Raw genomic sequence first — 72,089 nt, 5'->3', positions numbered from 1 at the left:
TTCATTTAAGGAGTCAGAATTAAATTCGATTCCCTCCTTTGCCTCTATTTCTTGCATCACATTAACATTTACAAAATTGTCATAAAATCAAAGGAAAATAAAACATCCCCTTCCCCCCCCAAAAAACAAAAACCCAACATATATCAGTTATTGCATTTCCAATATTCTTATTTCAATTGATGTACATAACGAAGGTGATATCACAAATGAGCTTCACACACACTTTAAAGAATTTCTTACCCTAACAAAATGGAGGAGTGTGAATTGATATTCATGATTGCCTCAAACTAGTGTGTGATTATTAATCTTTTGATCTAGATCACTAAGATGTAGATTACTTGTTTCGAGATGTGGATCTATCACTCCATCAAGATATTCTCCTTTGTAAGCTATCTGCTCAAAGTCATGCAAATCCCTGGAAGAAAATGCAATGATTTGCCTTAGGAATTGTTTGATTTTCATCCCATTTATTTTGATATTTTTTGCTTTTACATTTCTATAATTTATTTTTATTAATGGTGACAAGATACTGCATCTTAAATTTCCTTTAGAAATCTCAACACTCAAATATTCATTTCATGTCTGTTCTTCAGAATGTCCGTGTATCATAAAAACACATTACAATTCAATGTATAAATAAAACATCGAAGTTACAAAAAAGAAAAAGTATTCATTAAAGAACAAAAAACAAAAAACATTTAAAGGAACAAAAAAGTCTTATCGAATACACTTTAGTGTTATAATGGTCTTTTATTCTTCCCTCCCTCTTACACATTTTACTTTTTGTATGTGATGCAAAGTTTTGTTGCTCAAACAGTAAACCGCTTTGTTTGAGAGAAAAAAACAATGAATGTAGAAGCACATTGAGCACTCTACAGAGTGGACTTGGCGTGATATAAATCCATTATATTATTATAATTATTCAATTAGAATCATGTAAAATTGGAAAATAAGCTGACAAAAAATCACGATAAAAGGGAAGCAAGAGTGGCAGAAATGGGAAGCTAAGTAAATGTGAGTCTTGTAATGCAATATAAAATTTAAAAAATCTATTATGACATGATGGATTTATTTGATTTAATAATAGTATATAATATAGTATTCACAGTATAAAAAAGAAATGAAAAATATAGGCCTAATGATGGGAGCTCACTCTTGCTTCCTTTTTCATCGTGATTTCTTTTGTCAGCTTATTTTCAAATTTTTTATGATTCTTATTGTATAATTATAGTAATATATTGGATATCTCTGAAACAAATATCTAGGAGAACTGCCCCCCTTCAATTCACGGAGGAAAATCATTTCAATGGGTAAATATGCAAATAAGAAAGAAAGAAAAAAAGTGAAGAAAACATCACCCTCACTTTGAAAGATGTATAGAAGAGTACTGCTAGGAAGAAAATGGGAAAAAAGAAGACTTCCGGGTACTCCGAAGGGTTATATATGTTCTAGTTTTAAAATGAAGCAGGTATACATGTATTTATTGACTAAAGGGAGAACTTGAAATGCATTATAAAATGCTTTATAGTGCAACTCTTGAGTCTGAACATGACCCCAGAGTGCAGTGGGTCACAGGAAGACTATAAAGAGAAAAGCAAATAGAGATGGGGAGGGAGATGACGTCGCTGAGGGTCTGTTCACACAGCTAAAAAACATTCTGGTTCATCTTCAAAGGCTATTATTAATGTGAATGACCTCCAAGAGCTGTGTTTTTTAGAATGAAATGTGTGTGGGGTTGATTGGTACAGATCAGAATCATTTTGATTTTTTTTTTATCATGTTAAATCAATCCTAGTGCCATATGATCATGAACACGTGTTGGCTCAGTCGGTAAAACGTCTGCCTGTCGAACCAAAGGTCATGGGTTCGAGTTCGAGTAAACGTCTCTCCCCTGTTCCATAGATGCAGGCTATGTTACAGTGGAAAACATTTTGTCTCTTGGATAGGACGTTAAATGGAGGCCCCGTGTAGAGGAGAGTCACCACCTTTGCAAATTGATTACCAACTGCACTATCCGTATACGAAAAGAGGGAAACCTGTTGTAGTGGTCCACCTGCACTCCCACAATCAGTTATATCGGGAGGAGAGACCTGTGGGTCATAGTGATTCAGTCTGCTTTTCGCCTCCCAGGCACAAGTGATGCCAAACAAATAATAACATTAAAAGTGAGAAGCAACAAAATATGATATGGGGTTATAGCGTGGATAGCACGTGGACCTGCAAAAGTCTTTCACACACGTGTGGAACACGGGCTAAAAGTGTTAATCGAAATGCCTGTTGATAGATGGATTTTGATGTATTCATATTGTCGTGATCATTGTACATCTTTACGAGAATCTTTGGAGCTATGTACCATGTCAGTGACTTATTTCTTAGGTGTGAAATGCCTTCTTGTTATTCAAGCAACATGCTTGGAAAGGTTACCCTTTTTCCTTTGAGCGTTTTAATTGAAAGACTGTAGGTTTGCAGGGATACTCTTTAGGTGTCATTAACCTGTTTCATAGAATGCAAAAGAGAGATCCTATTTTTAACCTCACCCCCCCCCCCCCCCGCCCATCCGTTCAATATTCTTTCTTAAAGGTCAAGTCCACCCCAGAAAAATGATGATTTGAATAAATAGAGAAATATCCAACAAGCAAAACGCTAAAGATTTCATCAAAATCGGATGTAAAATAAGAAAGTTATGACATTTTAAAGTTTCGCTTATTTTTCACAAAACAGTTATATGCACATTTCAGTGACATGCAAATGAGACAGTCGATGATGTCCATCACTCACTATTTCTTTTGTTTTTTATTGTTTGAATTATACAATATTTCATTTTTTACAGATTTGACAATAGGGACCAACTTCACTGAACCATTTAGTATGAAAACAATGCTAATTCCACATGTTCAGGGAGGAATTAATCTTTGTTTCACTTGACAATGAGGAGAAAATTTGAATATTTCATATTTCATATAATGAAATACAAAAGAAATAGTGAGTGGATGACGTCATCAGTCTCCTCATTTGCATACCGACCAGGATGTACATATAACTGCTTTGTGAAATTAAGCAAAACTTTAAAATGTCATAACTTTCTTGTTTTACATCCGATTTTGATGAAATTTTCAGTGTTATGCTTGTTGGATTTTTCTCTATTTATTCAAATCAATTAATGGTTGGGGTGGACTTGTCCTTTAAGTAGTGTTCACCTGTTCAAATCATGGTTGCATTCCGAAGAATTTCCTTCTTTTATGAAACCGAACGTCCATCAACATGCAAATATGAAATGCTGAAAAAAAAGCACTTTAAAAGTGCACCTTATTCAGCATTTATAAAGTGGATCCTCCAGACGAACAGAACTTAAATCCCTTGAACTGGAAGCACGACTGCTGGGATCATCAGCACTCTTCCAGAATCTCAGGTAAAGGTACAGGCTAAAGTAAAGATAACTTCAGATCTCAACCAGGATGCAATGTCAGGCTGACCTCCCACAAGTTCATATATTCATTGTAGGCAGCTCAAAATTAGCTGCATTGACAATACTTGGTCTTGGTCTTGGTCTAAAAATTGAGATCAAAGGTCATTCTGTTATTATAAAATTAGATAAAACAGTGTATCTTTGAGAGTTTTTCATAAATCATAAAGTATAATGTTATATAAGATGGGTTGCATGAGAGAAGGTTTCTGATTGGTCAATTGCCCTCTTTTTGCAATTATGTAATCCGGTACGTATATGGCCACGATCGTGGCATATACCAGCAATTTCTGCACGGTAGCTTGAGTACAAAACCTCATAGGGTGATGGATCAATCGATGCCTTGAAGAAAACGATTCTGAGATAGTTTTTCATTGCAATAAATTTATATTTGGTATTTGTGTTGTACAACACCTCAGAATTTAGTGAAAATATGAAAAAATCAAGTTTTTCCCTGCATTAATTTATGAAAAAGTAGCAAAAATATTGAAAGCGAAAGCGAAAGCAAAATCTCACAAGCGCGCATGATATCTAGGGCAGCTGCAGTGCGCAGCTAGCCAGTAGGCCACGCGCGTATTACACCTTCCTTTTATTACTGAGCGCAACAAATTGAATCGTATTTTGACGTCACCTCCTAAAGCCGTACATTTTGTAGTTCAGGTAAGCTCAGATATATTTTGATACAATTTCAAGTCAGAAGTGTTGCCATCTTATATAACACATAGTACATACTAATTGTCGTTTATATTTCAATAAACGCACGTGAGAAATTTGAAATCTATGGACACTCATATTATGGTATATTGAACTCCTTAGCATGCACTATATGTATCATTTTACCTGATTCATATGAAATTTGATCACATGAGGGTTGCCAAAAACAAATTTGACATTTCATTGTCTGAAAATCAACTGCTGCTATGTAGGGAAAGGGTCTTTTTTGTGAAAAAGAAGACAATTCATCGGGTAAAAACCCTTATTGCCAATTTGTGTGCTATTGAACTTCTCCTTCGCTCCCAATACAGAGGCATTAAAAGTTGCCAATGGCACCAGCCGACTTGGCACATGTTCTTCAATCAAATACAAGTTCCAGATAGAGCTCAAGCTTGTCATTATGACGTTGCACCTTTTCAGAGGCACTTAGCAACCTTATCTGATAATCTGGACAACATTTTACACATATGTCATTCACAGCTAATGACCAAACCATGTTGAACTTTTACTTATGCTCACCCCCCCCCCCCCTCACACACACATGCTAACATAGTATCCATTCATTTTTTAATGAAAAATATTTTTCCTCATGTTCAGGGAAAGAAGACTAGGAAAAGAGAAATTATCTCTAATTTGCATGCGGCTAGGGTCCTTGAAACAAGAGCTCGGAATGGATTCATTTTATAGTTTCATATTGCTTCTGCCTAAGTGTGGAGTGGCTGCTGGGGGCTATAATATCGTTTCTAGATCAAATTTGGGGTGTGAGAGTTGTTCCCACGTCCTAATACTGGCTGCGTAGCTGGTTGCCTATGCATGGATTTGTGGTGTACAACCCCATTCTTAGTGCGCACTTTTCATGTTCGTATTCCCCAATTCATAATTCATACTTAAAATAAACAATCAGCCAACTTTGTTTGTACAAACCATTATGATTCATAATTCATACTTAGAATAAACAGTAAGCCAATTTTGTTGCGGTACCAGTTTACCAGGGCTTGTAGTAATAGGCAGTGTAAACTTACCATAATAATACAAATCGTGCCCTCGTTAGCGTGTGATATCTAATAGAGTATCTTTGCCCCAGACGATGCAAACTAACAAAACAGATTTTGTCATGATGTTGTCAAAATTTAATGAAAATATCACTCAAGTATATTCACTGCTAGCTCAGTATTGAACCCTTGTTTTTGCCATTGTAGGCTTTATTGAATCATTTTCATTCTGATGAGAAAAGAAATATAATTAACAATGATATTAATCAGCAACTATTCATGGAATATACCAAAACACTATCTTTGCCGCAGACAATAGAAAACAAAACAGACATTGTCATGATGTTGCCAATGATGAAAATGTCAGTGTTGGAACAGACCTTCATTGAATCCTTGTTTTTGCAGATGTAATTGAATTTTTTTTATTACAGATGAAAAAAATATATAACAATGATGCCAATCACTGACTATAACAATTGATAGTTCGTTATCACTGGAGATGAGAAAAAGAATAAAAAAAATACTTCTAATAAGCAACTATAACAATGGCTTTTTTTCACAAACGTCTTTTGTTCAAGAATCAAGTTTATATCCAATCTATGAATTTCCTTGCAACAGTGTCTTCTATTTGTATATGTTTCCACAATTATCATTATTAGTCTAGGCATTATTACGATTATGATGATCAATGTTGGTATAGGTGGGTTTATGGTTGGAAGAGTTTGCATGTGGTGAAAGAGTGCAGACATCTTTGAAAGAGATAACCTGAAGTTGAATAAGAATTCTCTCACCTGTGAAGTCTTATACCCCTTTCATAAACCTATCCTCCAATTAGCCGCCTAATAGTAATGCGGATAATTCAATAAAAATTGCGTTCACAAACTCCGAAAATTATCCGCATTATTTTTACGAGCGCCCGTGCTGAAAAAGGCGGATAATCGTCATGAAAACTGGACACGCCCCCTCCGATGCGGTTGTGTTGGAAAAGGGTGACCTTGTGACCGCACCACGGCAATTATCCGCATTATTTGGAAATACGTTCATAAACTCAAAATCTTGTCCCGATGCTGCTATTATGCGGATAATTGCAGCATCAAAATAATGCGGATAACTCTGGTCCTCGTCCAATTTTACGACCAAATTATGCTGCTATTAGCCGCATAATTGGGTTTATGAAAGGGGTATTATACCATTGCAAGAAGTAGAATAATAACATTTTGTATTGTTATACCGAGGTTGTTTTACCTGACTGCTAAGAAAACACGAATGCCTGTGAGCAAGCAACCAGGGGACCAACAGCTTAAGGTCCTCTCCGAGGGACCTGGTAATGAGGATAAATGCCTTACCAAAGGGCACTAGCGCACCACTCAGGAATCGAACCCGGGTCACTGGAATCCGAAACCCCCGCTCTACCGACTGAGCTATCGCGCTCTCCTAAATAATTTCAACAATCTGGAGAAATAAATTATTTTCCTTCTCCTTTAGAAATTAGAAATCATAAGTAGAAAGCGGTTTTCAATCTACGGTGCTAATAGACTAGTGCATAACTTGTTTACATGTAGTACATATTCCATGCTCCTCGCACATACATTTTCATGATTATACGCAGGGCTCCACACTAACCTTTTTTTTCTACTGGTCCGACCTGATCATGTTGGACCTGGTGGCTGTTTCATAAAGCTGTTTGTAAGTTAAGAGCGACTGGTGAACCTTTCTTATGCGCTAAACCATCGCCAATGGTGTATACCATTTACCAAAAGAAAGGATCACCAGTTGTTCTTAAAGTCGCTCTTATCTTACGAACAGCTTTATGAAACACCCACCAGTAGATACTCAGTTTTTCAATTTTTACTGGTCCCAACCAAAAATTTATTGGTCTAAAAAATAATGAAAACATAAAAAAGACTTGAGTTTATTTTGCTGTCTTTTATTGCTTATTGTTACTGTCCCCCAAAAGAAAAGAAAAAAAGTACACACACAACATAATTCATGAGACCCATTTCTCAATTTATAGAGCCATTATTGTGAGATGCTAGAGCCATATTTATAATTTACAAAAGAGAAGAAAATATCATTTGTACGAGTTAGATATAATTTTTACTGGTCATGTCGGACCAGTAAAATTGGCTATTTCTGAAAAGTTACTGGCCCGACAGCAATTGTACCGGGCTGGGATCGTCGGACCAGTGCCAGTGTCACGCACTGTTATACGGGCAATCTTGGGGCAGAAATCTAAGCAACTTACCCATGATGCAAAAAATTTGATCCAGTGGAAACGGACCCTTCTATCAGAGTCGTGCCCTCATTAGCGTAGATACCTAATAGATTCGGGTCAAAACACTGACACGTGCCCCTGCCACTCAAATTTCCATCCCTGATATCTGTGCTTCCCTTCGAACATTTGAAACCTAAATCAAACCACCCAAATCACACCGCCTAAATCGGACCGCTAAATTAGACCACCAAATCGATCGCATTTATCTAGATTAGCGGCTTTCTATATTTATAGACTTGGTGCTTGGTTGTAGGTTTGTTTTGATACCTAGGGAAAATTGGATATAAGTTGGAAACCACTGCCGAGCACGGTACCCATCTTGATTACTCTTGTGCGGTGTGTTCAGTTGAACTTCCTTGGCGAAGGGTGTGTTCAATGTCGATTTTCAAATTTAAACAGCAACATGAATCATGATTGAAAACTCGATTAGAAAACAGCGAACACAAACGCGATCAGCGGTGCACTGTTCAGTGTCGAAAATATAAAGCCATTTATATGTTGATCGTCTTTAAATTTTCCGCTTTCGTTAGCGCAGCTTTATGACCCATCACAAGAGAGATGAATTGATCCAATCAGTCGTAATTCTATGGAAATCCATCAGTGTCATAAGTTTTTCTTCAGGAAATTTTCACAATGTCCTTCGTAAACACAGGAGAACACATCAATTTGTCAAGAAATCAATGAATTTATGGATATGCATTCATATAAAAAAAATTTTTGAACAAACATGCATTTTATATGTTGACTTTGCTGGCTTACCATAGTTGCGATTGATCAATCTCAACTCTTTGTAAGACGGGGCCCTGATGTATTGCTGATGTTTCATGTAATAGCATTGATCAGACTTGTGATGGCAAGAAAAAAGCTTGCAGCCTTTGACTCGATTATAGACCAGCGCTTGTATCACATCAGCCAGTTGGGAAGTCATGGAAAGTCAGTGAGTTTCACTTTCAAAGGTTATGAATATTCCTATATTTTATTTTGGGAAAGAAAGGTGTCTCAACAAATAATGAAAAACTCCCTTCTGATACCGAACATGGAGTACCACTATCATCAGATATCTAGAGGATAACTATCATATGTAATATTCTTTATACCTTTCCTTTTGCTTATAGTCAAAGATGTTAACAACTAACAAGTGAATTCACCGGGGAAATGCTTTTAAGTGATTGAGCCTGTGGGGGAAATTAGAACGCAACAATTAAGTTGCCATATTTACTTCTTTGAGCCTCAACTAGCATCTTGGGAATCCAGTAACTATCAAATTTCCAGGTATTTCTGTCCACTGTAATCATCCTAGAGGCGGGAATTCAGCCAAAGAGCCCACTTGGTATCATACCATCTGGGTCATGTTTCATGTAATTTGTTGTCAATATTACAACTAGGTTCTTCAGACTCACTTGAAAACTGAAAATAACTGGGGCCTCGTTTCATAAAGGACTTGCAACTGTTGTAACTTTGCCATAATGGCAACTACCATGGTAACAGGGCTCGGCAGCCAATCATAATCAAGGTTTACCATGGTAGTTGCCATAATGGCAAAGTTACAACAGTTGCAAGTCTTTTATGAAACTGGCCCCAGGTATGCTTTGATCACGATATCTATTGAGATCTACCCCAATCAGAAAATACCAAGTATTTTCCAGTGTGAATGCATATTACTTGTAAGGTCCCTGAATGAAAACGCCCACTTATTAGTAGGTACTTGTCAAAATGAGAAATTTTGTAGGGATTTTTCCAAGGTCACAGGTATTCTCTCAGTGTAAAAGCAAATTACAGCATATTTCCAATCCTAGTGCTTACAATAGGCAGGGGTGTGAGTGGTCACAAATAAAAAGATCTGAAAAAAGCTGAAGAGTGTTGAAAAAGTCTGAAATAGAAAGAGCTTTCATATTTTTGTACAGAGGAAGGCCAAAAATAAGCTGAAATTAAGCTGAAAATCAAAACAAAAAAAATCTGAAATCAGATAAAAATCTGAACTTTCACACCCCTGAATAGGTCAAAGTTCTGTTCTTGGTTTGGTGACACAGCATTTGCTCCTTCGACAATCGCTGCGGGCTTTATTTCGTCTAAGATTTAGGGCTAGGGATGCAGTAGAGTTTTATGTTGGGTGTAGTGTTAGGTTTAAGATAGGGGAATAGTGTAAAATCAAGGGCTAAGTTAGTCATTCGATTAGCGTTGTGGCCCAGTGGATTAGTCTCCGGACTTTGAAACAGAGGGTCGTGGGTTCAAATCCCAGCCATGGCGTACATGTAGTTTCCTTCAGCAAGTAATTCATCCACATTGTGCTGCACTCAACCCAGGTGAGGTGAATGGGTACCTGGCAGGAATTTATTCCTAGAAATGTGTGTGCGCTGTAATCTGAGTAATTACGGCTGCCAAGCTACAGCTGGGGTAATAATATCCAAGTCCTTTGGAAGCGCATAGAGACACTATTGCGTTATACAAGAACTGTATATTATTATTATTATTATTAGCGTTTGGAAGTTATAGCGGAGCAATCGTCGCTGGAGCAAATGTCCTGGAACCCTTGGTTTGCTAGCCTGCTGAGCTAGCAAGTTTGAACGTACACCCTGTCTCCTGCACAGACCTAATACTGCACATGCTTGTATCTCCAAGAAATTAACCCGAAAACGGCTGGTTTGGGTGGTTATGGATGGAGAAAATTATTTTCAGGTATATTTAGGCCTGAACAGGTTCTTGTAATGTTTAGGGTATTTGTTGATTGAGTGGGGCTGAATGATGGAGTTCTATCACAAAATATGTTCACCACCAATCAGGGGCGGATCCAGGATTTTCCAAAAAGGGGGCACATTTTTCCGAAGAAAAATTTGACAAGCAAAAAAAAGAAGGTTTTTAACCAAAAATTAATGATATTTCGTCCCCGAAAAAAATTTGACAAGCAAAAAAAAAGGTCTTCACTTTCAAAGGGGGGGGGGGGGACACACTTCTGTTTTAATGGCATTTTTACATTACAAATTTCAATTTTGCTACTAAAGGGGGGGGGGGGGGCACGGGCCGGCTGTGCCCCCCCCCCCTATATGCTAGTGCCACCAATCATATTGCACAATTCTTTTTACATTTTTGATATTTTGATATTTTAGTCTTGAAGAATAAATGATAATAAACAAGTAACACTAATACATCTAAAATGGCGCAAGAACAGCAGAAGAAGCAATGAAATCTCGCTTGAACTGTTGAAAGGTGTTCTGACTTAGTCTGCTGGTACAGACCCTGATTGAAACTTTGATCAGCAAGTGTGTCTCCACGCAAAGACTAGCACGTACAAAACTTGCTGTTTCAATTCAATTCTGAGCAAGAGGGCCTTCAGTACACAAGGCATGAGTAGGCTGCACATTCAGACCCTTAACTCGAGTGAAGGGTTTGCACAGCACACTAGTTTTGACTTTGGAGAAAACAAAAACAAATCAACAATTCATGAAAAAACTTCGTACTATTTCTTGGAGAGTATATTATATGGATATAAGCAAATTTATTGCACACACATTTAGCTTACTTGGTATTGTGATAATTAGATACACTATGCTCAGGCATCTTCTTGAGCTTTAACAAGTCCCATCTCATCTGCCATATACAGATAGATTAAAATAACCATTCCATTACGTGACTTGAATAAGTGGAACAAAGGAAATTACGTTAAGCAAAAAGCAAAAAGAGGTCATGGATTTTCATCCAAATCTTTCTTCTTTCGCTGTTTCATTACTTTCTTTCTGAAGTATGTTCGATTCCAACAACAGAGAACAAAAACAAAAGCAAAAATGCAAAAGAAGTTGAAACAAAGTTAGCCAATTTGTATTTATATTGCTCTTCTATTTTATGTTATCTTGTCGTACAGAATGATTCATTATTTGGCATGTCTAAGAGTGAAATTCCTTATGTTTAATTTTTCATGTATAGTCATGTCGACATGTGCAACTTTATGATGCTATTAAATATAAAAGCCAGTGGAGAAAACAATTCTGTGTATATATTGTACAACACTAATAAACTGAAAACAAATTGAATTGAACTAAATTTCAGTAACACATATATTTCAGTGGAACTATCAAAACTAAATACTCAATACCTATATTTTGACTTACGTTTCAAATTTGATTTTGCTTTGATCTGTTGGTACAAAGTCCATTACGAAAACGCACATGTGTGTTATATTGCATGCAGACCTCATTCATGTTAGACTTCCTTTGTGAGAGGAATTTCCTTTCCCTTTTCCTCTTTATTTGCGTATATATTTTTTGCTTACATTTTCTTTTTAAAAACATTTTATTTCCTCATGTTTACACTTGCATTCATTATAATCATTATCGCCCTCCGTCACCTTTCAAAGAAGGAAATAGGAAAGGTAGCAAGATAACAAGATAGAATGGTTGTATTTTTGTTATACCTTGTATTTAGCATTTAACAAAATAAATTTGAACATATTTCAACAACTTGTGAATGTATCCAGATATGGACATGATTTTTTATTCAAATAAACTTTGTAGAATTCACACTGTTTTATCATTTAAGAGGACCTAACCCTTGATATTTCAGCATTCTTGCTATTTTTTGAGTATGTAGCATAGAAAAAAAGGATGACTTTCAAGAAATCCCTTCTCATGATGAATGAAGTCTTCCATTGACCTTTCACAAGATTTTAGGGATGAGAAAAGATTTATGACTTCATTGCTGTATTTAACAGGAACACCAACTATATTAGCCCAAAGACTGACTTTGGGGCAAAGAGAATGTGTAGAGAATGTCAATGAAAATGTAATTATGAATTTAGGAGATACAGTTTCAATCAAACCTAAAACAATTGACATATCTGACAAGCTTTCATGATTTTTGTAACTACTTATATTTTAGTTTTTACTTAGCCCATGTTTTTTTTCACAATTATTTCAGATAGTTTCACCAATACATGGTGAAAGAAGATTTTCATAACTCTTGAGGAGTCCTCATATATTGATTAGGCGGTGCTGCACCATCCCAAGTTTGCTCAATCTCGAGATTTTAGCCCGATCGGCCTACTTCACGATTAATCTCGAGATTCAAGAAACCCCGTCTCCACCATCGCAAGAAGAGCGATTCCTGCTCGAGCGAGGCAACAAGCCCGATATTCCGAGCATGCGCACTTTCGGATCTTGGAGATCTTGGAGCTTTTGAATAACTTCCCGCGATATGCAAGCAATGTACTCCTTTCACTAGCACTTTCGCCGAATTCGACCGGTGTTATGCAACAATCCTCTCAGCTCAGCGAGTGAAGAAGTGATGTATTCTTCGTTAAATATGATGGCGGAGTAGGAGGCAACGACAGAGAGAGAGAGAGGGAGAGAAGGAGGAAAGAAATGCTATTTGCTCACATTTTGCGAAGGAATAAGACGACACTGCTGTCAGTGTTGTTATTGAATATGACCATCGTCGATGAGCGCCTCCCCCTTCGGTCTGGTCTCTCCCAAAATCCATTCACTGGTGGGACACCATCGTTGCTGATTAGGCAATTGATGAACGCTATTCGCGATAATATCTATTCGCATGTATAAAGTTGACTTTCGCACGTGATTATGTTTTGACCAAGGCGGAAGTGGAACGCGAATTGCATTATGGACTGACGTCATGAATAAATTACCCCGAGTCCAATCTCGAGTGCGTCTGCACCTATGAATTAGCGGGATAATTCGTAAAATAGCGTGCTATTTTGCAAATAAACCCGAGTTGACTTGGGATTGCAATCTCGAGATTAATCCTACGAACTAGCGCGATAACTGCGTCTCCACTGCAAACTATCTCGAGATTTTTCAGATCGGGATAATTTGCCGGATCAGAAATAGCGCGCTAATTTGAAAACTCGGGATGGTGCAGACGGCCCTATTGTTACAATAAGAGATGATCATGTTTTATTTATCCAGGGTAGCCACTCGAGTTCTTATCATCAAGGTTTTTTATTCAGTAAGCCAATAGTTCCTCTTAATATCAAAGACCATTGGTAATGGGAATCTTTTTATGATTTGGTCAAGGTGATAAATGGAATGTGACAGAAATTAGATATTTCCTTCTAAAGAAATGACTGGATATCAGGAATATTGGTCAAAGAATTTTGTTCAGATATTAAGAGGTATAGCTACAAAACAGGATTTGTGATTTTGCCGTCTCTTGACTGTTGTGCTAATTTAGATGCCAAGTTGCATCAAAATATATAGGAGCAAGTTTCAATAGATCCTCAATTTCCTAAGTCCAACAGGTTGATAGGCCTAAATAGTGATAATACCAGAAATAGATTTTCAAATTAGTCTTATCTATATAAGCTAAAGTTATATGTCTATTAGGGTTATTTTTTTATTTGTTGCCGAAACAATGCCCCCCCCCCAAAAAAAAAATGGAAATTGTAGGCTGATGGATTCACTAATTTTTGATCATTTGTGGCAAAAAACATTGCAAAAATTAATAAAGGTAAAGTAAGGTTGATGGATTTACAACCCTTCACCTATAGGATACCATCTTCTATCTTTCTTTAAAAAAAATAACAATTCTAGATCCAGAATATTGAATATCAAAATGGTCCATTGACTACTCTATATTTCATCTCTCTATGTTTGTGCTTAGGGAAAAGGGCAAGAGAGAAAGGGGGGAAAATCAGAAGTAAAAAAATATGGTCAGATTTCCAGGTCATCTATTCTGAACGCATCAGCAATTTCAGAGTGAACGATGAGAGGAAAATCGATCCAAATGATTTAATAATAGGTCTGGATGTGCACATCATCAACAGATGCAATGGACAAGCTACAGTCTGGTAAAAAAAGAAAGAAGCCATATTTAGGGGGCATTCATTATGAGGGGTTAAAAACACCACCATTGGTACAAACATGATTGGGTCCATATTTGACTCAGATCCCGTTTCATCTACTTTCTCAAACCAGTTTTGGTTGAAACCAGACTAATGTGTAAATGGGAATGCTCAAAGCAGTCTTGAAAACCAATTTAGAATTCCACCTCATGATGCGGTTTTGTAGACTGTTTTAAGCTTAGATAAGGACACAACCGTTCTTTGGGAAGCAATCTTCACCCAGAAGTACTATAGTACGTCATATTAAATTGATGTTTAAGTTTGTTATCATGCTTGAAATAGTATTTGTGCAGGACTCCAAATTCACATGAACACAACCCCAAATTTGATATTCTTGTACGATCACTAACTATGTTTTGAGAGTTGAATAAAAAGTATCTGAACTGCATTGATGACAATTTAGCCATAAGGTGGCGCCATGCATTAAAACATTACATATAGACCAAAATTCTGTAACTTGGTATTGTTTGTTTTTTCTTTAAAGTAAAATGTAACAGGAACATCATTTTATATTATTTATTTATTTATTTATAATTATTATAGTGATTTTTTTTAAATTAAGTTGTATGATCTTATATATAATTGAAAAATATACAATTTTACTCAAACTCATTTCATGATAATTTTTATTTGAGAGACGTTTGATCATTATTTGCAGAAGCAGTGATTGGAAATGGGCTTATGAATATAGATAGTCAAGAAAATACAATTTAACTTCTAAACCTGCAAGAAATGTAAGTGTGTCATCATTTTTGATTGAGGACAGCATAGGGAATACATTATTCAGTAACGGTTACTGCATAATGAGACATGCTTTTACAATATAAAAAAAAAAAAAAAGAAAAGAAGTAGCCCTGAAATAAAAGGAATGGCTTCCCAAATCTAACAATTGCCCAATGTGGAAACAAAACTCCCTAAAATATGAAAAAATACTTTATTTCCTACCCGGACATATCATAATTTGACAATTTGTTGATTATTTATTTTTTTATTTTTCAGGGCACAACTTCATGAGACAGAATGGGAACTGGAAAGACCGGAGCGACAAACCAACTGACTTCTCAGTTTGGTATGGATGCGGAGGCCATGTTTATAATGTGTCTTATAGGGGGAAGAGACCAGATTGGACGGACATGCATAGTACTTCACAGTGGGCTGTCTTCTCGAGGTGAGTGTTGAACCCTAGTCCTGCTGGTCTAAGTATCATTAGGGTAGACCATAGGACCCTTCTTTGCATATCAGTAGAAAATTGAATTTAATTGATAAATTGATAACTTTTTTATCCCGATATAGAAATTTGTCTTTCGCTGGTGCATTGCAAATACCAACGTTTACAAAGGAAATTTAGTTTATATATGAGGTGACAATTATACATCAATTAAATGTCAGAAATAATCAACCCAATTTGTAAACACAGTGTTACTAATTTGTAGGAGTAAATACTAACTGTTGAATTAAGGATCCGAGCATATGGCGTTCAATGATTCACTTATAAATCATAATTCATTTACAAAAGTTTGCAAATATTTGCTAGTGAATTGAAATTCTGGGCATGCATTGGACGGTTCAATAATGAATGATGTTTCGTTTGCAAAAGAAATGAATTTTACGAATGTACACTTATGAGTTTAGAATCCGAGACACATTCCAATAATTAATCTTGTTTTGTTTACAAAAGATATAAATTTAGAACCTAGGTATGCATGAAATGATTAAATAACAAAGCATTTTATGGGGTAGTACATCTCAGTAATGGGTCTTTGAGCAGTTAGCATTGAAAATGTGGATAGAGATTAGGGTAAATGATATTCTTGTTCTCGCTTAGCAGACCTTAGGCTAGGTTTGTACTGTAACATGTGTTAAGGCATAAATAAAAAAAATCTAAACCTAGGAAATACTTAGATTTATGCATTCTGCAGTATAGTAGAAAAGAAATCAGTATTTCTGGATCCTTTTTCCAGATTATGATCATCAGATATTGTTGACTTAAGACGCGAGTTCCATTTTGGCAATAAACTTCATTTTTATTTTCGATTCCCTTTCTAACGAATTTTCAGTAAACACCTATCAAATTATACATGTAGGGAAAAAAGTGTGTTGGATGCACATAGTTTGGAACTGTTGAGAATATGAGATCGTTGATTGCATCGTTCAAAATAAATCAAGGGACAGCTTGTTACATTAAAAAAAATTGTTGTTTGTCCAACTTGTTTACATTCAACATCTAGTGGAAATAAAAAAATGCATGAGATCTGAATCCTTTTCTCATAGATGGATTAATTTCAATTGATGTATAACTTTTTTTTGGAGGAAGAGAAATAATCTTTAATACTTTAATAATGGCATATAATAATTATTCCTTTATCCAAACATAATTGAAAAGAAAAATAAATGACACTCCCATCAGATTATCTATGACGTAGATTTGACATTTCTAAGAGACTTTCTGGTCTTTGCATAAAAATTCACCCACATTTTACTTTCCCCCCCCCCCTCTGCAATACAGATTTACTTTTAAGAAGATAAATCTTTCTTCCAAAGATTTAGTTGACTATCATAATTATCCAAGAGCCATCTGTGTCCATTAATCTGTTAATGGTATAAAATATTTCTTTGATTATCCAAGGACTATTGTTCTTACACATGTTAAAACAAATTCAGCGCCCTTTTTTGCACTTTAAATGTGCAAATTCCTTTTAACTGGACGGTTTTGGAGTTAACATGGAAATTAAAATCAAGCTAAAATAAAAAAGAAGCTGTGAAAAGAACTATTTTTAGACTCGTTTGTGAGTTTATTCGCTTTTCAGCGAGGTAATTGAAAGAAAATGGTGCCCCCTGCAGTGTCACGAAGAGTCAGAAAGTAACATTATGCATCATTTAAGATTGATAAATGTCATAAAATAGTGAGGTAATTGCTAAAGTGGTTGATTGCAGCATTAGCAACAAAAAAAAGTTATAAAAGCTGTTATGTGATTGAGCAAAGAATCACTCTTATTATAAGTGGTAAGTTTCATGGAAGTTATTTCTACTATGAGCCACTGTGAAAGCGTGCAAATTGCATTGCGCCCGATATGGTAGAGAATCCCTTTACGTCGGTCAGTCTAGTGTTAATTCATATTATTTTTTTACATTCATTTATTAATGACTAATCAGATTGTATAGCTTTGCCACTAGTTGTACAAGAATTGAGCAACTTACAATATTGAAGGTCTCTTCCTTAATAATCATTTGTCTTAAAACAAGCGTAGTTCAAGGATCATTCCTACTTGTAGCATAACCTTGTCTTTTACTCATAGCAGATTGAATCTGGGTGAATGACAGCAGTTTTATATACATGTACTAGTTTCAAGTTTCAAAATTTATTGATTAAAACCCACACATATTGCATCATTCTCAATATTACAAATAAACACATTTATGGACAATTACATTGAAATACAAAGTTACAAATCAATTACATGAATAAATATAGGTATGACATACAGAGAGAGATATATAGTAATATAGAGGCCCTTACAGATAATAGTTCAGAAACATTAAAAAAAGATACTTAGGTCATATACTTGACAAATTACATACATGTTTATATATCATATGCACTGTACATGTATGTGCAAATAAAATGCAATATCTTGCAATGGATTACCTCTTTGCAATGGTTGTTACTTTTACTTCTCATATTTTTTTTTTAAAGTGTAAGTATAGCACGAGAAGCGCTACCCAAATTCATTTACCAAAACATAGAACCCGAAGATTTCAATACGATATTCGCTACTCTGGGCCAAAATTTTGGAACAGTTTACCAGCCCGCCTACAAAACTCTCGTTCTTTGCAATCTTTCTCTTATAAAATGAAACTTTATTTAAATGCTCGCACTGACAGAGATCATTGACATGTTGACATGCTTGAACTACCTTCCATTTCTAATGTTAATTAATGCACATGCCTTACCTGTTGCTCTGCTAGACAAATGTCACTCAAGCTCTTTATATATACATGTACCAATATTACGTAATTGCGACCAGTTTACTCTGTAATTCAAATGAACTTATCTTCTAATGCCTACATTTCTTCTCCCTCTTCTCCATCTGTGTTTCTTTTTCTACTCTTAACTTTCTTATTTATATGCAATTACATATGATGTCATTACAGTACGTAACTTGTTATTTATTTGTATCTGGCGACCCCAACTCAAGCTCTGCTTTCCGGGTTTTCGCCTCCTTCAAAATTGTGTCGAAATATATACTGTATTCGTTACTATGTCAAATATTATTTTGTATCTGTTTGAAGGAAATAAATGTGATTTTCAATCAATCAATCAAATACCTTGCAGCATTTTAATGGCAAATGTTAAAAGGTCACTTCTAAAACATGCAAATCTCATCAGAACAACTGGACATAAAACAAAGAGTTTGATTAATTTTGTAATCCCCCATGGTCTTATTCTATGTAACTTAATCCCATGGGTCAGGATCATTTTTCTCAACCACAGCCCACTTAAAATGGCATACATTTAGGAATGATTCATAATATTATGGGAGGAAATGTATGAAGACTGTCAAAAAAAGGAAGTCAGACTTAAGTTGACCCTAACTTGACCAGTAGGCCTAGACCCCGTTCTCATTACGCTTTCTAAAACTAGTTTACTGGAAACCGGTTTGGGAAACCAGTTTGGAAGATCGCTTTGCTAGCGTTCCCGCTTGATGGCACGAAAGCGGTTTTCAAAATCACTTCACGTAAAGCGATCTTGTTGCTATGGGAATGCTCTCAGTGGGGTGACACGTTTCGCGCGAAATTCGAAACCGCATAGTTATGCCTAGTTTATAGTACGAAACCCATGTGAATTGAACTGCAAAATCTTTTTCATTTCAATTTTCATCGTAATATGTCTTTTTTTTCTGAAGCCTTTTTACAGATTCCTTATGAAGAGGAAAGATATTTGATTTCAACTGTGATTGTTTTAAGTAAATGAAATTTCATGGATTTCTGAGTCTGTTTTTAAAATGAGACAAAGAGAGATACAAAGAAAAATATTTTTAAAAAGGGTGGTTCACTACCTTTTCCATTAAAAAAATAAAAGAAATTAATTGAAATAAAATACAAAAAGTGATTTATAAAAAATAACGCTTTATTATTATGAAGGTATATTTGATAGAGGAAACAGTGTTGTAATCAGCTCTAGTTTCTTTTACCACAGTAATCAATTGACAGATGAATCAAATAAAAAATAAGAAATCTCTGACAGTTGTGTATGGCCAGGGCCTAGTTTTTCTGTTATAACCATAAATCATTAAGATAAAAAAGACACCTAATGGAGTTAGGTTAACTTGTTTAAGTTCTTGTTAAAACCATATAAGGGAAAAGTCAGAACAGTGTAATCAATCAAAATATGTGAGAGGTAGCTTTGCTTTGAAAACTATGTACATATTTTTCAAGACTTTTGACTTGTCAGCCCTTCTCTCTTCTCCCCCTTTGACACTACATGTATTATGCGATTCCTTGCAGCCCACGTTGGCTGATAAAGCAGTCTGTACCTCAATAGTTGGTTTCAAACCGCCTCGATCACAAGAATCCCCGTTAAATTACGAGAACTTTTTCGGGCTAAAAAATACCTGTTAATTATTCTTGCATTCACACCACCCCGAAACATTCCCTTTGGGATAAATTCCTGAAGTTACGAGCATGCACAATATGGTCTGATATAAAAGTGATAAGCAAGCAATCGGGGCGAGATTCAAAATCGTTAGCTCAGCAGTCATCCATGGCGCCGCACCCAACTACATGATGGGCTAAAAGTTTCTGTAATTTGCTTTCACACTGCCAAAATACCTGCGACCTTGGAAAAATCCCTACAAAAGCTCTAGTAATTTGCTTTCACACTGCCAAAATACCTGTGACCTTGGAAAATCCCCACGAAAGTTCTCATAATTTTGACAAGCATACCTACTATTTAGCGGGTATTTTCTTTCAGGGAGATTACGTGTAATTTGCTTTCACACTGCCAAAATACCTGGAAATGACGAACTTCGAGGCGGTCTGAAACCACCTAAAGTCAAGAACTCCACAATAACAACTGCGTTAACATGGTGATTTGGGTCCAGTATTGAATCCTCCAACAGGGTTGAACGTGAGGAAAATAGCAATCATTAGTGTGTTATTCCGATTACCAAAGTTTTGGGGCATGCATTTCCATATCACTTTTGGCAAGAAAAAGGGCGATCCAACACAATCGATTGCAGCAACAACAACAAAAACGATACTGAATACACTACTCTTTCAGAACATGAAGAAAAAAATATATGTACAAAAAAACAATCACTATTTTTCAACATGCAGGTACGGATCCAGAATCTTACGGGGTGCAAATTTCTTGGAAAAATTTGACAAGCAAAAAAAAAAGAAAAAGGAAAAGGTCATTAGTCTATAATGAAGGACATATTTTCTCCCAAAGCATTTGACAAGCAAGAAATAATTCAATAAATGAATTTAAAAGAGGTTGGTCATTTCACGGGATGTGTGCAATGAAGGCACACCACTATATTTTCTAATTTTACGGGGTGCCCCCCCCCCTGCCTTCCACCATCCTCTGGATCCGCACCTGCTAAGGGAGGATTTACCAAACTTAAAAAGAGGATTGTAGTAAACGAATCCTCATGGACATTATTTATGGAATTGGGCCTTTTATTTTTGTTGAAATTGATGCTGACTTACAAAGTGTCAGGGATACCTGTTCTCTTCTCTCCCTACTTGTGGAACTTAAAATTCTGAATATCCCCCAGAGGATGCCGGCCCCTACCTACATGAAAGTCAAATGCAAACTTGGGCACTAAGCAATTCAGTGACACCTCCTTTAAACACAAGCAAACCTGCGGTTTAACCCCGGGCTGGGTTAGCTGGGAAGTTAACTCGGGGGCCAGAGTGCGAGGGTTGGCAATTGTATTGGGAACATCTGCAGAATGTATTGACTTTGACGGGGGAACGCTCTCTTTGCCATTCCACGTGTGATTGATCGTCATTTGGAAAATGCGAGTTGGCAAAGCAACAAAGTGACAAGACAGAAAGGCCGCCACCATTCAATAGTCAGAATTATTATGAAAATAATAAACATCTTTATTTGTGTCAATCATTTTCAACAAATTTATCGCTTTGTCAGATGGGAGGGACTGAGTAAAGGTATGAGTTTGCGTACTCTTTGAATTGCTCATGCTGCAAAAATTGTGGTGTTAAACTGGTGTAGATAGACAACCACACCAGTCATTATACTTTATTATACATTATGGTGTTGAAATGACAGTGCTAGTTCAACACCCATGGGTGATATTACAACATCTTTGGTTGTTAATGTAGCACTTTTTGGTGTTATATTCAAACTCTAGGGTGTAATCCTAACACTTCACAGTGTGGTTCTCTAGATACCTCAGTTGGTGTCGGCCCAACACCACAGTTTTGACACTTATAAAGATCATAAAGGCACTACAATTTTCTTGAAATTTGAGGTAAAATGGGAAAATAATGGTTATTGCATTAATAATTGTTGGGGGAAGTGTGGTATTGTCATTATATTTTCACTAAAGTTTGAAATGGTGTCTGCTTTTAGAAAGTGAGGGAAGGTAACAGTTGCATAGGAATTGGTTGACCCTATTCATTTTTTCCTTTGCTTTTAAGCATGGGAATCGTGTCCTTTTTTTGCCTTTGAAAATGAGAATTATGAAGATGTGGCAGTTGGGAAATGTTATTATACAGGTTTTGAATAGATTCAGATACAAGGTGTGACCATTGTAGATGCTTTTTCATGATTTCACTTGGGAAAGAGTTGGGATTGCGTAATGCTGCATGTTGACTTCTTGAAAGTAAGCCAGGTAGAGATGGTTGTTGTGTAAGTCTTGGGTGTTGCGGGATTCCTGTAAATAAAGTCTTCTTGTAAGTGTAAAGTAATGGTTTGTACAAGAGTTCATTGTTGCATGCCTGTTTTGAAAATTTGCTTCAACTCCATATAGCTCCTTTCAATATTGTCACGTAATTAAACTCATTGTATATTTGTAAACTAAAAGTAAATTTATCCCCAAATCATTGACCTCTTTCAAAATGTATGTTGCTGAGGCTGGATGAATAGATAAATATAAAATAGATAGGGGCTATTCCACGGTTACTCACGTTACATTTGGAGACACCTTGACTCATACTTGGAGCTGTACCTCCATTATTACTGATAGGAACTAAACATCTCTTTATCACAACATAGTACGCAGTCTGACTATCCTTTGTATAAAAACAAAACTTGGGAAATTTCATTATGCTCCTGGCAAATCTTTGAAATGTGTCGGTTACTCATGTTACATGATTTGGACATGCATAAAATGAAAAGTGGACATAAGTGCAAAGTGTCCTCATGCAAGGCTTTTATGAAAGTTGATTATATCCATTTCAAAGAAGTATATTAGGGAGATAAATTTGTATATAAATTATAATTTAAAAAATAAAGAACACATGGTTTTTACTAGGGGTGCAGATAAAGTGGTTACTCATGTTACGGTTCAGATGGGCTATATGTACAAAGACACATTAAGCTCATGTCCACCAACCTATGGAATTGCCCATTAGATAGATAGATAGACAGATAGACAGACAGACAGACAGATAGATAGATAAACTAATAAATGCAATTAGAAGTCAAAAGATGAAAAGGTGAAAAGGTGACATGAAATGAATTAATAACCCCAAAAGTGATCATGTATCATATTGTAATCAATGTATACCAAGGGTTGAAATGCCCTGCATGTCCCGTTTATTATCCAAGCTCATAATTTACCATTCTCTATTCACTACATGGGAGCGTCGGGGTCTAGTGGTTCTGACTCTCGCCTTTCAAACAGAGGGTCTTGGGTTCGAATCCTACCCGTGGCGCGTTTTCCTTCAGCAAGAAATTCATCCACACTGTGCTGCACTCAACCCAGGTGAGGTAAATGGGTACCGGCAGGAAACAATTCATCAAAGAGCTGTGTGCACCTGAATCGGTAGCCTAGCTTAGCCGGGTAATAATAATAGCAGGGCCTGCTGGGAGAACAGTTTTCGGAACTGAAGTGGCTACCCTGGGTAAATATACTGTAATTATTATTAAATTATTATATATGTTTTTTTTACTGTTCTTTAGAGACTTCATTGAGCTTGTTGTCAGTCCGGACAGAGGAATCTTCATGAACAACCTTCATTTCTTTGCCAGTACTTGCATCATCCCTGATGAATCCTACCTGGCTTCCATGCTCAAGATATCGCCTTTCAGGTAAGTATCAAGCACTTTTAGAATCATACGTCCACATAGACGACTGGTACGAGATGACGTCATTTTACGGCTTGCCATATGCGTCAGGCCCTCACCCTCGCAGTCTATCAGAATTGAGAACCTCGCCACATCCATTCTGCCGCTCTCCTCGACATGCACATGAGTGCTGTCACTTCAACCGCTCAAGCTCAGCATGAAGATCAATTGCAATGGATCTTTTCCCTTATTAAACACAGTTTTCAGTGACTTTCCATAAAATTAATGTAAGTTGTACAATGCTTTCTGAACTACAAAATGTTTATCGCTATATCTCCTAACTCATGTAAAAAGTAATCAAAGCAAGTGAAAGAGCAAGTGTGCACAAGTTGCACCCTTGCGTCACCCGACCGGGTCGTGACGCGATGGTAGGCTACGCCTGATCTTCCGGGTTGGGCAGCGTGTCATAACCGGCTAGTTATCACGCTGGTTGATGTGGATGAACGTACACGTACAATTGAAAAATATTTGTATCTGTTGTGAACGTAGACAGACGACTACATTGACACATGATCTGTCGACTGATACGCTGTTCTCGTTCACACATTCTAAAACTCCCTATTACAGGCCTGTGAAAGAGGGTCCTATACATCCCAGACCAAGAACAAGTTTGGAAGTTCATGCATAAACCCTCTCCCCCCCCCCCCCTCAGATGTCTGTATCCACTTGGTCCCCAAGTAGTAGGTCTATTTCTCAGATCTTTAAAATCACATGGGCTAAATCCATTTGATCTTCTATGAAGTAGGTCCAATAGCTGCTTGGTCTAACCAAAAGTTGGTCTAAAGGGGCCATTCCACTATCAAGCTGGGAAACCCCGATCCATCCCGATCATTGGATCGGCAGAGGGTGGAATAGGAATCGGTGGAAATCGGGGGCAGCGTAATAATGCTTTGAGGATGAACGGGGCAACAACTGGAATTTATTTAAATCGGCGAAAGTTTTTGAACATGTTCAAAATTTCATGCCAATCATTCCGATCAGAAAACGCAGATTTTGAATCGTGTGGGAAGCGGGAAATGCGATGAGCGTAATCCGGTCTTTCCTGGCATACACACCAAATTCCAGGCATGAGACTGGCGTCGGAGGCGGCTTCAGACCCGACACATGTGTATCTTGGGCCCTGTACATGTATGTATCGAGTGATGAAAAACTAAATAGTGTAGGCATACTTCTATGATTCTCTTCTGATCATTCATTTTTTATCCTGAGTTTCCTCTTTACTTTATATTAAAAAATCATTGGATAATGAATTAATTCATTCATTCCTTCATTTATTCATTTGTAAATCCATCCATCCATCCAATCATTTTTCCTTGCCATTCATTCATCCATCCATCCATTCATTCATCTTTTTCCTTACCATTCATTAATTCCTTCCTTCCACCATTTGTTTCATTCATTCATTCTTTCATTATATTCATACATCTTTTTCCTTGCCATGTTATCATCATCATCTCCCCTTTTCACCTTTCTTCCATTCAGTCTCTCTCTCTCTCTTGCTGTCTCCCTTTCATTCTCATTCCTAGCTTTTTCCTCCTTTCTCTTCTCTTTGCATTTTTCTCTATGATTTTCCCATTCTTTCTCTTTCTGTCCCCCTTTTTTAATCTCTCTCTTTGTCTCTGTCCCTCTCTTCTTTGTCATCTAGCTACCAAGCAATCTTGAGTTTGCTATCTCAACCTATCTCTCACTTGTGCTGTATTCAGGTTCCCCCCAACTCTCTCCTTCTCTCCTTCCCTCTCTCCCACTCCCTCTGTCTATATCATTTCATTCATTCACGATACACTTTTTAAATGCATTATTTACTGTGTCAGTATTTCATTCTTTAGAAAAGTATCTAAACTTAGGCCTGCTCCAAGTCCTGCGAAACACTTGCAATCCATTCCGGAACAACAAGGATATGTCTTTGGCCCCTGGAGACATTTCCAAGCGATGACAAGAGCATCCCCCATCTTAAAAAGAATTAGATCAATGCTCTGCCAAGATATCACATATTAATAGAGGATTTAGGCCTCCTGTATTTAATATTCAGTAGGATATATCTTGGGATTCGTGAAGGATTTCTAATTATCATCTGTTGATGCCACTTTTTCCCATGGCAAAAAGCAACGGAAGATTATACCCAGGATGTTCTAAGGGGAAGCATCAATCTTTTGTTGGCACAGTCCTATTCCTCCTAAAAAGAGAATGTTTTAGTTGTTGATAACTAGGTGATCTGCCTTTGAATAAGACAATGTTGTACTCAGGGGGCTGTGAAAATAAAAGGCTCTTAAAGCATTGCAAAAACAACAGATAATAAAATAGTTGTGTAGAACTGCAAGCAATTCTAAGGAGATTTTATTTACCTCTCATAAGGTGGTTTCAGACCGCATTTTTGAGACAACAGGACCCCATCTCACGAAGAGTTGTGATTGATCTCGTCAGTCACAATTATGGAAAGCCTGTAACGCAATCATCTCAACATGTACCTGTCGATTCAAAGTGTTTTTAGAGGTCAAGTTTACCCCAAAACAAGGTAGATTTGAATCAATAGAGAAAAATCAAACAAGCATAATGCAGAAAATTTCATAAAAAATTAGAAAGTTATGACATAGAACAAATTTTCGTCTTTCCACAATCAATTTTGTTTTTGCCTTGTGAAAACAAAATTAATTGTGGAAAGACGAGCATTTATTCTATTTGAGTTCTACCAATCAGATGAAACTCTTTACAGATAGGAGAAAGTTATTACATTTTAAAGTTTTGCAAATTTTTCCCATTTAGTTTAATGCACAACAATAAAAGAGTCAATGATATCACTCATTCACTTTTTGTTTTTTTATTGTTTGGATTATACAAAATTTCAATTTTTACAGATAATAAGGACCCTCTTAATTGGGCCAAAATTTTAAAACAGTGGTATTTCCACATGTTCAGGGAGGAATAAAACTGAACTTTGTCTTGGCTAATTCTTCTTTTTTGTTGTTGCACCATTCAGTATGAAATATGAATGGCTTTGTTGACTGGGCATATAGTTCCTCTTTCTTGAAAATATGAAATGATGACAATAACAGGATTCTGGAGTGGACAATTATTTCCTAAAAATAGAATAAATAGGATATATCAATGGCTAGATGACGGGAAATGATGGGAAATAAAAGGGGGATTCAAAAAGGAATATTGCAAATTGGTGCCGTTATTATCTCTTTATCTCCAGACAGTGTTGTCAATATATCCACAACTTAAAATCCTGTTGAAAGTGTTAATTGTTTAGAGGATATTCTGTCATCTTGAAGAAAAATATATAACTTTGAGGATAATGCAGTTGTAGTATGATGAATTTATTTATTATCCAATGCAATAATAATATCAATTCACAAGTTTACAGCCAATCAGTTATGAATACCAGTACATAAAAAAGCAAGGAAAATAGGAACCAGAAAATAGCATGAATGCTAATCAAGTCTGGCCCCTTGTAGTTTAGGCAGATGAAAACATGTTTCTTAACTTGTTAGTAGAATGAACAATCGTGAGTCTACTAAATATACTCTGTAATATATAAACAATACCTACATAACAATTTAACAAAAACTAACAGTATTTACATACTGTTGTACCATGGTAGGTCTTAGTTGAATTTGGGACAGATAAAGTGTTTTTGTGCGTTAAATCATGGAGATATCAACACATCAAGCACTTCTCCCGTCTTTAATTTTCCATGCTCTGAATAATTTTTTTTTAATCGCATTGACTTGAATTTATTTCCACATTCTCATTAAAAACATGAATATACAAAGCCTATTAAAACAAACACTATTTTAAAGGAAATGCTTACAAACAACTTTATAAAAAAAGATCATTTAATGGAAATGTGGTGGGATCATTAAATGTTTTGGAAAAACTTGTACACATGATCCCAGTCAACATGAACATAAGATCTGTATAATAAATTCATTGAAAAAAATTGGTTAGAAATTGATTTTAAAAGAATAGGGGAAAAGGGGAATGGGGAAAAAATCATTTTAAAAGATCTTTCGAGAAGCAACTCGTAGAAGAAAACATTTAACATTTAGCAAAGTTGAGGGTGACAACATTGTATACCAAAAGCTTCAGATTAGATTGTTCTCGGTTGTTAGATTAGGAAAATATATTTGAAATCCGCTTTGGATGATGTTTCTATTTTTTCTGCTGCTGATTTGCATTATCTACAATTGAATTCTGAAATTTACACAAGTTTCCCTGTCTTGCATACGTTATGAACCCTAGAAATGTCAGTTCATTCACCAGGTTATCTCCATAGTAAAATTAGATCTTAAGATAAATCACTCCTTGTCTTAAAATGATTAAGTTCTAAAGATAACTGTTTATCTATGGATCTATGGGAAGACGAAACCTTCATGTTTAAATTATTCATTTTGCATTCTATTTATTTCGTGTGTGGATGTAAAATTCTTCTTTTTCTCTGTTATTTGGTTTTAAATCTCTACTCAATTTGAAATATGCTTCGACCCTTTCCCCCTTATATTACAGGAATAATCCACTTTTACATTATTGGTTAGACATCCATGATACTTTCTAGTTATCCTGCAGATGAAGTATTGGCCCCTCTTTTAGATGTTCATGGAAGTTTTTTTGTATTTATTTTTAAAGATTTTTTTGAGAACTTATTCTCACAAGGCCTCTGTGCTTTTCTTCTCAAGTTATCTTTCAGTCAGTTACAATATATAATCAACGCAATGTTTTGCTTATTATGATATGTTTTAGGCTGTATTATTTCATGCATTTCTAATTTGTTTGCATTGTACATATGTTTTTTTTTTAACCTATTTGAATTTGAATGAATAAAGAACCGAATAGAATTGAATTAATATTTTAGGCTTGCGGGAGGAAAATGGTATTTCTGTCTGGGTTTACAAACCATATGTATCTGCCTTTTACCATACTCGCACCGCCTTATTTTCTACCTTCTCCGCCATTTTCCACCTCCAGATTCACAGTTCCATAATTTTTCCATTTCTCATGCTATTACCCTGTGCCAAACGATCTCATTACTGAAGTTCTTTGAAAGGCATTATCCGTCTCTCTATCACCCCGTTTCATCGCAGCTATTATGCATTATCTAATTCTTGAATATTTCAGAAACACCTATATCCATGGCAACCTCCATCATCTGAAGCAGTTTGCGAGGAAGGATGACAGAGGATTTTGCAGGCACACCGAAGACATTGACTTCTGTGGGCAGGTAAGCTTCTCAAAAGGGTGCTTTTATAGACAATAGAGTCATTAATTTGTAATAGAATGTATAGTCAGCCCCATATGATCTGTCCACATCTGTATAAAGCACTCTAACAATGATTATGATTATCATCAACTCGTAGAACAGGCTGCAAAAGTTGTTTCAATGCAAAAGGGTAACAAAATTCAAACAAAGATCGAAAAACCAAAAATAAAAGTTTGAAAAATTGTGTGAGCTATCACCTTGAGAATTTCAAAGACATTATCATTGGATGTTATTTCTTTTTAAATACATGGCAAACGAATCTACTACCATATATCAATTATCAGTCTAATAATTTTCAAGCAGGATCGATATCATAGCAGTTGTTCAATGAAGCAAATAGAGTAATAGGTTAATATTACATCTTTGTGTATATTTGTCTGTTAATTGTGGGAGAAAGTCAATATTTCATTAACACGTGGCAAAATAATTTCATTGCAACATTGCGATGGAATAAGAAATATCCAAAAGAGCATATTTGATATTGGGTTAATAATACATGACTTCAATGGATTTGTGTACATTGTGACCAATATACTGAACAGCTGGTCTCAAAAAGCATATTAATTAGGCTTTTTCATTTTCCTCTTTCCACTTCATATCAACAATTTAAGGGTCAGATTGTTTTCATTTTCAGACAAAAACTGTAAATTCATCACTTTGTTCTGATTTTGACATTTTTTTCTGCATTATTAAGACATCTTTGACTAACTTTTTAACCTTACAAATTTTCAGACTATACAATTATGTTCTACAGTATATGTTTCTTTTTAATGAAAATGTCAGAAAAATGACATTTTGTCACAAAGTGTCAGATTTCTGCGGGATATACATTCTTTTTCCATTTCACCCAGTGATATGTTAACATGTTGATTTGAATTTAAGTTAACATCTTCAATGTATTTTCTATGACATTCAACCATTTGGACACAATCATCACATTGTGAAAATAATTCCACGCTTGTGACATTAAAATTTAACAAAAATTACAAGATAAAGGCATTCATTATTATCTTGAACTGGGCACTATATAGTGTTGAATAAGCAGAATTTTTTTGTTGATGTAATTCCTGTTCAGAGAAAAAGATATTCAGAGCTCTTCTTTTTTGTCGATAGTTTGAAAGTGAATGATTAAAGAAATGAGATGCATCAACATTGGAAAATTGTATATAGATCCTGAGTTCCTGGTTCCTGAGTGAAACAATCAAATCACATGGAAATTTGTTAAGCACTGATTGCCTGCCCCCCCTGAAGTGAAAACTGAGATTTCAGGAGAAAGACCGAATATAGGATTGAATTAAAACATGACAGACCTTCCTGCCATAAATATGCTTTTTGAAAAACAAGCGACGGGATGCTTTATTAGGATAGCGCATATCTGAGATAGTAGAAGTATGTCCACTTGACTCGCAATCCAAACTTCTTGAGCGTGAATCTTGATGCCAATCCCTAGACAGTATATCTGTTTGCAGATGCGTTGTCAAGAAGAGACGATGGGTGTCGCACAGAAAGTTGAATTCTTTGAAATGCACTTGAATCTTTGCACCGCTTGGATGGACGCGAGAGTGGGATCTCCAAAGTACAATGTGGGGTGATGTCCTTTTGGAAGATAGTGTAGTGTGAAGGTGAGAGGGAAAGAAAGTTAGGCCTTGCAGACCTTGTCTTTCCTGGAGACATCCTAGATCTTCCAGTGTAATCCTTAAGTCTCCATTTGGCACCATGTAGTACACACAAATACAATAGACAAAAATAAAAATTTGTCTCATAACAGTGTCATTCAATTCTATATGACACCTAGATAGATCCTTGTCATTTGATTGGTTGGTCGATATCGATCATTCAGCCCATTTTACAATGACGTCATCAATTTTAGATCCATTCATAGTGCAATTTTGGATCCATACGATTTTGTCCATTGCACTCGCGCACCCAGCTGTAGGCACCACTCGTGTTTGCAGCGTGCATGTTGTATGTACGCGATAATCAACAGAACGAGCTCGCACTGCATGAGCATATTTTGCATTGAAATTCACAAATTTCATATGAAAAATAATCTATTTTTAGGTGTAATTTAAACCAAATAATGAATGTTCTTTTCATTCGTGCAATGGACAGAATGCTTCATTCAGTGAATGGATCATTTTATCTCTCGCCTCATGTTCTTTTCATTCGTGCAATGGACAGAATGCTTCATTCGGTGAATGGATCATTTTATCTCTCGCCTCATGAAGTATTCTCTCCATTGCACTCATAAACATTCATTATTTGTATAAAATAGACCAAGTGGTGCTTGACCAAGTGAGTTGTAGACAAGAATTGTTAAAACCTAAATTGAAATGAGATGAAATGAAATGGGCTATGTGTTAATTAGACCAAATGGTTAGTATATAAACTGGTTATAGGCAAATGGAATTGGACCATCTGAGATAAGACCAAATGCAGATTAGACAAAGAGATTTTAGACCAAGGTGACAATTTTCTGTAAGTACTGAACAACTGACATTTACATCTCCTTGATAACTTTATGTCACGTTTGTAATTCCCTTACAGAAATTTATTCATGCTGGCGGTCACTTAACTAGCTAGCAACTAACTAGCTGGTGGCTGACTCAAAGGGAAAGTTCACCCTGGCAATGGGTGATTTCAAGTCCGGTGTTGGCCTTGGTGTTGGTGTTAGTGTTGAATTTTGGATTGCTTCCCCTAGCTCCAAAACTAATTCAGATTTTGTAAAACTTATCCAGATCACATGATTGACATCTCAACGACTAGTGAGTGACTTTTCGGGACCATCTTCATGTTATTTTTGGTGTTATAATCGTGTAAAAATTGACCTAACACCAACACCAAAAGGTCAACACTGAACTTGAAATCACCCAATAGCTTATTGTAGAAATGGCAGGAAAAGACCAAAACTTCTGTTGACATTCTCAATCTTTGATCTTCAAACATTCAACATTATTTTTGTGTGATTTTTTCCGGAATTTTTACAACAAACGTTTTGTCAGGGTCAATTCCAAGCTGGAAACCATTACATGCTCATCACTAGGAGATCACTCAATTATCTCTCTTCATGCCCAATACAAGCATATATGAAGCTATCCACTAGCTAGCTCAAAATGTCTAATGTAGAGAGAGGGTGAGATGGGGGAATAAGTTCACTACCATTAGGTACCCATTTCCCAAGCTGATGAAGATGCATGAGTCACACCGCCCTCATACTTCCTGTCTTGCCAGGGACGTCATGCAGGCTTGCGTGAGGATGGATTGAGAAGGAGGGATGTCATTAAAAAGAGGTTCCATATTGCTCTTTACGTAGAGTAATGGAAGATATCCCTAGATGCTAAAGTCCTCTGCCCATCTATTCCTCTATGATAAATCCAGGTCCCTGTAACATTAAGCTCATATGCTTTTCACACTATATAAATTTTTCCTTAACCCCGGGAAATAGATGGGACTAAGGGGGGGGGGGGTCTTAGCCCCACCAATTTCCTGGGGTTAGGCTTAGCCCACTTCGGTTTCACATTATTTTTACCAAAGTGGGCTAGCACAGTAAATAGTATGGTACTCTCTGGCCCTGCTAAAAAGCAGGGTTATTGTAGTGCTAGCACCAATTGCACTGCCAAGAACTGCAGTGTGAAACCGTACCGGGCAGAGGAAAAGTGGGGCTAAGCATTAGCCAATCACAGAAGTCGAAATTGCACGTTAAACCTGCGCTGTGTGGCAAAATCATGAATATTTATGAGCTGTGCGGGTAATCCGGGGTTAAGACGTTGATACCGGCTAAGCAAGTAGTATGGGGTTAAGAAATACACCCTGAAAAAAAAGAAAGAAAAAAAAGATAGTGTGGGGTTAAGGATAGTATGAGGTGAAGGAAATGCAGTGTGAAAAGCTATCAGTGATCGATTGTGGATATGAGTTTTTTATGATTGAATATACACAGCAGTATTCAGTGCAATCAATTGTAGAAGCCAGCCCCCATGATAATTTGCTAAGCTTTATGTCATTTTAACCTTTTTCATCTTATGATTTTTTTAGTATGTTTGAACAATAAAGTTAGGCTGTTTATTAATGCAGTTAGTTTTATTAGCATAAAAGCTAATGGGGTGGGCCATTCAATCTGCTACCATTACTGTTTCGACATTCCGTCATGAACAGTATCGGAGCATTTCATGAAACAAATAGTGATTTTTCTTTGACTTGTTATATAAGCTACTGAAATCCTTTCATCTGATTGGCTCAGAGCAACTTTGTCAGTGAAGATCATTGACGAATGACTTCATGAAAGGCTCTCCAGAATTCATACCACTTCACCACACTTAAGGGGCTAGCTGTTTTCCTCGTTTGATATATTTCTATTCCCTTGCCTCATGTAAAAAATCAGATCATATTTCCAGGTTGTCTGCATCTAGAGTATTGCTTCCAGACTACAAAGGTGCCTTTATGCCAGCAACATCTGGAAGTTGAGTATCGGTTTGATACAAAGAGTGTCATTTCATTTTCTATTGATGGTATTAAAATGTTTTCTTGCAGTTTTATGTAAGATTAAACATAATTTATTGTATTTATATGATTTTGGTGGTGAGGTGTGACTTTTTGACATATAGCTGGAAGCTAACCAAGTTTTGTTTTAGGGCATCAACAGAAAACTATAGATATATATATATCTGAACTTCTTTGCAATATGTGCTGTTGATATTGATTGATTGGGTGGTTGATTAAAGAATTTCATTTTCCATGATAAAAACACAAACATAGCATAAAATCAATTGATTATAGTAAACACAGAATCCTGAAAAGTAATCACAGTTATTTGCTCGAAAATTTGAAGAATAATGGATTAAGGAACTTAGACTGCAGTCTCAAAATATACGTCATCTGCATTTTAGCATTTAGTCCCCAAACATAGATATATATATATATATATTTTTTTTGGGGGGGGGGGAAGGCCTGAATGAAGTTGATTACTAAAATACATCAAACATTCATAAACAAAGCAGAATGTGTAAAAACACAAGTGTGCATCAGTGATAAATCTAAATCTAAGATGTATGCCTCCCATGTTTAATATACCAGTTTGAATGAAAAGTGAAAGTTTCAATTATATTTCATAATAGATTTTGGTATGTTAAATTACTTTTTTTTTATACATGTCAGTAAAGAAGACAGAAGTTTGAAATTTAGAACAATGAAGAATGAATAAGTTGGGAGATTAAAATAAGTGCTCGATCTATTTATGAAATATTCGATAATAAATATAAATGGTAAAGTTGATTTGTAAACATTTATATTCTAGGTTATTCATTCCTCAATTTGAGCCTCATTACAAAGCACCAGCATTGAAACTTAACAATATGTTTTTATTTCTTGAGTAAGAAGTATGTAATATGATTGATTGATGAGATAGGTTATGAGACTCCGAGACGCTCATGTTGAAATTTGAAGATTGACACGTACAGATGTCTATGGAATGTTGTTTGGAATGATTTTCTTTATTATTCTTATTGTCTTACATATGTGCCATTGCAGATTTAGTAGTATAGGGAGATTAGAATACAGGGGGCAGGGAGGGAGAGAGGCGGGAGGTGATGAGGGCAGGGGGGAGGAGAAGGGGAGAGGGAGGGATATGAGAGAGGGAGTAGGGAGGGTAAGAGGGAGAGAGGCGGGAGGTGATGAGGGCAGGCGAAAGAGAAGGGGAGAGGGAGTAGGGAGGGTAAGAGGGAAAGAGGCGGGAGGTGATGAGGGCAGGCGAAAGAGAAGGGGAGAGGGAGTAGGGAGGGTAAGAGGGAAAGAGGCGGGAGGTGATGAGGGCAGGGGAAGGAGAAGGGGGAGGGAGGGATAGGAGAGAGGGAGTAGAGAGGGTAAGAGGAAGAGAGGCAGGAGGCGAAAAGGGCGAGGGAAGGAGAAGGGGGGAGGGAGGGATAGGAGAGAGGGGCGGGAGGTGATGAGGGCAAGGGAAGGAGAAGGGGAGGGGGAAAGATAGGAGAGAGGGAGGGGAGAGAAAGGGAGGGGAGAAGGAGGAGAAAGGGGAGCCAGAAATGAGATAGAGGAAAGAGAGAGGGGGAGAAAGAGAGGAAAGGGTGAGGCAGTGAAGGGGAGAGAGGGGAGGGGTGGGAAAGGGAGGGGGAGAGAGGTGAATGGAGGGAGAGAGGGGAGGTGAGAAGGAGGGAAAGGGGGTGGAGAGGGGGGAGGCCCCCCTGAGGACAGTTTACCAAATCACATAAGAGCAGATGGAATATGGGATACTGTTGTTTTCATTTCATGAAATATGCCAAACTCATCACCATATCTCCAACTGCTTCTCTGAATTGCGAGACATACAGGAATTTGAAATTTGTAGATATTATGTGTTTCCAAGTCTACATCAATGATGATTATAGACATCTACATCCTCTTAGATAAAACAAACGTTTGGTGTTTTCATTTCTTGATATCTCAAATTGTTTCTTTCTATCATGGGGGAAGTCATTAAAACAAGTAGAAACCCCCTTTCATTTAATGTATGCAGGATTTATTTTTAGAATATATTTCAGAATAAATAATATATGGCAAGTTCCCCTAAGTCTGCGCACACGCGTATCTGCGCAATTCTAGTTTTTAAAATGTACGCAACGAACACAAATTGTACACATGCAATACATAGACAGATATTCATCCAAAAATCTGATTCAAAATGGTGGAAAATGATGAATTTTGGGCATTTCTTGTGGCGGCCTCAAAATGCAGCTCTTTTCATCAAAATCCCTGAATCGCGTGCAAAGTGAACGGGTGCGCAGACAAAGAGCATCATTTTTTTTGTTCAATCTGAAATGACTGCCTGAGGTTTTTCCAAGAAAATCATATATTTCATTCAAATTTTTATGAGATATTTGGCACACCAACTCATAATGATGTAAGGAACATTATCAACTGAAACGTTTTGTGAAATGAATTCATGTTAAATCTTAACTCATCTCGTTAGATGCACAGACTTGGGGACCACCATCATACTACTATGCTCATGAAAAAGGGGTGAGGGAGCAAATCAAAAGTAAAGCAATTAATAGCTTGATTCCTAATTTGAGAAGACAAGATTGGTTTCATTCAATCTTTTTTATTTGTATTCTGACATTCTTTTAAGCCAGATCCAAACTTTCAATTTTTATGTACACTCTAAATTCCAAGGATTTAAAATAAATCCAGATTGGCTGTGAATAGTGACCAGTGACCAGCCAAATATTAGTTTTATATTTAAACCTTGTTGATTTATATATAAATCTAAAAGATTTGAATTAAAATAATTTGAGATTTAAAAGTTAATCCTTAAGATTTAAAAAATTTGACTGGTCACTATTCACAGCCGATCTCGATTTATTTTAAATCCTTGGAATTTAGAGTGTATATGAAGTGTTCAAAGTGATATTCTTGCTATTCATGATTGTTGGATATGGGTCACACATATAACCATAGCGACTGACAGTGCTAATTGATAATTGATTGATTCAGAATTCACCACAAAGACAGTTATTTTCAAAGGACAAGTCCACCCCAACAAAAATCTGATTTGGATAAAAAGAGAACAATCAAACAAGCATAACACTGAAAATTTGGCAGAAAATTTCGGGATAAAATCATTGTAGCTTTTTTTTTTAATATCGAATTATAAAATTTGAAAGTAAGTGCTTAAAGGGCTTTTTTAAAGGGCTTTTTTAAAAATAAATATAAAAATACAACTGAGAGAGGGTGGAAAGTTGCTACTTCGAATGCTAACGGTTGAAAAAAAGGACAACAACACCTTAATGATATTGACTTTTAGTTGATACTTAAGTATAATTCACAGTACAGACCCTTAACCAAATCTTAAAAAAGGCTTTAAACTTTGAGTGTGAACTATCTGGTATCAATCCAACTATTGATAAGATACACTGCGGTTGACAGGAAAAAGTGGAGAGAAAGTTGCCATGGTAACATGTAGACCTCTGGGGTATATTGATTTTGCTTCTTATCTTTGTAATGGAGCACTTTATATTGATCTAATTTTCCCATCGACATGTGTTGCTAGGAGGTTCTCTGTACCCTTTCAATAAAAAAAAATCTTGTGGCTAAAAACTGTGTCAGGCACCCGGCACTTCAATATAAGTCTTAGTAAATATTGGACAAAACCTACTTTTTTAAATGCCTTTGTCATATCGTAATGAAATGAAATAAGGCAATTTTCAGTGCAGCAAGGTGATGGTGCTTTTCTTGTTGGTAGCATTGGTGAATCTGTCTCTAAAGGTGTTTTCATACTGAAGGCGAAGTGGAGTTACTCCGGAGTAACTCCGGATTGAGTTGATAACGCTCATACTGCGGACCGACATTACACCCCCTTTCAAACTGGCAAGCTCCGCATCGGTGTATCCGCAGTGGTTTCTGCAGTTTCCAAGCAGAATCTCCCCCATGCAAAAATTAATAAAGTTACGCACGAGATAGGTGATACCGTACTTTTCATGCGGACTTACTCCGTTTGTAACCCTCTTCTTGAAGTGGGTTGAGTAGTCCTCTTTGAATCCGGATCAAAATAATCCTAGAATTTTCATACTGCCCTCCAAAGTGGAGTAACTCCGTCTGAACTCCGGAGTAACTCCACTTCGGCTGTCAGTATGAAAGAGGTATAATATGATTGTTGCTTAGTGTTCCCGGAAGCAACAAAGTGCTCTTGAAATATCTGATTGGGTTGGGAAAAGGGGACAGATACTGTTTGATCGATCCTTAAAGTTATTTTGGATAATATTGATCGGAATGCTGTTTGTAAATATTATGCAAATAATGAATGTTTTTTAGTGCAATGGGTTGCACACCAGACTAACCTCTCTTGGCGATTTCCTGTAAATATATAGATCTCTATAGGCGTGGCAGCCATGCTAGATCTTTGGCAGTTCTTATAAAGCACCCTGTCGGAGTGACAAATGAAGGACTTTTTCAGTACTTATCATTGTAAAGGTTTTCATGGAGATGTAATTTTATCATTCCAGGGACCAGGTATATTTGAGCCAAAGGACACCGAGATCTTGTCGAATATCGCCAACCAGCTCTTCTTCGCTCGCAAGTTTGACAGTGACCCTGAGAATCCTGTGAGGCTGTACGCCCTCAGTCAGGTGTCCGGGCAGTACTATGAGTTCCTGAGGAAGAACTTTATCTCAGAAGAAATGCTGAGGTATGGATAGTCGATTAGTGGTTTTGATTTGGATTATGATAAATATGTTGTTGGCAGTAGTGATGACTGATTATGGTTGATGAGGAGGAGGGGGCAAGGGAGTTTGATAGTGACGCAGAGAATTCTCAATCAAGTGTCCAGGCAGTACGGTGAGTTCTCTAGAATGAACTTCATCCTCCTCATCATCATCATCATCAACAGTCATCATCATCAATTCTTACCTATACATGTAGATCCATGAACTCTTAGGAAATTCTAAGGTAACAATTATTGTAGGATTGGTGACAGTCATTTCATTTTGATAAAAATGTTTAAAAATCATGTCAAGGTAGTTTTTTTTAAATGATGATAACAAGTAAGGAGACAGTCTCTACGATAAGGGATGGCCATAGTATTTGGATGATGATAATGATGTTGATAACAGGGACTTACAACTCTATGTGATTATGCGGATGGGGAAGAAGAATGGAAGGAAGATCATGGTAGTTGTGGTGATGGTGATGATGATGATGGTTGATGATGATGATGATGATGATGGTTGATGATGATGATGATGATGATGGTTGATGATGATGATGACAATGATGAAGGCGATGATTAAGATGATGATGATGTCAATGATGATGGTGATGATGATGAATGTGATGATTGTGATGGTTATGATGATTACGATTATTATGGTAGTTGTGATGGTGTTGGTTGATGATGATGATGATGACAGTGGTGATGAGGATGATGATGATGATGATGACTGATGATGATGATGATGATGATGATGATGATGATGATGATGATGATGATGATGATGATGATGATGATGATGATGATGACAGTGGTGATGAGGATGATGATGATGATGATGACTGATGATGATGATGATGGTTGATGATGATGATGATGATGATGGTTGATGATGATGATGATGATGATGGTGATGATGATGATGACAATGATGAAGGCGATGATTAAGATGATGATGATGTCAATGATGATGGTGATGATGATGAATGTGATGATTGTGATGGTTATGATGATTACGATTATTATGGTAGTTGTGATGGTGTTGGTTGATGATGATGATGATGACAGTGGTGATGAGGATGATGATGATGATGATGACTGATGATGATGATGATGATGATGATGATGATGATGATGATGATGATGATGATGATGATGATGATGATGATGATGATGATGATGATGATGATGATGATGATGATGATGATGATGATAGTGATGATGATGATGATGATAGTGATGATGATTGATGATGATAATGATTGTGATGATTATGATTATTACGATGATGATGATAATATTCAACAGGACTGACAAAACATTTCTAAGTCTTTTCAAGCAAAAACATTACGCACAAAAAATGTCCAAGATTAATGATCGACAATCTTTTAACAACCCATCTGAATATCAACCTCTCCTTTCATCCACCAGACAACTGATCAAGCTTGCTCTCCAGACTGAGTACGGTGATGAGTGGGAAGAAGAAGTCCAGGTGATGGAGGTGTTAAAGCTCCGAGCATTGCCCATGCTCTTACCTATAGATCCATGCTGTATGCCTATCTACCACACCAAGCACCAGATGTTCAAGGATACCAGATACTGGATTGATTTCCTTGTGGTACGGAAATGAGACTATTGTATATTATTTTGTATGTTTGTGCTAGAATAATCTATTTTGTTGATTTTTAAAGGTAAAAGAAAGTAGTTGCAGCAAACAATTATTTCATGAGAAAGTCTCTAAAAACAAGGTTAATTGCCACAATATTATCAAAGCTCTAGATCTGGTACATTGAAATAAACATATCTTTGTGAAATCATGAAATCTTAGCTAAAAAAGAGATAATTGTGATGATCACTGACATTAAAAGGCATGTGTGGGACAGTGTATTAATATTTCTTGGAATACCCAACATTTTATGGAATTCCGTGCTTACTTCGCTAATTTCTCAGCAATTACACATTTTTTCCAAGAGTCATTTGGCACATATTTTTTTATTTATACAAACACTTGGGTGGCCATTTTATTTTATTCTGTTCAAACTCATTTTAAGATCATTACCACAACTGGCATTTATCTTTTAAAGACTAATTCTATTTCAGATTCTTTTGCAAGGATAATCTATTTAGCTATTATTAAGCTTTGTGTTACGGGATCCAGTGATTAATTGCAAAATGCAAAATAGCGATCAAGCGCAAATTCACAATGGATGACTGGTTTCTTGCAGTGCATTATTAGGCACAACTTAACCCTTTATGACACCCTCACCCCCCCCCCCCCAAAAAAAAATAGAAGATCAAATGTGACCTGCCAGGCACCACAAAACCCACAAAAAGTCGCCAGAAATGAAATTTTAGTTAAAAAGCCCTTCTGAAAGAGGAAATTCTAAGCTTTATAATGATATATAACTACCTTTACCTTTACCCGAGATTCTGGAAGAGTGCTGTGGGGTGGAAAGAATCACCGTTGAATCTGGGGTACCATATAGAGTTGCCATAATCTGCCATAACTCATGCACAATGATTGATCCTAACCCACACAAGTAAGAGGAGAATGTTCACTACCATGGAACACTCCTTTTGAGAAAAGGGGGATTAAAAATTACTAGTCTATTGAAGGTCACTTACTCTTCCACTATTGTGTATTGTAGACAAAAGGGAGATTAAAAATCAATAGAATTTCGATAAAAGAGATATTCAGATTGCCCCCAAAGTTAAGACGCTAATTAGGTACATCCTGACCATCAGTTTGAACAAGAATCAATGTGAGAACTCATCCTGTTTTAAATTTATAGGAGTAAAGGGAGATGAATATTCTGGTTTTCGTGAAAACAAAACATGACTACAAAAATTACACTTTAGGTTTGATTTTTACATTCAATTTTTTTTACAGTAAACAGGGGAGAGTATCCTCTTTCAGAAAACACCAAAATCTGAAATTTGAACATTCTGACCAAAATACTCTTAATTGGCTCCAATTGAAAATCACACAGTGCGACTTTTTGTGGGTTTTGTGGAGCTGGGTCACAAATGCCCTTTGTAGATACAGCATCAGAGTGCATGTAAATAAGTTTGCGTCAAAAGATGCGAGGGACATAATACTTGTACATAAGATAATCGTAAGCTATAATGACATCTCTAATGGAACCTTCATTGTGATTTAACTCCAATTACTAAAGCAGAAGTGCTAGGCTTTAGTTATCTGGGCATTGTTGGTAAAGTGGATCAAACCAATTGTCCCCATTACTCTTGTTCGATCAAAACTGTAGTAAAAGGTTGAATGAACATCCTTCTATCAATTGCATTCATCAATGAGAAAGTTAGACTGGATGGAATAGGGATGCCCCCCCCCCCCCAAAAAAAAAAAAATAGATGATATACTTTGATTTAAAACAAAGAAAAGAAAAAGGAAATACTTTTCATGTTTGAGTGACTATATAGATTGAGCACAAATAATTGAGAACCATAAGGATTCTAACTCCTCACAACTCAGTTGCTTTCTGTTAAATGGAAAAGTACAGTTTTAATAAGAAATTGAATCATAGCAACTACAAAAGATTATCTACATCAGAAGTAGAATGAAAAAAAAAGAAGTAATCATATTTTGGAATTATTAAACAGTTCTTGTTCATGTTATCCTGATGGTATATATTCCAGTGCATACATGTAAATATGTTTGTTTGAAGCCCATTCACATTTTGAATCATATTTTTCCCTTTTTTCAATTAGGAAAAAAATACACCCTCAATAAGATGAATACTCTCTACCCACTAAAATAAAACACTATTAGAAGAGAAGAAGAAAGTGTCATTCACAATCAGAACTGAATGTCAAATTATTCTACCTCCCACAGACCAGGACCCTCTTTCACGAACAACAGTAATTGGCGATTACAGATGCTTTAATTCTATGACAAATTTGCTCCCATCCAATCAAATATCATCATCTCAGTAGCTTATAACAGTAGTTGGAGTTTGTTGTTCATTATAAGTTTTAATGAAAAGGGGTATATCGAAGAACATTGCATCCATATAGCATAATTTTGCAGATGATGGTATAAAATAGAAACTGATAATAAGCAGTTGATTCGGTCAGTAAGTGAACCAATCTTTGTTTGAGAGTGGGAACAGCTGAGCTGTCGCTTCTGTGATTAGGTCTATTAGTTTGTTTTAGGGGCGTCTGGATGTATTACAGAGCCCCTTATTTGTCAGGGATCTTTCTCCATGAGGAGGGGTGGGTGAGGGTACGGGCAATGCAGGGGGGGGGGGGGTTGGTGTTGATCACAGTAGACTGTGGAATGTTATGTTTTAATAAACGACATACAAATTTAATTAACGTTCTTACCTCCTTGTTAGTTTTTAAAAAATTATGCAAAGCCTTTCATACGAATTGATAAAGAGCGAAATGCAATTCCATTGATTTACAATGCTATGTATGTTTAAATTGTCACTTCCCACTCTATATTTTGGTGTTAATTGTTTCTGATGTTAGATATTTTGTATTTATGATGTTGTTTGTTATTGTTGTTGTTGTTCATAGTTATCTTGACATGTATTTAAAACTGCAGGGCGCCTTTGTAAAGCAGTTTTAAGAACTGAACAGGCCTACCCTGCAGTATAAAATAAATAAAACAAAATAAATAAAATAAATAAATAAATAAATAATACCTTATGTTTTCAATACCGACCGTGATGCCCATATTACCTGACCCATTCAGAGTCCTGATATACACTGTACATGTATGTGGCCTTTGTTTCATCAGCTTATTTTCTTCAAATTGGCAACATTGGCAGATTTCAAATGCCAACTTTTGAAAATGAATTTCATGTATAAAGCATGTCTTTCCTGGTTGAAAAGTTGCATGCGAATAGATTGATTTTTCAGCTCTATTTGCATAGTCACAGGATTTTAGTAATCATTTTCTTTTGGAAAAAAAAACCAAAACATTGGAGATTCCACAGTTTTTAAGATGGGCTCATTTTGTGTAGATTTTTTTATTCTCCTGCTCTTTTTTCTATTTGCAATATTCAGAGACGGTTTTTAAAACCACAAAATGTGGTTGATTAACCATAAGGGAGTGTTTCCTAAAAATGAATTATCAGATGTATTATCCGCCAAGTCCTGTTACAGTGCTCAGCCAATCAAAATCAAGGAAAGTTGTCAGATCTGACAACATGTCGGACAAATACGTTGATGAAACGCTTCACTGGATGTACTCAACAGTATACTGGGGAAAAAAATCTTTAAATTCTTATAAATTCTGATATAAAAAGATATCTTATGAATAACTTGTATTCCTCCCCCCCCCCTCACTAATTAACTGACACCTCGGAGAATACCATAAAACATTTATATTTATCATGAGACTTTTCATGGAAAAATTTGGGGAGAGAATAATCACTCGTGATGAATGCAATCCTCTTTTAACCATGTTCACAATAATATATTATCAATAGTATTTACATTGTTTGCAATATACAAAATAATCCATAATGTATACAATATAATCATAATACAGAATTAGAACCAAGAAATGATGTGAGCATATACTTCACTTTTTAATGATAAAATCATAAACCATTGTTTTCTTAATATGGATACCATCATATTAAGTATTACCAGATATCAGAAGAAGTCTACATGTAAAGAGTATTCATTAGAAAGAGTTGTCAATGTCTACTGCTCCAGCACGCAGAACTTCTTTATATATAGATTTCTGGAAGATTAGATTACTTTTCCTGGGCGTCTGCTTCGAGCCATTACCATTTCAAATAAGGCATTAAAGTCAAGTGGGAAGTTTAATAGGATACATTTAATGTTGACTACACCCGTCTAAATCTGACACAATCAGAACATGGAGATGTGTTAAAGTGCATCCATCGGTAAAACCAGTCCTCTCTTGTTTTTAGGTTTTTCCATCACATTGTGCAATATACACTGCAAAAACCCGGGTGTTGATTTAACACCAGCCCGTAATCTATATATGTCCACACCAGAGATGTATTGAAACAACACCAGTTTGGAATCAAACCGATGCCGTTTTAATACTAATTGGTGTTGTACATGTATATACACCTATCTGATGTTAGACCAAAACGAAACTGGTGTTGTTTAACACTTCTCTGGTGTGGACATTTATAGATTCCGGGCTGGTGTTAAATCAACACCAGAGTTTTTGCAGTGTACTGTATTCAAAACTTTTGATATGTCTATATCCACTTGGTCCACTACAAGATGGTCTAATTCTCAGATCATCTATTTCTTCTATCAGTGTGGCCTTATTACTGTTTGATCTAATGATCACATGGTCTAAAAATCACTTAGTTTAATTCTTGTTAGTCTAATGGCAAGGTGGTCTAATATCTACTTCATCTGCTTTTTTTTTATAATGCAAATATGGTTCATAAACAGTTCACCATAATTATAGACTATGTGGTGTTAGATCACATGGATATAATAAAAATAAGGGTACAACCTAACTGGGGATTGGACATAATGGTAAAAGGTCTAAATGTCAGTTGTTACAAATGATTAGTAGTGGGATGTACTGGTTGTCAATGATGTGGGTTGAGACCAAACTGAAAGTAGATCATTTGGGTGTAGCCTTGCTTGATACATAGGGAATTTCATTAAAGAATCCCATCTTTTTATTATGAAATATTGGTATTGAATGTTTCCTTTTCATTTCATCTTTTCTTACAGTCTGAAACCTCTACAGGAGAACAGAGAGCCCTTCGGACATCATTTGTAAGTATTTGTACCAGATGGTTCATGCGACATTTACTCCCAGCACACACTATGATAATAATGATAATAGCTAGTTTTTGTGTAGTGCTTTTCCCGAAGCGGCTCAAAGCGCTTTACAGCATATTATTACCCCGGTCATTGGATTCATTTCAAAAACGAAAAGTGCACAATGTCCACTCCCTTGGGAGCATTCCTTGCATTCATTGCAGCCTCATGATTGCATTGACAAATTCAAACTTACAATAACTTTCGCATCCTACCGGGTACCTATTTAGCACCCGGGTCCAGAATGGCAAAGAGTGGTTTAACGCATGCTAGACCGCAGTAGGATTCGAACACACGACCCTCTTTTTAAAAGGCGAGAGTCAGCACCACTGCACCACGGCTCTTCCACTAAGCGATATGATTGCACTAAGATCAGATTGCAAAAAGTTGGCGATCGCAGTTCAGTGCAGTGGCATTGCAGGTCAGCGCACACGTTGCAACAGCTCTTCAACACGCTGCATCTCCATGGCACCTCCTTTTACGCGTATGTTATCTGCTCTGCAGCAGCGAATGTGAGGTCATTGTCTAGGAAACATCTGATTTGCTCAAATTATATTGAAAAATCGCAGAAAGATTTGACACGTCAAAAGTCTGAGATTCTTGCAGCGCATTGCAAGTTGATGCAAACTTTGTGATTTTGCAATCCGTAACACAAAGGCTAGCGATTAATCGTATGCTTGATTTTCACAATTGATTGTGCATTGTAGTTAATGGAATTAATCGTATAATAATGTTCTACGATCATTACCAAGCTTTGTGTTACGGGCCACCTGGGTCCTGAAACACAGAGGTTAGCGATTAATCTTACGCTTGATTTTCGCAATTGATTGTGCATTGTTGTCAATGGAATTAATCATAGAAAATTGTTCTACGATCATTGCTAAGCTTTGTGTTACGGGCCCAATTGCATCGCATAATGTGCGCTGGGTTTTATATCAAATACTCCTCCGCTAATTTTATCTCTGAAGATATAAGGTTAGGGTTAGGGTCGTGATAGGGTTTTTGGTTCAGAATCATGTGAGGATTAGTATTAAGGTCAAGGTAAGGTTTGATGATCGGGTTTTTGTCTGGATTAATGGGTGCATTTCTTATAGGAGCGATTGCCGCAGATGCAAATGTCATGGAAACATACATTTACCAGTTACCACTTCTCTGAAAATGGGAAGTGATTTATTGACAATCACATGATAATTCAGATACCCTTTTTTCTTGCCATTGCGTATTCATGCAATTAATTGAAAATGGAAAATCGTATGATACTGAATATTGTATTTTCCATTTCTTGTATTAAGGGTAGGCCTATTGTTTAAAAGCCATTAGATGCAAGGTTCCAAAGTAATGCTATCATTTATCATGGATCAATAAAATAACATTGTATATTGTATCTCATAACTTGTATCTTGATTATATCTCCTCTTTTTTTTTCCTTTTTTTTTTTCTTTTTACAGATACCACAGAGTAGACACCAGTGTTTTTCAAGGGGTCAAATGAAAGGTCTATACCTGACCACCAAACATGCCAAAGACAAGTAAGGACATTGTAAAATCATTACTGCATTTCAAATTGTTTGCCTTTCCGATATGGGCATTTCGATTAGAGAAAAGTAATCGCCTTATTATTGGAGGAGGTGTGATAGCTCGGTTGGTAGAGCTGTGGTCTCACTGTTCAGTAACCAGAGTTTGATTCTTACTGGGTGCGATAGTGCTCATTTATCACTAGGTCCCTTGGGAAGGAGCTTAAGCCTTCAGTCCTGTGATTGCTTGCTTACAAGCAGGTTAGCAGTATTGATATGATGCGTTTTTTCAGAAGACATTTTTGTCGCCTGAAAAATTACCAAATTTTTCTAGTAACTCCATTGAATAGCATGATTAACTACCAAAATAATTATGATTGTGAGTCGAAGATTGCTTGAATGAAATAACAGTGATGATTGAACAGAAATATTTTTCCTCGCATTAGAATAGACGTACAAACTCAAATAAGTAATACATTGCCCAAATGGAATTTCCGACCTTGGGGTGTTCCTGTTTATGAAATTATTAATGAATTAAGGAATAATTGGACTCTAAACTGCAAAATGGAAGCCTTACGTACATGTAGTAGACTGATAAATCTGATAAGTAAACTAATTGCTTGGAGACCAACAGAATACAAATTTATGAAGCACACCCCTCATTATTTCTTGATATCTGTAGAAAAACTCAGGTCCAGCCAAGTTCCCCTATCCCTACTGAGGCTGCAGGCGGGTCGACCCTCTATCTAGCGTCATATATCAACCTGAGTGATGACATGTTACCAGCTCCAGAGTGTAACGAGGTCGACAATCTACCTGGTGAGTTTGTGCGAGGCCAGGAGAAACAATGATACCCATATCCTTGGATTAAATAATGATTTTCAACTGGGAATTGTGGCGTATTCAGTATTGGTGTTTCATTTATTTTATTTTTTTTAAATTGTTCACTATGGGATTAATTTCATGATAAGATACCAAATTAATTATGAATGTGGGTAGAAGATTATGGGAATGATGGATTTCAGTTGATAGAAGAAACATATTCTCCATGCATTGAATATTGAACAAGGCCTCTGAGAAAAAAATGTGTTTTATTGGAAAATTTTATTGATACCTGCATGGAATGGGCTGAAAATTTCAGGATATGATCTTTGTTAGTCGCTTTCTAATATCCAATTTTTAAGTATGTAGAGTAAGTGCTCAAATGACTACGTTGAATGAAAATACTAACATTACCAAGAGAGGGTGCTCGATTTAAATTTAAATCATAACTTCCTGAAAAAATGCCATATTTCAATTCTAATTGGTAAAAAAATGCATTCAGCTATCACTACGCTTTTTTATTATTGTAATGTTTGGTGATACTTGAGTATAGTACACATTGTCCGACCTTTTGCCAAAGCTGAAGACATGCTTAAGAGTCCACCTAAGGGAGGCAAGTAAAGAGATTTTATATCTTCAGGGAAACCATACTGGTGTTCTTTACAGACAGGTGGTCCCTCTCTACAGATGATCACTAGATCAGATTTGACTATTTATTTATTGATTGATATATTTCTAATGTTATCCTGACAGATGATAGCTACGACGGTAGATCCCCAGACAGCTTCTCCTTCACCACCTTTGGTAACGAGAAGACAGCTGAGAACCACGCTGTCCACTTCAACGCAAGTCTTATCAACCCTGAGGGAGAGGTCAGATGCTTCATAGATGTCATCATCACCTTCAAGAAGGCACATCCATCCGTCCAGAAGGTTTGTCAAGGTTTTTGTTGTCTCAAGATAAGGTATCCACCAGTGGGTTCGGACTTTCCACCAAAGTGGTGATGGTGGGCCAAAACAGGACTACTTGCCCTTAGGCAAGGGTTTATGAAGTTTTGGTTGCTAGACAAGGCATAGGTTCAAACTCTTCCTCCAGGTGAAGGTTGGCCATAACAGGACATGCTCCCTTCAAGTTTAGTCAAGGTTTTGTCATGAGATATGGTATCCACCCATTGGTTCAAACGTTCCGGCCAGGTTAAGGTGGGCCATACCAGGATAACCTCTCCTTAAGTTAATGATTTGTCGCTAGACAAGTCATCCACCTACATGTATTGTTTCGAACTCACCAACCAGGCCAGGTGAAGATGGTCCATGACAGGATGACCTCCTGGAGAATATCAGTCCCAGATGTGATACCTGCATGAACAATACACTGGAGCACAGCTGCTCCAGAAGAGAGCTTTCCAAAAAGGAAAAATCTCACGATAGGACACCTGATACCAAAAAGACAAATGAATACCACAAAGTGGAAAGAGGGAGTGTCATTATGATGTGAGTGTCAGATAACTCTTTGTTAGAGGGAAAATGATGACTGATGTAAGTGATGATGAAGATGAGAAAACTATGATTTTAATGATAAATTGAGAATCCTGAGTTATCGTTTCTTGCTTTGCCTCTAACAGTCTGATACCGTCCGTTTCATCAACACCCTGATGTGTGGTAACATGGAGCCAGGATTGTGGACCTTGGTCCTCTTTGAGCGAGGGGTCCGGGAACCGTTCCCCTACACCATACAAATCTTCCTTGTTCCAGACAGGCCTAAAGGATGGCTCGACTTCTCAAATCATGGTGAGGATGACATCTATTGATTATTTTGTTTTATCTGTATGGGGGATATCACACCTCAGGGGTTGTTTTTAAAAAGCTGTTTGTAAGGTATGCATGGCTTTACACTCGGCTAGTGACAATATCATGTTTAGGACATTCATGTTCATGGAATGCAGTAATGGGAATGAATTAGTGAAAGACACTTAGGGGAATCTACCAACACTTATGAGGCTTTTCATAGCAAATGTAAAAAGATATGACTCCTAAAGGGGAATGAAACCATTGGAATAAGTAGGCTTCTGTTGAATGGTCCTAGGCATATCCAAATGACCTGATAAACTTGAAGGAGAATGAAACCTTTGGAACAAGATAGCTTGCGTGAAAACAGAAAAATCAAAGAATAAGAACAAAGAAAGTTTGAGAAAAATCAGACAAATAATGAGAAAGTTATGAGCATTTGGATATCGCAATCACTAATGCTATGGAAATGCTCCCATTGGCAATGTGACAAGGATGTGTGATGTCACATGTGAACAACTTTCCCTTTGATGGACTATAAAATACCCCCAAAATGTCTCTTTTTGCTTTTTCTTATGGTGATACAAACTCTTTATCCATGATGTATTCTTTAAAAATCTGTATTACATGCCCTCCTATAAAAAGAATACATGATCTACTGATAGATGTGATAAAAGAGGCAGTTTAAGTGATATATATACTATAGTAATGGGGAGAGTTGTTCACAAGTGACATCACACATATTTGTCGCATTGCCAATGTGAGGATCTCCATAGCATTAGTGATCGCAATATTCAAATGCTCATTCCTTTCTCACTATTTGTCAAATTTTTCTCAAATTTTCTTTGATCTGTTTCTTTGATTTTTCTGTTTTCACGCAAGCTATCTTGTTCCAAAGGTTTCATTCTCCTTTAAGTTTATCAGGTCATTTGGATATGCCTAGAACCATTCAATATCTTTTCTATACACAGGATTCAGAAATTATCTTGACCCATGAAAAATAAATCCATGAAATTTCAATTTCTCCTTTTGTTGGGGGAAGCATTTTTCCACCTTGGACCACAACAGTATATCGTTTAATGTTTTACATTGAATTTCCCTATAAATGCATGTGCTTGTTTGGTCACAGAGGATGAATTGCACAATCTATGGGCTGTTGAAATGATAAGAGAACTAGGAGAGGAAGAGTATCCGTTCCTAGCCCACAAGCTCTCCAACCAACCCCGACAACCATGGCAACAGCGGGAGGAAGAGCAAGCCAACCGTGCCATGGAGGAGGTTGAAGATGGAGATGGAGAGGGGGATGAGGATGGGAACTACGGCGATGCGGGCATCAGGAATGGAGGAAGGGGTGATCCTGGCGGTGGAGAGGACAAACAGAGCTTCCATGAAGAGGACGAAGAGGAGGCGGAGGGAGAGGATAGCAGCAATGGTGGGCGGAAGGAGCGCATCAACGGCCACCTTCGGGTGGACCCCAATCGGCTGAAACTGGAGGCCCACCGGAAGCTCCCGATCCTGAGGGACGAGGAGACAGGCAGGAATCAGGGGATCCAGAACATGGATCGCCTCAAGAGAGAGGAGACGGGGAGGGAGTTCAGGGATACCCTGAGGCTTAGCGGCAACAGGAGAGAGGATGGGGGCTTCCGTAAGGTCAAAGGCCATAACGATGGAAGTCTTAACGCAGCTCAGATGAGGGATGAAAGCTTACCAACATGGCTGTAAGTAGTCTTCTCTTTCGTCAATTTTGTTTATGTTTATACTAATCTCATGACTAACAAGTAGCTAGAGCAGCCAAGTCAAAAGCAGACATAATATCAAGCTTAATATACTAAATTTGAATTGTGAATTTACTCTTCTTTATGATTTTACAGAATGCCCCAAATTTCCAATGTGCTTCAATTTCTCATAACCATAGCCCAACTGAATATCTATGCTATATGCCAGAGCTTAGAAGATGGAGCGTTTTGGAAGATAAGTTCCTTTGATATATTGTAGCTAGGAGCACTTCATCATCTTCAAATCATTGGGAAATGCTGAATGCGGACTTTTTGCTTTGCACAGTAACTATCTCTGTCTTTTGTGTCCATTTCTCTCTAGGTGACAGGGCAGACATGATTCATAAATATGTAGTTTTTAGCTTTTGCCAATATCTCCATTCCCTGGCCTTTCTGTGTTTTATTTCATTTTTATTCTCAATTGTTCTTTTATCTGTGTTATCAATGACAGAGTCCCTTACACCTCGCACTTTCATCAAGTTCAATCTAAATCTCAAATGCTGCATTCAGTTCCTCACTGAATACGAGTCTAGAATCAACTTGTCTATTTCAATTTCTTTCAGATTTTTGCCTGAATTTTCACACCTCGCTTTAAATTCATCCAGCAATTTGTCCATCTCTGAGTAGAATCCTTTATCTTTTTGAGCACCATTAAAAGAGCAGATTTCATTTCTTTGGTCCAGTTTACAACACAAAGAATGCACTTCTCAACAAGAAGACGTCGCTAAGAAATTTTTACAAGTTGCAGAAATGTTTTTTTTTTCATTTATGTCTGGAAGATGAATTTAAAAAACAAAAGCAAAACAAGTGTACACATAGTAAGGAAGAATGCATGCAGCAGTACCATTTATTTGAATGTAGGATGAAAGAGCACTGCTGCTTTATAAGGCCTTGCCTAAGGACATAGGTGCCGTGGCTGATGATCGAATGCCAGACTTTCAAATGTCTAGTTAGGCGCCTGAGACCACTCGGCCATAGTACCTCCACAGCAAGAAATACTTGACATTTGCCGACCCCCCGCCATGCAATTTTAAAAACAAACTATACAATGAAGCCTGTGATAACTTTTTTAATGGTGTGAAAATGAACTTCAAAAGTCCATTTTTGTCTCACCTGCATAGCAGAGTGAAACTATAGGCGCCGCTTTTCCGACGGCGGCGGCGGCGTCAACACCAAATCTTAACCGAAGGTTAAGTTTTTGAAATGACAGCATAACTTAGAAAGTACTGTATATGGACCTAGTTCATGAAACTTGGCCATAAGGTTAATCAAGTATTACTGAATATCCTGCCTGAGTTTCATGTCACATGACCAAGGTCAAAGGTCATTTAGGGTCAATGAACTTAGACCATGTTGGGGGAATCAACATCAAAATCTTAACCTAAGGTTAAGTTTTTGAAATGTCATCATAGCTTAAAAATATATGGATCTAGTTCATGAAACTTGGACATAAGGTTAATCAAGTATCACTAAACATCCTGCATGAGTTTCACGTCACATGACCAAGGTCAAAGGTCATTTAGGGTCAATTAACTTTGGCCCAATTGGAGGGTATCTGTTGAATTACCATCATAACTTTGAAAGTTTATGGATCTGATTCATGAAACTTGGACATAATAGTAATCAAGTATCACTGAACATCCTGTGCAAGTTTCAGGTCACATGATTAAGGTCAAAGGTCATTTAGGGTCAATGAACTTTGGCCAAATTGGGGATATTTGTTGAATTACCATCATAACTTTGAAAGTATATTGGTCTAGTTCATAAAACTTGGACATAAGAGTAATCAAGTATCACTGAACATCCTGTGCGCATTTCAGGTCACATGACCAAGGTCAAAGGTCAATGAACTTTAGCCATAATGGGGGTATCTGTTAAATTACCATCATAACTTTGAAAGTTTATGGATCTGACTCATGAAACTTGGACATAAGAGTAATCAAGTATCACTGAACATCCTGTGCGTTCAAGGTCAAAGGTCATGTAAGGTCAATGAACTTTGGCCATGTTGGGGGTATTTGTTGAATTACCATCATATCTCTGTTAGTGTATTGGTCTAGTTCATAATACGTGGACATAAGAGTAACCAAGTATCACTGAACATCTTGTGCGAGTTATAGTAGTTTTCAAAGTCAGCACTGCTGCTATATTGAATCGTGTGATGCAGGTGAGACCGCCAGAGGCATTCCACTTGTTTATCGACAAGCACCTGCTTTTTGGATGACCCGGTCACATATTTTGGGGGGTTAGTTATCAATGTATTATTACCAAATTTTCCTTTTTTATCTTACATTTTTGTTCACAGGAAAAATCAGTCATTTGCCCTCACTTTCATGGAGTTTGTCTTCATCTCTGTAATTGTCTTCATACTTGTTAAAGGGTAAGTCACACCCAAATTCCCTATCTATCTATCTTCTATCTATCTATCTGATTATTTATTGTTTATTTACTCATTTATTTTATTTATTTATTTGAATTTTTTCATTTGTTTATTTTTTCTTATTTCATCTCATTTTTAAAAATATTATTTATTTCATATATTTATTACTTCATTTTCAAATTTGTTTTCTTAATTCTATATTTTCTTATTCATTTTATTTCAATTTATTTATTTGAAATAATAAGTCATTTGTTTTCCAATATTTACTTTTTTATTGAATTATTTAATCATTTATTTATTTATTAATTATTTATTCATTTATTTATTTATCTTTGAAAAGGATTTTTTGTACACTTTAATAGCAATTGTTTGATAGTTAATTCATTCTAACCTTGATATTATGCTCTTTTGATGAACAGTGCAAGCAAGGTTGCAATGGCTACATTCAATGAATAGGTTGAGTTCCCTGACAACGTATGGTATCAATGAATGTCTCATAAAGTGCACTATAATGGATGTGTATGTTTATTCTATGGACGATATATCTTTGAAAATATTAAGTCATTTGTGTTGATATTTTTTTTTTTCTCAAACCAGGGTTCTGGTCCCTCTCCGTATCGTCAAACGGAAGAGCCACGGAGTCAAGTCTTTTGCTACATTCCTTGTTGTCGTCACCTTCATACAGTTCCTGGTCTATTCAATGTTTGTACTATCAGCCAGCAGCTAGCCCAGGCCTAACCCTCCATAGGACCAGATCACCCTTACCCTCATTAGAAACTGGACTGAATTGATTCAGTCTTTGAACGCTAACCTATGTGGTGGTGCTGTTATATTTTTTTCCTTCAAAGAAGCTCTAACAACCACCGAAGAATTCTTAACCATGCGTGTGCTTAATCTTTTTCTCGGAGTGGACTTGTTTACCTGTACTACAATACAAGCATGGAAACTCCAAAAGGAATCTTGAATGCATTATATATTTAATCGTTGTTGTATGTTTCGTGGAACCGAAGGAAGCAAAGAATGTCTCCAGGCTTTCGTAGGACAGTATCGGTGCTCAGCAGGTACATGTTGCCCCACACATTGCACTTCCGATGATTGGACAGTATTTTTGACAGCGATGCCAGAATGTCACAACACTACAACACTCTTTGTAGATGAGAGATAGAAATGAGTAACCAAGTGACATAGTAACTCCACTGTAGAGTAGAATTAAATAGTTTTATTTTGTTATGAAAACTTTACAGCAATTTCATGCTTTAAGTCACAAGTGAATACAGTTGACTCTGACCGTCCTTCATCCAAGCATGTATGAAAGGTCCATAATTGCTCTCAGAAACATTTGATCAATTCAGATGGATCTGAAGTATGCAAAGTTAACGATGCAATAATTCTTTATCACACTGATTGGTCTAGATTCTAGATGAAGAATTGTAGTATCCCCCGCTTTCCATGATTGAAGATCATTTCAACCACTACCGTTCTTTTTTTAGATGGGGTCCAGATGAGTCTTTTTGCACCCAAACGATGCTATTGCCACAATTGTGCTTTTAAAAGTTATACTAAAGGTTATATACCTCAATAAGCCTGTAATATCCAGATGTTAAACGGGCAATTACATAAAATATGTACGTCCGACCCCCTATACGTGGGACCTTCATGAAATTTCTTGTTCTTTTGACAGTCTTTAATGTTCTCAGAGGACCATGACTTCGTCAGTTTATAAAGTGAAGTGAGACTTGAGAACAATGGGGGTCGGTGTACAAAAAATTTGATAATTTTATGGAATCGTCCAATAGGTAAGGAAGTATTGGTTACACTATTCATTCCCAAAATGATAATATCGAGAGTGGATATAGGGAATATATAATGAATGATATATAATATTGTCTAACAGATCGATAAGTATAGAGTAAGTAATGGAAAACTGATAACATGCCTGAATGTGTATTGTGTATTCAACCTATAAATCCAATGCGATAACAGCACATTGCACATCGTGTTGTATAATATCACTTTTTACACCGTGATCAAACACACAACTTGGCAAATCAAACACAAATTAATTTTGAACTAATCAGAAACATGCATTTGGGACTTGCACTTGATTTTTATAAAGTGAATCCGAAGAATTTCTCTGAATATTACAACATTTTTCCTGCAAGTTTTGTGAAATTTTCAGCAATGACTTTGTTCAGTCTTTCCCGTGACAAAACGGCTGACGTGTATGGCTTATATATTTGAGAATCGATGTGTATTTAAGAATAAAAGAACAAATAATAGAGTGAACCCTGTTATGAAGTATTGCACCGATTGTCAAATCATACAATTTATAATTATGAGAGATAATTTGAAATGTTTGTGCTAAAACATGTTAATGATATAGTTTAAGTGGTAGTTATTTGGGTTTAATTATTGTCAAAAGGTATATATATTTTTTTAGAAACTGATGTTAGTATATTTTTCACGACTTTATTTCCAGTACATTTTCTCCCTCTTAATAAGAATGTTGAAAAATGAAATTAAATGAATTTTGATAGTTGCAATTATATTGTCGTCCCCCCCCCCCCCCCCATTCTCCCTTCCCTGACTTGCTTAGTTTATTTCAAAATCATCCGCTTGATTTCTCATAAAATGTATAAATATTTGTAATGTCTCATTTATATCATCCCATTATCAGGAAAATATTGTCAGTTTCATCTTTGCACATAAATTCATATTTTTTAAATCTAACTGTGGGGAAATATTGCTACTTAAAGGGATGGATCAGCTTTATCAAAAGTATAAATAAAAATTGAAAATGTTGTCTTTGATGGATGGGAGGTGTTCTGCATTTTCCTAGTGTATATTACAAACATTATCTGAATGTTTTTACAATAAAACCTGGTTGAGAGTGCTAAGGGGCCACAGCCAATGCAGTCCACCTACGATACACTAAGGTACTGCTGATCAGGGCCCCGTCTCACAAAGACTTACGATTGATCCGATCAATCGTAAGTCTATGGAAATCCATCAATGTCATAACTTTTTCGATTAAAAATTTGCACAATGTCCTTTGTATGCAAAGAGAAGCTCAGTGAATTTTCAAGAAAACAATGAATGCATGAATATACATCATAGCTAGAAAATATCTTGAACAAGCATGCATAATTGACGTTGCTGGCTGTCCATAGTCACGATTGATCGGATCAATCGTGACTCTTTGTAAGATGGGGCCCAGATGATTCTGATTCTTTGTAATGGTATGGTGATGAACTTGATGCATACATATCTTGGTGTGTGAACGTCTAAAAGGGTAGGCAGTTCTTATTTGACCTAAAACTGAAAATTATTATAACCTTAGCTGGGATTTTTATTTTTTATATTTTGGACGAAGCTTATTAAAATTCATAAATATTTTTAATGTTTCATTTATATCATCCCATTATCAGGAAAATATTGTCAGGTTCATCTTTGCACATAAATTCATATTTTAGAATAAATCTAACTGCCTTTAAATGTTCGATAAAGAAATAACACTATTGACCTAAAATTTGCAATTATACAACATTAGCTGGGATTTCTATTTTAAATTTTGAACAAAGTTACCATCTGCCTTTAAATGTTAGATAAAGAAACATCCATCATATGAGAACCTTTTTATGAAAAATTGACTGTTTCCATAGAATTAATGCCTTCGTTTGGACATCTGACATCTAAAATTGTACCTTCTTTCCTGTCTATTTGCCAAATAATTTTGTTTTGGAGTGTTTCTGTTTATCTCCAAAGTGTGCTTGAGGGATCTTGTTATGTATTTTTTAACCTGTCAAATGATATAAAACAACAGTATTTTCAGTTTTTCTTTTCATTACGGTAGATAAATATTTGTCATTAGTTTACAGGGTAATGTGTGTCAATGCTACTATGAAAATTCAAACAAATTGGGCATTTTTCAGTCACTCTTTTACAATTTCTGTACTTAAGTTTTGCAAGATTTTTTAGGGTGGTTCTGTGTAGCAGTGTACTAGACAAGAAACGGGGATGCGACTTATCAGGCCAGTTCTGAGTTCAGGCCCCTAGAAACTTATCTTTAGGCCATAGAAAACACATTTTATGTATGTACAAAAAGGGCTCGTGGAGCAAGGTCAGACATGCCCAAGACTCAAGGATTAGTCATTGGGAATGGACAAAAGGGGCCTGTTTCACAAAACTACTGTAACTGTCATTTATTCTAACTACCATGAAAACTTTTATTTTGATTGGCTTGTGTTGAGCCCTGTTACCATGGTAGTTGTCACAATGAAAAGTTACCACAGTTGTAACTCTTCATGAAATGGGGTTCCTGTAATGTGAGTTTCAGGAGTCATCATCCAGAACGGAATTGATTTTTATGACCAATATGTGTTATGTGATGTTTATCTCTTGCTCAAAAGTCTGTTACTAACCTACAAGATATGAACGGTTACAATTACGTCGGCATCTAATATTTTTTCATCCCATTTTAAAGAATTAATCATCAAATACCATACTGGTATAAACAGTAGTTTCATAAACATTTTAGTGACAATTCTATTTTATTCCTATGTCAGAAGTGTGCTTGCAAATAAATGAAATGCAACAAATATGTGTAAACCTTAAGGAACTGATGAATGTTGCTCGCATCAGTTTGGATACATTATGATATAAATCTATTTTTTTCTGTTTGTTTTCTTTTGTTTGTGTTTCCCTATGCAAAACTTTTCTGCACCTGAAGTTACTTAAAATTGATTAAATTAAACGTGTTGTCTTTTTACTCTTTGTATTTATCTTTTGTTTCTGTATTGGACAAAAACGATATGTTTGAATCGGCCTTCATAATCATTATGTCCTATATTTGGTAGGAAAGACTCTTTCACATAAACCTTGGAGAATGAATCTTACGGTTTATTTTTATGATTGATTGCACGTAATCACCCATGCAATCAATGGTATATATCAGACTTATATCAGTCGTTGTGCTTTGTGTTCAAGAATCAAGGTCTTGTATGTTTAAGGTACTGTACATGATTTATCAGAATCCCTTTTTCAGTTTGTATTAGATATTAAACTTGTAAGGCGAGTAGCCTTTGTCAGATGGCCTTGATAAGTTACACAAATAACAATGATGTAACATTAGTTTGTACAGTGTTATGATGTGGCTCAGCATTTTTCCTCATTTTTCTTTTGCTTCTTACAAAAATTATTTCTGTCTATGCAGCATTTTCTATCTCGTGCTTATTTCAGTTCTATGCGATGTGAAGTACTTAATTTTTTTTTCTCTCGATGTGGGATTTCTGTGTTAAAACTGTCTAATGATATACTTTTTGTTCTTTAATTGTGCTCTGATATGGATACAGTATATTTGTGTGTGTGTGTGTTTTAGTGAATGTCGAAATGAATGATGTGAATTGAAAAGAAAGTGTGTGTTATGTAGATAGTGAGCTTGCCAAATCAACAAATTGTTATTAGAGACTCATTTTCATGATTAGCTTTATTTCATATTTTTGTAGAATGAATTATTTGTAGTTTGAATACATATAGCAACGGACAAAATAGAGAAATCCATAACTTATTCAACAGTTTTGAGAAACCATTCATTTCTGTTAGTGTAATTGGTCTGTTATTAAGAAGTTCCAGCTTATTGATGTGTGAACATTGTTTTCTTTTTATAGACCCTGAATATCTGTTGCCATGGATACATGTTTATCATTTGTAGTGTTTACAAAGATTGTTTGAAATGGATTATAATTAAGGTTGTGATTTAGTTACTTAGTAGCCAAAACAATCCCTTCATTGAAATATTCAGGTGAGCTATGTAACATGGCTTGAATATCCAGTTATTAGCGAGTTTTAGATTTCTCATCCACGACAAGGAACCTTCTGATTTGGGGATATCATCCTTCCTGGGTATGAATAAAGAGAAGAATGCATCTGTAAGGGAGAGATGATTCTATTTCATGGTCATGGTTAAATCTTAATCTCCCTAATATTTAAATACTGAAAGTTCTCAATACTAAACACAAAGCCCTCACACCTAATGAATTAGAAAATCATCAGTTTTGTACTTCAACATTTTCCATTTTCATACCCATAATGTTAAATATTTATATTTGAGATCACTCTTCTTCTATTTATTGAAATATCCCACCAAGTAATTTTTACATTGCAGAAGTGAAACCCCAATTTGATTTATGTCTGATTGATAAAAAAATATCAAATGTTTGATTTTATTACCTTCACTCCCATATAGTTTTTTGTTGACTGACCAATAACTTCATGCATTCCCAAACTTTGATGGTCCTTTAATGCCGTCATTTGTGCTTGCCGACCTTTGGTGTTCCACTATTGATGTTGTATTGTTTCCAAATTTACTGTATATTTTTTGTTTGTTGATATTGTTGGTGAAATGAAATTTTAGATTAGGTCGCATTGCCTCAATTATATTGCATCATTTCATTTGTTTAGTTTCTTGTTTGTTGAATAGAATAAGCAAGATATGTTTGCTGAATAATGTGGATATACCTTTTTATAATGTTCCATCAAATCAATTTCTAAATAAATGTTGCTTGGAGTCATGATTAAGAGTAGTTTCATTTATATAAATACTGTTAATTCTTTCATGTTTCATATATTCTTTCTGCTAGGGGATCTGAATTATGGAATATGTTGTTTTTAGGGGATTGTGTGTACCAAATTAAATAGATAGCGTTTTTTTTTCAAAGTATATTTCTTTTACCCATTAGCACGTGCAAGCAATTTTAATTGACAATCCCTTCATGTTTTTAGCTATTTAATTGTAAGTGTGGTTTGTTTAACTTGATTTTGACAAGTTTAATTTTGTGAAACAATAGACAGTTGATCAGTCAATTTCAATGTAGAGAATTTTTTTTTTTTTGTATTTGATTTTGGCAAATTCAACAGTTGATATACACATTAAGTCTGTCTCAAGTTTGACAGTGACGGAGGCCTAATTTGACTTGAAGCAAAATAAATATATGCTTTGCACAGTCTGCAAAATTTCTTTTGACATTGTTGAGGATTTCGACTTACAGAAGGACGTCATTCAACATTTGCTGACTTACCCGTAGTAGTGCTTTATTTCTGTTTCATACACCGTTTAGTTAGTTGCACAGTGAATGTGATTTGGAATGAATAATCAATGTGAATAACCTTATAAATAAATGCCTGAATCATTGAATATATTTAAAATTAAATCAAGAATGATAGAGATTTTGATGTGATATAGCTATATGGATTTATTTTTGCATATACCTGGAAAAAACAGAAAGCTGTAATATAAATACCGTAAATATTTTGACGATGAATGATCTGGGTGTTGTTTTGATATTGCCGTATTTGCAGTAGTATGTAATTCTGTGATTGCATTCTTGCATAATAACATGGATAAACATTTCAAGAATTTATAGTTTTACCCCACTTTCCTTTAATTTGAAAAATATGTACCTTTTTAGATTTTTTATCTTAGCATTCTAGTTTGCATTTCATTGGGAAAAATGTGTAGTTGAAAATTATTCAAAAGATACAAGAATTTAAATCTCAGATCATTGTCTGTTTTCCATGCTTATATCCCTTATGTATTAGACCCATAAAAATTATCACTCTTTGGGTGAATTATATTATAAAAGAAATAGAAGCCTTTGTGTGAAAATAATTAATTTCTGACAATTCATTTCGCCAAGCGATAGCTAGCTTAGCACAAATATTATTTTTAGATACCATTTGTGTGCTAAATGAACAATAAACGGACATAACGAACCAACATATGTATGTACACATTAATGATCATAATAACTAATGGTCATATACATGTATATGTTTTTGAAAGGTGTCAGAAGATATTACTGTGAGTGCAATGCGGCGTTATTCTCCGCTGAAAGCAAGTATAAAGACTGCGATTATGATGACAAGGAATCATACATGTGCATCTTATTTTTATTGATAATATTGTGCAAATTTCTATTTTGAATGATTGTATGTAACTTGTGATGAAATTTACATTAACAATTATGTGCACACAACTATGTTTGTTTTTGTTTTTTAAAAGAAATTAAAAATATGTTTTTATGTGAAATGTACGAGAGTAGATTTCTTTTTGTGTTTTATTGAGTTGTTGCATATGTTTGTCTCCCCTGCATCGCAGAGCAGGACTATTACAGGCACCGCTTTTCCAATGGCGGCGGCGGCGCGATCAACATTAATCTTAACCAAGGTTAAGGTTTTGAAATGTCATCATCACATGCATAAAGACTATGTGTGTGGTATTATGCGCCTCTAAGAACTGATTGTTATCATTTTATATAGCTCGTTCATGAAACTTGGACATGAGGGTTATGAAGTATCACTGATCATCTTGTATAAGATTCAAGTCACATGACCAAGGTCAAAGGTCATTTATTGTCAATGAACTTTGACCATGTTTTGTTTATCAGCATTGAAATCTTAACCAAGGTTAAGTTTAAGGTCAACGGTCATTTTTTAATTGCCATCATAACTTTGAAAGTATATGGGTCTAGTTCATGAAACTTGGACGTTAGAGCAACCAAGTATCACTGTTCATTTTGCATGAGTTTAAGGTCACATGATTAAAGTCAACGGTCAATTACAGTCATTAACTTTGACCATGTTGGAAGTATTTTTTGAAATGTCAGCTAAACTTGGAAAGTTTATGGATCTAGTTCATGAAATGTGGACAAAATGGTAACCAAGTATCACTGATCATCTTGCACTAGTTTCTGGTCCCATGATTATGGTCAAAGGTCATTTAGGATCATTTAGCATCATCATCATCATTATAATCATCATCATCACCATCATTTATCAACACCATCATCACCATCATCATCATAATTACCATCAACATCATCACCATTATCATCATTATCACCATCATCATCATCATCTTCATCACCATCATCACCATCATCATTATCATTATCATCATCATCATTATCATCATCACCTTCATCATTACATCATAATCATCATCATCACCCAAGTTCCATTTATTATCTCATTGTCATCACATGGTTTATAATTATGTATGTTTAACAGGGACACGATAACAGAAGAAAAGAGAAAATCCTCAATATATTTTTATTAAAAAAATGTTGTTTTATTTACAATAGTACTAAATTATAATATGTTTATAAGAATTGTTTGTTCTTCAATTCCCAAATTATTCATAACTTTTCATTTTTAATTTCCACCATGATTTTCATGTCAATTACCCATAATGTCAATTCACCCCTAGAAAAGTAAGCTATTATGTAATAGGGCCTGGAGCCCATTGCCCCCAAAATATATATATTATTATGGTATATTTTGCCATCCAGTGGTAACTTCCGTAAAAACATCATTAATTTTGATTGGTTTTAAGCAATTGTTATGGTAGTTACCATTGGAAGGTAAAATTGTCAATTGCCAATTCGTCTACTGCCAACTCGTCCACTCACCACATGGTTTATTTCATTTAGTCTAATGTGATTCCGTCCATCAACATTTCATCTATTTTGGTCCAATCATCAATTCATCTAATCACCATTTCGTCTATGACGATTTCGTCTCATACCCAGTTGGTCTAATATCCATTTCATTTTTATTCATTTTGCCCAATTAACACTTAGTCCAATTAGACCAAATGGTATATGGACTAAATGGCTATTGGATCAACTGGTTATTAGACGAAATGGTGAGTAGACAAATTGGCAATTAGACCATGTGGATAGTGGACGAACTGATAGTAGACCAAATGAAAGTAGACGATGTGGCAATAGGACGAATTGGAAATAAACCGGTAAAATCACCATATTAGACAGTTCCCTGATGGTCCCATGCCCTTCTTGATGTTTTTTTTTAACAAAAGATTTTTTTCTTCTAAAACTCATCGGTTGATGACTTTTTAATATTTACAGGTTCAATCGATATTGGTGATATTTTCAAAGTTTGTTAAAGAAACGCACAAACATTGTGTTGAGGGCTCAAACAGACGAAACGTGAATTGTAGGTCTTGGTTCAAAAACATTTATTAGTCACATCAAAAACAGCCCCGAGAATTTAGTGATTCCTGAAACAATCTGGAACTATAAAGTCTTATCTATTGGTGACGATAAGCAAGCAGTCAATAAGCCGTTGTAAAACATTCCAACATAACAATTTATATATTCAGATGCTAAATATGGTCGTTGATCATGTTGATCAGCACAAGAAAATAAAGTTACACAGGTCTGCTCTCGAGAGGAAATCTGTTTCTCTGACTAGACAAAGTTGAAAAGAAAATGTGTTGCATCGCAACGCATCTAACAACGCGTTGCGTGTTGATGCAAAAAGGCGCACAACTCTGCAACCAGCGATGTTACGTAACAATAGGATACGTAACAATCGCATTACCACAAATTCCCCGCGATTATATACACACGACCCGTGTTATATAATCAAATTATATAAAATTGAATATAATATTTATAAAAATATTTACATAAAATAATTCCAGAAAAAAAATATTTTTCACTATTTAATTGAATACAAAAAAAATAATGCTGAGAAAATTGACATTAGAGATTACTTCAAATTAACAAACATATGTGTAAAACAAGTAGAGCCTATGATGTAGTCACTCACAAAGCCATGAATGTAATAGACAATTGAACTTAATAATATCATTTGAACTTCCCCGCTTTTGCGGACGACTGTTTTCAATTACGTAGAAAAACAAAGTATATATTCCAAATGTTACAAAAATAATGAAATAAGTCTTCATTTGAAAGTAGCACTGAGATGAATATCGTTTATACACGTCAATACGAATTTCCTTTCGTCAGTACTAAGAAGTGTACTTGCCTTTCGAACGAACAAGTTAGAAGTAGGCTTATACTTCTAGTCAGTAAATTTCAAAGAAATTCAATTGCTTAACGGTTCCCCGCTTTAGGGGTAGAACCGTTATGAGTGCAAACTTCGATGTAAGCATGAATATTATTAAAACAAACTATATATACATGTACAACACTTTTGCTATTTTTTTTCTAGTCATGTTTCTCAGGTTTATCAACTACCACATCTCCCCCGTGAATTCTGTACGCGACCACGCGTGCAGACTAGATAAGTAACTGGTAAACAATAATGGATACTGTTCAGAAACATAACACACACGAATTATAAAAGGGGAAAAATCAACTTCCGCAAAATAACCTTTCTATGGGGGTTCGACAGGTCTTGGCAAATGAAATGGGTTTGAATGATGCCCCTTATTGAACCTTCTTGATCTCCTAAAAGACTGACAAGGTCCATCATCATATCGAGGTATTAAATACCATGATGAAGCGTCTAATGGGGTGTTGCAAGAAAGTTACGTTGCAATTGATTGCTAATCGACTGCAACTTTGCAGCCGATTCCGATCGACTGCAACTAGCAATCAATCGCCAATTTGCGTTGCAAGAAAAAGGCTTGCGATTGAACGCAAGTTGCAGCTGATTTGCAGACGATTTACAGCTGTAAACAGGGTCTGCAGCACAAGACTAGCCGAAAAAGCAAAATAATGGCTTGCAACAATCCTGGATCTGGAAGAGAGTAAGTAGAAAATATTCATTTTTCAGACAATTCTTTCTCCATTATGTATGTTTTCAGAGAATTTATATATTTTAGACCTATGCCAGGGAAAAATTTATTTTGCAAAAAGTGAAAATGTATCTTTATCGCCGGTCGAAACTTCACCTTCAACACATTTTCTACCGCACAGTTTTAATCCCAGTCCCACACTTGACTTTTTGTGTCGGTAATGCACGGTTGTATCAACAACACGGCAGGTCACTGCTGCCGGTGCAGTGCTGTTAAAAATCACCCTGAAGCAAGTAAATGTGTAGGCTCTAATTATGTATGAAGCATCGAAAATGACCTTTAAAGATTATTTTTGTTCCTATTTGAAATGATTTTTTAAGTAAATAGAAATTAAAGACTTCGTGTACTAGTACTTTACTACCTTCTAATTTTTTTTTCCACAAGGCACAAGAAAAAAAATCCTCTCCAGCTCCATTTATCTCTCTTTTTTAAGAGTCTGTCTAACGTTAACCTCCCTTTTTATGACTTTCCTTGGCCTGGCCTGGGATAAAGTGAAAATTTTGCTGTTTTGACTTTTGTTTTTGGAGGATTAACAAAATATAGGGCCTATATTATTTTTATTTTTTTATTTATTTATTTATTTATTTTTTTGGGGTTTTTTTTTTTTTTTTTTTTCCAGACTCCACATATCTCGCCAGACAAAAAAAAACAACAAAGGTATAGGGGGTCTACATGTATTGGGCTACTTTTCAGAATCTATTGGCCACATTCTTGGGGAAGTTTTAACATTGAATAGGGAGTTACCCGCCCAGGGCTCTTTTAAAAATTTCTTACGGGCAGATTGCTCAAGAGGACAGTCTATTTGTGTCGTTGATTTGTAATGATGTGCCGTATCCGTACGAGTCACATTTTTAATATCCTTATTTCGTGAGTACCCCCCCCCCCCCCCCCCCCGGCTACTATGTAGCTGACTCTTAACTTGATTTTTATGCAAGCACATGAGGTGCTATATAGATGACAGATTTTTTTTCACTTTAAATTGTTTAATGGATGATAAGAATGCTTTTCCAGGTGCTTTCAGTTAAAGGGTGTCTCATATGGTGCATCATTATTAATATTGAATGCATAATCATGATTTTTTTTTTACATCCTTTACATCAAGCACAATACTCGGGGGGGGGGGGCATATGGTCCCCCTTGACATTTTTCAGAATAAATCTGCCACTCAACATTTTATTACCGCACCGCTGACTGACGTTTTACTTTCAAGTCTCATGCAACTTTTGAGACCAAATTTGCAATTCCCAGGTGCAGGGTCAGGAAATTTTGCAACATTGTGTTTGTTTAAGTAAATGTAAGACAAAAACATGATTACATGTAAAAAGTCAATATTCATAATTGGGTAATTTTTATTGACAATAGTAATTTAATGTTACTGATGAACTTTGTCTTGAAATTAACAATTAACAAAAATACATTTAAGAAGTTAAGAAAAAATATTTTTAAAAAAACATGAAAGGAATTTATTTTGATACCAGATTTTTTAAAGTAAAGTTGTTAGGAATGCTCTAGAAAGGAATATGTACACCAAAATTAATACTTCTATTACGAGCTTTTTTTTAGTAAATTAAAGCAAAAGGTATGATATCATACATTTTTTAATTGCGCCACCCATGGCTGAGGAACCATAGTGCCCCTCCCCAGGCCAGAAGTGACTTTAATCAAAACACCCTGGGACTACTATAATGATTAACACACTGGCAACTGAGCTTAACTTGTATATTAATATCATGAACATGTTTTATCTCTTTGCTTTTTGCTTTTAATTGCTTACTACAGTTATGATGACAAAGAAGTCTGGAATAAACAAGAAACCTCCGAACCACCATAACTGTGTCTGCTACAATGTGTGTTCTTGCAACCAGCTGATTGATTCATTTTGTCAACTCTCAAATGGTAGGTTACATGTAAACTGTATTATTATTAATAATTCACCATGATCGTAATGCGGATGGGGGTGAAATCTGTACACATTAACCCAAGGATAATGCAAAATGAAAAAGGCAAACACAAATCTCTATCTTGACTGGACTTCTCAGCAATGAAGACACCCCCATTGAGGGGGGGGGGGGAGGAGGGGGTGGTTGATGTGCTCATCCAAGGTGTACTGTATTAAATTGTGTATTTTGCTTTCATTGATTTAATTTATTGCATATTTTAATTTCCATGATTCATTTATTTGGGGAAAAACAATCAGTTTTCACACTTTTTTAGATTACATCATGGCAAATTGCCAATTATTATGGTCTCGGGAGTAAGCCACTATCCCTCTATCATATCATCTTGTCGGTGCAAACAACGCCCATACCAGCAGGCATAGGGGCATTTCTGCACTGATGGGGTGCACAAAAATGTTTTGCTAAGGGCGTTCTTGCACTGAAAGGACAAAATTTGAACTAACCCAAGCTATGTATGGTTATGGGCTTGCATTATTTCCTTTATTATTATTTTTTTATGAACAGGTTGATTATCAGAACTGAATTCAGAGCTGCTCCTGTCTGTAGTAACATCATTATTAGAGTGGACTTCAGAATGAGGTTGTTGCTGGTTTAAAAACTTCACTCCATGGAGCTCTCCAAATTCATCTCAAATTAGACTGCTTCTGGAAACCAGATTTGTTCCTTCAAGCAGAGACGCTTGTGGCTTTCCTGACTGGACTTCTATGGATTCTTCTTGCCAACATTAAGGACTGTGGGCTGACATTCAGTGGTAAAACACTTGATGAAGATGATATGAATTTTTATTTGATATAAATGAATCTCAGAAGTAATTCCTCAGGAGTAAGAAACAATGAAAATTAAAAATAAAAGGTCCATCAATAATGAATGTCTTGAGCAGTGTTCTTTTTGTGCACAGATCAATGGATCTTTTCATTTCCAAGCAGGGATGTAGTCAATGCTGACCTCGAGACAACATTTTGCTGGCCTTGGTCCGAGTCACTGTACAGAATCTATGGGAAGTTCTCTCAAGCTGCCTCATGACTCGGAAGAATCAGCCTCGACCTCATCCCTGTATGCAAGTGTGATATATATCTACCATGCAATCTCGTGATTAAAGAGAGAGAAACAAGAGAGCTTCAGATTTTGAAGTGTAGCAATCTCCTGAAATGTATGTTTTATTTGAAAATCAAACTAAAATAACTTAATTGGGCATGTTATTCATTATGATATTTATGAATGAAAGCATTGAAGCAATTTGGTGCTCTTGCAAAACAAATTCTGAGTTGTATTTACTGCAAAGCCTCAGAAATATTGATAAGCATTTGCCAGTGCATGAAGTGTTTTAATGAAGAGTGGCTTTTTTGTGCCTATGGAGAGTTATTATTTCTTTAATATTTGTTCATACAAATTATTTCAGAAATCACAATTTGAATATTCCATGACCTCTGATAACAAGAGCAGAATATTTTTGGTGATTGACACACTTTAAAATGATATATTAGGAGAGAATGTAGTGAAATTGTGTGAAAATAATGGCATAATTGCTGAAGAGGCCTATAAGATTGAAAATAACATTATTTCAAGTTTTTCTTGAAAAAAACCCATGGAAAATTGAAAATGGCATAATTTACACAAGTTTTCAAAACAAAATACAAAAAAAAAATTTTTGCAGAATTTTTAGTACACAAGCCTATGGACAATCAATTGAACGTAAATCGAGCGCAAATTTTGCGCGTCCTCCAAAATCTCACGTAAGTTACGTTCGATTTGCAATCAATCGCAAAGCTTGCGCTTGATCTACGTTCAATTGATCAAACGCAACTTCTTCTTGCAACAGGATTGAACGTAACTTGCGTTCAATTGCAGATTTGCGTTTAATCGGAGGACTTACGCTCAATTTTGGGAGTTGCGTTCGATTTGCGTTCAATCGCAAGTTTCTTGCAACACCCCATAAGACATCTCCAGTATCATCAGTACTATCCACACTTGGCTCTAGACCTGTTGAGAGATCAGTTTCTTCGTCTTCCATCCTAATGATTTCCTTTCTTGGATCACTGATAAGGAGTTTCCTATTTACCCATTTCTTTGATCCACCAAGTAGTGGTCGAATGGCGTAGACATCCTGATGCTCATTCACATCTGTTACAACGAAAGGAGATCGATTGAACTTATCTGCCAGCTTGTGGCGTCCATCAAAGGAACATTGTTTTAACAGTACTCTCGAACCTATCGGTATTGGATTGCTCTTTGTTTGATTGTCATTGCTCCTCTGTACTTGTTGAAGTTGTTCGATGTGTTTTCTTGCACATTCGTGAGCACATTGTAGACTCTTCGCTTGTTCATCGACAAAATCATTGTCCCAGCTGAGGTCAACATTTGACAGGAGCTGGTCAAGAGGGGTATATGGTTCTCTTCCAAATAATAGTCTGAATGGTGTCATACCTGTTACTCGATGCGGTGTGCTGTTGTAGAGAAACACGATATCACTGATCAGGTCAGGCCACTTCTTTCGATCTGTTGGAGGGAGGGATCTAATCATAGCACACAGTGTGCGATTAAATCGTTCTGTTTGTCCATTCCCTTGAGGGTGGTAAGGTGTGGTCCTCGATTTTGTGATATTATAAAATTGGCAGAGTTCTCTGATTAGATCACTTTCAAAGTTTTTTCCTTGATCCGAATGTATTCGGAGAGGAACTCCGTAGTGAACAAACCAATTATCGTGTAGAACACGTGCAACTTCTGGTGCCGTTTGATTCCTACAAGGTATTGCTTGTGCAAATTTCGTGAAAGCATCGGTCATAACAAGAACATCTTCATAACCTCCTTTTCCTCGATCGAGTTTCAGAAAGTCTATGGCAAGTAACTCCATTGGCTGAAACGCAATGATATGTCTTCTCGGAGTACGAATTGTAGGGATGGGTGTCTTTGTCACTCTACAGGTGAAGCAATTCTTCACATATACTTTAACATCCTGTTGTAGGGCAGGCCAGAAACATCTTGTCTTGAGTATCCCCATTGTTCTGTTGACACCTTGGTGTCCCCATTGATCATGGGCATGTTCCAGCATCTTTGAGCGAAGACATCGGGGAATCAACAATTGTCTGTATGGACCAGTATCTGGATCTGTAACTTGGCGATAGAGAACTCCTTTGTACACAGTCAATTTCGAGAATTGCTTCAACCATCCTTTAACTTCTGCTTGGGAAGAGGATGGAATTTCATCTCCGGGTGCCCAATCGCTCTCTATACAGTCCCATACTACTCTCAGAGATTCATCAGCTCTTTGCATGGAGGATAGCTGAGCATGCGTGTAGGATGGAAATAATGTAGCCGTTGACGGGTCACTCATACTTGGTTCCTTATTAGACATGTTCGCATCACTGGATGCATACAGTTCTGCAGGAAGAACAGTACAATTTGTCACTGCACCAATCGAGGCAAGAACCTCATCACTGTCATTTGCGGGACATCTACTCAAGGCGTCCGCACAAGTGTTCAAACGTCCAGGCTTGTATTGTATCTCAATGTTGAATGGAGCTAATCGTGCTGCCCATCTCTGTTCAGTGGCTCCAAGTTGCGCTGTCTGCAAATGTACGAGAGGGTTATTGTCTGTCAAAACTGTACATTTGGAGTACTGGAGGTATCCTTTAAACTTCTCAGTTACTGCCCATTTCAAGGCTAGTAGTTCGATTTTGAAACTTGAGAAATCGGGATATCTGCGTTCCGCTCCACGAAGTCCTCGGCTTGCATATACAATAGGGTGAAGTTTACCTTCTTCATCAGCTTGCAAAAGACATGCTCCGAGTCCTTTGAGTGATGCATCTACTTCTACGAAGAATTCTTGATTGAATTTCGGATACGCGAGTACAGGTGGAGATGACAACAAATCCTTTAAGGCTTGGAAAGAGTCTTGAGCTTCATCTGTCCACTGGAATTGATCAGCACGTGAGTTTTCAGTTAGGGCATTACCTTGCTTCTTTTGCCCTTTGTCACGGGGTTTCTTCTTTCTCCCAAGTTGATGCAGAGGTGCTGCTATCTTAGCAAAATCTGGCACGAACCTTCTGTAATACGAGGCAAGTCCAAGAAATGAACTCAGTTCGCTGCTTGACTTTGGAATTGGCCAGTTTTGAATCCGTGCAACCTTGTCAGGATTGACTGTAATTCCATCCGCATTTACAATGTGGCCAAGATGTTCAACCTCTGTTTGGAAAAGTTTACACTTCTTTCCTTTCAGTTTGAGTCCGCATGTTGTCAAGCGTTGGAACACTTCATTCAACGTAGCAATGTGTTCTTCCAACGTCTTTGAAAAGATCAAGACATCATCCAGATACAGGATCAACTTCTGAAGGTTCATGTCTCCAAAGATCTGTTCCATAACGCGCTGGAATGTTCCTGGACTATTGCAGAGTCCTTGTGGGAGACGCACAAATTCATATAGTCCCCAGGGGACTCGGAAAGCCGTCAGAGGAATGGATTTCTCATGCATAGCTAGTTGAAAATATCCATGAGATAAGTCGAGAGACGTGAAATACTTCGCTCCTGCCATGGTTTCTAGACTATCTTCGATCTTCGGAAGAGGAAAAGAATCCTTAATCGTGATGGCGTTTAACTGTCTGTAGTCAATGCAAAGTCTTAGTGCACCTGTCTTTTTCCTTACAAGCACTACTGGACTGGCGTAGGGGCTAGATGAAGGACGGATGACCTTTCTATCTAATAAGTCTTGGAGTAGGGTCTTGACTTCTTCCATCTGGTGAGGGTGGATTCTCCTGTATGGTAGTCGGATGTTCTTTTCACTAGTTAACTTTATCTCATGTGGAATGAGATCGCAATATCCGAGATCAAAGTCATCAGATGAAAAGGCACTTTTATTGTCATGCAACATTTTCGCAACTATGCATGCTTCTTCGTAACTCAACGAATCTAGTGATACCCCATCTGGTAAGTCAACGGTACTACCATCACGAAAGGTGTACGTGTTTCCACAAGTTGGTTCCTTTACATTGCCGCCGACTTCAGTATTTTCTGATAGTTCTGTTCGTGTCGTCTCACTCGTAAGACATTCGATAAAAACTTCAGAAACATTCACTTCTATTGTTTCTTCGTTCGTGCGAGTGATGACTTCTTCTTGGGTCTCTAGCTGGACAGCGGAAGTCAAAGAAGAGTTCGGTTGCAAAACAATTTCATGTTCAGCATCATTGACAACAAGTATGTTAAGCATTCCTTTTCCGGGTACGCACCCTTCAATGACCTGACAAGGATGGCTTTCATCTTGCACCGTTGATTCTATCAACCACATTCCTTCCGCATCCTGTACTTCACTGTCAAATGTGCATCGTATAGGTTTGATTGATTTAGGTGGAATCACCTCTAGCACTGCATCTGTGATGACATTCCGCTTGATGGACT

General features: G+C 36.3%; 1 protein-coding gene and 1 long non-coding RNA gene across 2 annotated transcripts; both read left to right on the top strand.

The window, feature by feature from the left end:
• The first annotated feature begins 14,194 nt into the window (after window positions 1–14,194).
• LOC129272716 (uncharacterized) lies at window positions 14,195–55,899 on the top strand. The gene is made up of 14 exons (XM_064107235.1): window positions 14,195–14,237; window positions 15,291–15,459; window positions 23,443–23,571; window positions 28,723–28,825; window positions 37,852–38,033; window positions 39,486–39,672; window positions 44,754–44,798; window positions 46,292–46,371; window positions 47,039–47,175; window positions 47,932–48,110; window positions 48,800–48,965; window positions 50,092–50,680; window positions 53,043–53,117; window positions 53,715–55,899. The coding sequence occupies exons 1-14, from the start codon at window positions 14,195–14,197 to the stop codon at window positions 53,842–53,844; spliced, it is 2,214 nt and encodes a 737-aa protein (XP_063963305.1). The 3' UTR covers window positions 53,845–55,899.
• Window positions 55,900–64,614: 8,715 nt separating this feature from the next.
• On the top strand, window positions 64,615–67,565 carry LOC129272880 (uncharacterized). The gene is made up of 3 exons (XR_010295269.1): window positions 64,615–64,695; window positions 66,523–66,639; window positions 67,206–67,565. It is a non-coding gene; the product is annotated as an uncharacterized LOC129272880 (long non-coding RNA).
• The last annotated feature ends 4,524 nt before the right edge of the window (window positions 67,566–72,089 follow it).

Source organism: Lytechinus pictus, chromosome 12 (genome assembly GCF_037042905.1).
Source record: "Lytechinus pictus isolate F3 Inbred chromosome 12, Lp3.0, whole genome shotgun sequence".
NCBI lineage: Eukaryota > Metazoa > Echinodermata > Echinoidea > Temnopleuroida > Toxopneustidae > Lytechinus > Lytechinus pictus.
Note: the sequence above shows the minus strand (reverse complement) of the source record. Positions and strands in the feature narration are given on the sequence as shown.

What these genes read in the sequence shown, in the direction of transcription:
- LOC129272716 (XM_064107235.1), top strand. Translation starts at nt 14,195, where the DNA reads ATGTGCACATCATCAACAGATGCAATGGACAAGCTACAGTCTG. An exon ending in AATGGACAAGCTACAGTCTG is followed by an intron (nt 14,238 to 15,290) that starts GTAAAAAAAGAA and finishes TTTATTTTTCAG; the next exon opens with GGCACAACTTCATGAGACAG. An exon ending in GAGCCCTTCGGACATCATTT is followed by an intron (nt 44,799 to 46,291) that starts GTAAGTATTTGT and finishes TTCTTTTTACAG; the next exon opens with ATACCACAGAGTAGACACCA.